The following is a 72089-nucleotide window of genomic DNA, read 5'->3' as shown; positions in this document are numbered from 1 at the left end:
ATTATTGAGTTTGAGGTCCTTTTTGCAGACCCACCTCTTAAACCACCCAAACCTCCGAAGACTGTCATCAGTCGTAATTTTAAATAGGTGCGCCCCCAAGTTCTCCAAGATTGTCTGATGTCAATCATGGCAGACACCCAAAGTTCTGATTCTGCCGATCACCTGGTGTCTTTTTTCTCCAGCAAACTCATAAAGAGGCTGGATGAGCTTGCCCCTCTCAGACCAAAACTTGTAAGAGACAATATCGGACTCCAAAAATGGTTTACTCCAGAACTGGGGGACATAAAAAGACAGAAGCGCAAACTCAAATCTAAATGGCTGAAACACCAAACAGAGGAAAATAAAACTGTTTGGAAAAATGTTAATAAATTATACAAACTAAAAACTGTGGACGCCAAAAAGAATGTCTTTAACACCCTGACTGATACATCTTCCAATTCCACTGGTAAGCTTTTTGAGATTGTAAAATCACTAGAAAAACCAAAGGCGCTCCATTCCATCTTTCAGCCCACTGACCAAGACTGTACAAACATCCAGACGGCCTTTGAGGCAAAAATCAACAATGCAATGGACAAAATTAAAACTCTTTGAGATCCAAAACGTTGACCAGGGACCCTGAGTCTTTGGAGTTTATGTCTCACGGACATCCCAACTTCTCCCTTATTCCGATTACCATAACTAATATGCAAAAAATGCTATAATCTATGCGTCCTACCTCATGCCCAGAAAACATCTTCCCAACAAAGCTAATACTTGAACATGGCGATTTATCTGCCCAATTTTTGACCAGATTTGTGAACGCTTCTTTTAGAGACAGTCTGGTGCCAGACTCCATCAAGGCAGTCACTGTCACCCCTCTCCTTAAATAGCCGAACCTTGATCCAAAAGAATCGATCAATTTTAGACTTTTTTCTCAAAATCTTAGACAATCGTGCTTCCTCCCAGTTTCAAAATGATGTTGAATTAAATGGTATTCTTCATAATAGAGTATCAGGATTTAGACCATCTTATAATACTGAGACACCTCTTGCCGATGTATAGTCTCACATGCTGAAAATCCTGGAGAAGGGGAAAGTCGGATTGCTGGTCTTGTTAGATCTATCTGCGGCCTTCGATTTGGTGGACCACGAACACCTATTACATTCCTTATCCCATCTTGGACATTGTTCGAAAGAGGCCATCGAGTGGTTCCATTCCTTTCTTTCAAATTGTGAGTCAGGAATTCAGTGGGGCTCTGCCTCTTCACAACCGGGTCTAATTACATGAGGTGTCCCGCAGGGAGCATGCCTGTCACCCATTATGTTCAATCTGTATATCAGGTCACTGTGCTCACTTTTGGAGAACCTAGGGGTGTTATTTACAAACTACTCCGATGACATCCAGCTGATTCTGGAAATCAGTAGCAATTACACCTCTGATTCCGCTATCCTTACTAATGTATATGAACAGAAACTAGCTTTGCATGAATGGTAGTAAAACAGAGCTGCTTACCTTTGGATCCCGGCATGCCCTGGCCAAACTGAGCACGAAGTATAACATTTTCAATGTTGGTAATAGCAACATCCAAGTACAAAATAAAGTGAAAACCCTAGGTGTTCAGTTTGAGGCATCACTTAATGCAGACGCATATATCAGCCAGATAACTCAATACTGCAATTAACATCTTCACCTGCTTAAAAATATGAATCCATACATCACAGAAAAGAACTCTGCCACTATTGCCCAAGCAACTGCATTATCAAGGCTTGAATATTGTAACTCTCTACTGATCGGAGCCTCTGAATCCAATGTGAAAGAATGCCAAGTTCTCCAGAATTACACTGTACGCATAGTTAAAAAGATTCCAAGAAGGATTAATATTTCAGAGCATAGGTGGGATTGTCATTGTCTTATGGTAAAAGAATGCATACATTTCAAAGTATGAACTCTGACTCTCCGATACATCTTTGGGACAGCCCCATCGTACCTCAAAGCATGGACACCTGGGTACAGCCCGGCCAAAACATTACGCTCTTCTAATCAGATGCAGGTGTCCTGCCTGGCTTTCAAATGAGCTAATGGCCTTAGAAGATCCTATCCGGTAAAAGCGGCTAACCTGTGGAACTCATTACTTTCCGCCATTAGACTAAAGTCACGCTTGGTGTCTTTTTGCAAGAATCTCAAAACCCACCTCTTTAAGAAATGAGATAAAACCCTGCCCTGAACTTCCTCCACCCGATCTGACTGTCCTGTCCTTCTTGGTTTGTAAATAAATAAATAAATAAAGTGGGCATGGCCACCAGGGATCAGCTGCACAGTAATGTTTTTCGAAATTGGAATTGGTTTGAATGGTGAAAAAATCTGCTTGTGGCTACAGCCTTTAGTGCTGGGCGGGATTGCAGCAAACGTGCGCGAGGAGCACCAGCAAGGACCTAAAAGCATGCTTTTGCAAATCTGTCCTGGGTTTTATTTTTTCTAATGTGTCAAAATGCAAGTACAAAAACTAGCAATATAGCTTTGGTGTCTGGGTTGTGTGCCTGGCCCTCGGCAAGGAGGAATGTCTACTCTGATTTGCTTATTGGGGCAGCAACCCATGAGCCCTGGCCATGGATCATATTATGAGGGTATAGTGGATACTGAGCTACGAAGCAGAGTAGATGCAGTGGATAACGAGGGTGGTTCGGTGGGACTTGGGTCATGGTCGAGCCTCATGCCCTAGGCAATTCAACCATGACTTGCATCCCCAGCATGCGCTGCGGATAATGACACATATCAGTATGCGTTACAGAAATATGTTTGTTAAAGGAGGTTCATAGTTCTTTCATATATGTTAAAAGAGAAATTATTAATAACTTATATATATTTTTTTTTTATTTGGTTTGTACAAACCTTTAAAAGACGTACAGATAATTCACAAGAAAACAATCTGAAGTTACCATACAATGCAAACAAACCTATAAATCAAAATATAATAATAATAGTAATTCTATTTCTCCATTTTCATAAAATCTATTTTCTAGATGACATTCATCTAGAGTGCAAAGTGGCAAGTTCTAGTACTTTAACTTATATACAGTGATGCAACATCATGAAACATTTTCACTAATAAAAACCTAAGAAATTCACTGAAAAAACATTGTTAAAGGGACGTTATGGTTACGTTGCAGTAATAAAAAGCTATCAAATTCAGTGAAAATATTTTGTTAAAGGGACGTTATGGTTAAGTTAAACTAATAAAAACCTATGCAATTCAGTGAAAAACGTTGTTAAAGGGACGTTATGGTTGAATTGCGCTAAAACAACTCAAATTCAGTGAAAAAAAGTTGTTACAGGGATGTTATGGTTAAGTTGCACTAATAAAAACCTGTGAAGTTCAGTTAAAAAACATTGTTTAAAGGGAAGTTATGGTTAGGTTGCAGTAGCAAAAACCTATGAAATTCAGGGAAAAAACGTTGTTAAAGATACATTGTGGTTAAGTTGCACTAATAAAAACCTATCAAATTCAGTGAAGAACTTAATTAAAGGAACGTTGTGGTCACAAGTAAAATCGAAAAAAACGAATAAATCGCTAGTAATGGTAAGCTATGCAACCATAACTCGTGCCACCGTCATGCACTGCTAACACTAACACCCAGGACATCAAAGATGACATCACAAATGACATCATCGGCGACATCACTGTTTACCTTAAGAAAGTATTAATGTGTGCATTGTCTAGGAAATAGGACATTTTTAGTTTTGGCTATTAGGTGGCGCTGAATGCACTACCTTTAAGCCGAAACTATTGTCATTAAAATAATGGTTTTCAATCCATATGACTTATGAGGATGGATTTGTGTTGTTTGGCTATGTGTCCCACCCATTTAACACCCATCTCTAAGTCAAATCTATATGATTTTCCCCCCATTCCCACATCTTCCCTCAAACCACTCCCCTTTTTGCACTATTCACCATGCTGAATTTGTCAGCCATTTTTTTCCTATAGAGCCGCATCTTGAAATGTAGTTGTTTACAGTTCTATGTTGGTATATCACATCCAAACTTAGAATGTTACGTTTTGATAAAAGTAACTTATATAATTGCACCGCTTTTTAGCATCATTTTGATTTCATTGTAAAAAAAGAATCCATTACACACATTTTAATAAAAAGGGGCACATGTGCTCACTCGCAAGTTACTTCATATCGCATGAAAAACAAACATTTCTGTTCATCTTTACACTCGTACAGTGGATATGAGGTTAAGGTTTCGATGGACTAGGAGAGCCAGAGGATTAGCGTGGCACCCATACACCATGTGACCATGTCGAGCCACGTCACATGATGGTATCAGATGATACACTCAGCTGGTAATCTGTCCAACAAGCTATTTGGTACAGTGGATACAAGGTTAAGGTTTGAATAGACTAAGAGAGCAAGAGGACTAGTGAGGCACCCATACTGCACGTTAAGAGATAACGAAGGGTATCTTGGGGGTGGTGTCTGAGATACCCGAGGGTGTCTCACCCGCTAGTCTCAGGGGATCTGTAATCCAGGTGGCCAGGACATGGCCATCGCTATTGGATCCAGTTCCTGGGTGTGAACCAGTGCGGGAGGATCACCTGGATGGGGGGCATTCGGGAAATGAGAGTGGGACACCGAAGGGTGAGACGCAGTATCCCCTTCCTTATAACACCTTTTCCCCATCCTACCAAGTAGGATACCTAGAAACTCAACCCTCCCTACCCCGCCTTTTCCGACACAAACACTTTCTCATGGACAGTTAATCGTGAGCAAGCCAAAACGCACGAGGAAGCAGCAATTCTGAGATGGCAGTTTAAACCGGGGAGAAAGGCGGCAAGATCAGAGAGGATGACAAGGAGGGAATTACCCTTGCCCTTTTCAATGAATTGTGACTTCCAAGGAGCCTCAAGGAAAAGAAACATAAGAACGGGAGTTGCAGTTGACAAATGGTGTAGCATGTGTCAATGGTACACAAAGACCTCCCGCATTGATAGCCAAGGCGGAGAGAAGCGATTGCTGCTGTGGCACTGTCCTTGACTGTGACAGCAAAGTAATGCTAACGAGTTCACCACAGCCTGTGAGTTGGAGAAACTGATAGCAGACCAGACTGTGTTATGCTCAAGGTTACAAACGGCAACACTGTATGAAGAAAATTGGCTTGTATACAATTGAACTTTGTGAAACCAAGATAGCTACCAGATACAGAGTAGTCAGGCGCCAAGTGGGTGCTCGCTCGAAGGTCTCAGTTTGGTGTCCGCCCCCCTAATGAGCAGGGACGAATTGTTGAACTGTAAAATTGAAATGGTCCTGCAGCAGGGTTACGTTAAATCCTGTGCACATTCGAAAGTCTTCGATTGTCTACAAACTGAAATTGGCCTGAGCCCGGAAGGGGGGAACTAATTGTTTAAAAGGGTATCAGAGCCTGGAAGAGGGGGACCTGGGGTGAACAGTAAAACTCACCTGCAAAGATATTAAGGCAAGTGTGAACGCAACTGAGGGATGCCTGCGAATTAGGGTGAACAGTAACACACCCCGAGAAGATTATTGAGGCAAGTGTGAACCCGACTGTGGGATGCCTGCGAATTGGGGTGAACAGTAACACACACGAGGAGAAGATTGTTGAGGCAAATGACCCGACTGAGGGATGCCTACAAATTGAAGTTGGTCTGAACCCGACTGAGGGAGGCTAATGGTGAAAGAAGAATCGGAGCCCGGCTGACGTAAATATTGATAAAGGAACTTTTCTTTGTGATTTTGGTACATCAGCTCCTCTGAGGCAAGAGACTTTGCACAAAAGGGATATGGGCAGATAAGGCCCTGATGTTGGAGAAAGAAACTGTGACCTTGTGCAAAAGAAGCTCAGGAGTGTGCTGTGCTTGAGTGAGCCACCTTGTCCCGTGCTAAAAACGTAGGGAAGAAAGGCCCACGGCCTAACAACAGTGGCAGATTTAAGGCAAAGGGCCCTGTGGGCAGCATCTGACACAGGACCCTAGGTGGGCAGGTCATGGAGGCGGAGCTTTGGGTGGGCAGAGTTAATTGTAGTCACAAGTGCACAATGGCAAACTTTAGGGAGAAAAGCTATTTTTTATTAAGTTGTCTTTATTACAGTTACCTAGGGGTCTGACTAACTGGGCCTCCTCAGCAGGCTTTGCTATCAATGGTAATATTGGAGGATGAAGCCTAAAGCTAATGTTGGAAATTAACATGTCTCAAGGCTGTCTGGACTCGAGGCTAGCAAACCTTTTGGTTGTAGCCTCCGAGCTTCTAGACGGGTCTACAACCAAAAGACCCACAGCAAACAACCCACCCACTCCAAGTCCCCCTTAGCGACACCTCTGCTTTCAGATATGCCAGAGCACATGGAGAGCATGCAAATGGCAGCAATGCCATTTATGAGTCTAGTAACATGGTGTAAAATGCTCTTTCTGCTACCCTGTTGTTGCAGATTTTCCTGGATGTGTCTTTGTGGGGATTAGGTTTGGTGGTATTCCAGGTGTGAGCGGGGTAGAAATTGTTCTAATGTCAGTGAGTATTATGCATCAGTTCTATGGGGGATAAAATCTCCCAGCAGAAGGAACAATCCTCGCTATATGGGTGAAGGGAAATATCTTAAAGCTATAGGCCAGGCCTTACATTATGCCATTCCGTGAATGGCATATGCTAAATATTCTGAACCTAGAGAACATATGCATCCTTGTAGCAGAAAAGTGATGTCATTCTGTTTGTGCGGGCGTTGCTGCAGCCATGCATTGCAAAATGGCAGAATTGCATAGTTTTAAGCTTTTGCTGCACGGGTTGGAGAGTGAAAACCTTGGATCAGTATAACGTGTACTGTAGAGTATGGAATTACAGAGCCCTTTACAATATTTTTTATCTGTGTGTACTTTAGATGCAAAACAGATCAATGTGGACAGTGTTAAAAAACAAACAAGAAAATAATTGATGTTTGTGACAACAGTGTGATGAGCTGCTTGTGATCGCTGCAGGACCAGATGTTGTATCTATTAATGAATTTGCTTTTTTTCCCCAAAGATGATAGAATGCTGTGTAGTACAGTTGCGGCCTTGAGCCTACATATAACAGAAAAGGGAATGTGACATGGAAAAATGCACTGATAGATACAATAACACAAGCAAAATAGATACAGCGCGCACGCACACACACACACACTGCCACACTACTGTCCGCTGCACTTATAATAGTGCCTCATAGAAACAGGACCCTGCTGACAGTCAGGCAATAGCCTATAAAACTGCTGAGCTGAGCCGCAACTAGAACAATACACATTCTGTGAGGAACTCTCTATAAAACGAAGCACTGAAGCAGCAGCGAATCACAGCCCTTTAAATATGGCTGCAAACAGAAGTTTGATCACAGGGAACACGTCCAGGGAGCGGTTCCTAGTCCGCCCATCCCCTCTGAACTCTCATTCTCCCGCTCTTCATGGCGACCTTATTGCCAACACACGGCTTATAGTTTCGGGGAAGAAGCGGCCACACACGGAGCAGCGGGCATCTGATACAGTGGTGAAAACATTTCCGGACGTACAGAGACTATCCTAAAATGCCATTGTGAAAGAAGAGCAGAACAAACGCACACCCTAAACTTTTAACGCGAGGGGTGAACAGAAGAGACATTTCAATGCATCGAGCTAAAACTGGCCTAAAAGTGGGATAATGCATATCACAGCCAAATTAAAACAGTATTAATTGAAATGGGGAGCAGGCACTTATAGCTTACCCGTCGTTTTAGTTGGCAGCAGCGGCAGACTGCAAACACTGCTTGACAGCCTTGACTGTGTACTCAACCAGCATGCATCACTCTCCCTGCTCTCCCTGCTACAGCTAGGCCCAGGCAATGGCGACTACTTCTTCTTCCTCGTGGCACCGCACATAACACAGCAGTTGACGACCGTGGCGTAGACACGTCTAGTTCGTACACTGGCCCAGGATTGGAAGGGATGAATTACAAACGTGGAGAGTGAGTGAATCATTGATTCACCATAATGATAGGAGCTGGACCGGAGTGACGTCACAGCAGAAAGAGCCCTGTGCTGTGTGGAAGGGGCATGGCCTGGTACAGGGGACCGGTCGCCATTTGTCTGCTTGGCGACCGTTAGATCTGCCTCAGGTTAGGCCTTAATTATCATTTTGTGAACACTTCTTTCTTTTTGTGAACATTATCCCACACTATTTTATAGCATAGCGGTAAGGATTGGCAATAGTTCTTTTAGCATAGGCCCTTTTTTATTTGACTAGACTCCACCAGGACTGTATTATTATTTTATGATGGTCGTAGCTTGCTCCCATCTTAGATTTAGGTTTAGATCAAATTCAATAAACACCCTTGAACTGTGATCACTTGTGTGTGTTTTACTTTGATACCATGCCTTCCTTACATGTGCCTGTGACTGACTGGTATTGTCAACATCAGGCATACCTTCATTTTTGTACTACTGTTGTTGGGGCATTTCGATCACTGAAGAACGTCTGCATACTGAGGTACATTTGGGGAAGGAGTTCTAGTTACGCGTCTACGGCAAGTACTTTTGGTGAACCTGTCCACTGGTGAGCTGATTGGATGTTTTAATTGATTGGTTGTTGCCACTTCAAAACATTTGTTGACAATAGGTTGCCACTCGTGCACTCCTTTCACTGTAATGGCAAAAAACAAATGAACGGGTAATACGCCTAAAATCTCATGCTGATCCTGATCCACTTTAGCCAATCGGTGCGTGTGTTTTTGTGTGCATTTTTTCAAAGTACAGACTGATGTGCCCGCCCTCCCTGCGCCCTTAGCGGTCTTGAAACTTTTTGCATTGTTTGAGAACACTCCCCTTCACCCCTTCACCCCACCCCCATATGAATTCCACCCCATCAGAATGAGAGGAGGGGAGTATGCAGAGTGTACAATGTGTATGCCTTATGACAACCTGGTGATGCACTGAACCTACTGGCTTAAGTAAAGTGCTCTTGTACTGCGCTTGTTTTTTGTGTGTGTACGTTTTGTTGTCTATGTTTGTTCTAATGAGTTGCTGTTACAGGGGAGTTCAGCATATGAATGGAGGTGAGGTGACACCTGAAAGGCTCCAGCCAATGCAATTTTGTAAAGCATGCACTGCATAGCGCACATTTTAAGCCCGGAATGAAACCAATATATTGTTGTGCAATAAGACTGCTGACTGCCAGCATGGTGCCAACATGCTTCCCACCGGCATCTCCCCACCCCAGAGGCTCAGGGCCTATTTCAATTGAAAGCAAGTTGAAAGGCCCCTGCATCGTCCCTACTTCTGGCACTTCAATGTGTGATTCGGTGCCCACATATGTCACTGGACCCCAGGACTGAACCACAATAAAATTGTGTTTCTACGTACATTTTTCTAGCAGTAAATTGTATGGTCCCAGCCCTGCCTCGTCCACATATAGCTGACTAATGAACAGCAAATACGATGTCAAAATGAAAGGCTCCATCGATAATATTGTTTGCAAAGTAGCCTAAAAAAATAAAGAATTTCCGATCACTGCCATTAATGTAATGGACGAGGGCAGAGTTTCACACTATCATGGCACGTAGTCAGTTTAGTAAGGGGCACTATTTCTATAGCAAGACTGGAGGCGAGCATTATGCTTCAACTACTTTTATTACTACTCCTCAGCAGTTTCAACAAACCAATAACAAAACACTGAAAATGTCTCCATAGACTTTTCTTCCTTTAGAACTACAATCCCCATATTCTCTTTAGTCCATCTCACTCCATGCTCAGCTATGACCACTTCCTGTCCCTGAACTCCTCCTCTTCTTTTAATGCTCTTCATTCAGATAAGTACATTTTCGCCTCATCTCCCTATGTAGCATGTCTAGGGGTTGTATGTAATCAGAACCTAAATATTGCGTGTTAGCAATGAGGAGAACTTAAATATTACGTGTTAGCAATGATAGAATGACTAATGTACGCACAAGACCTTACCCCTACGCGCGACATTCTCTCAGGTAATCAGGACCGTATCGTAAGGTACAGGCCCTGCGGCGCACCCACCCCGGGCCGCATCACCGGCACATAGGGGGTAGTTTCGCGCAGCGCCCGCGGGTGCCCTCAGAGCCTCGTAATAGGGAGGAGAACGCTGTGCCATTCCGGCCTCCTCCTTTGCAGAGGTGGGGCCGGAGCTCCGAACGTCAGAGCCCGCGTCGCATCTACAGTGCGACGCAGAGCGAGTACGTATGCGGACCCGGAACTGGGAGGAATAAAGACACAGAACAACACTGACCAAAGTTGGATATATATATATTTTATGATCATCGCGCATGCTCGCCGAACTGCAGCAACAACCTGAACACGAGCGAGGAGCAAATAAGCTCTGTGAAGCACACAAGCCCAGGCTCCTGAGATAAAGCTGAGCCCTCCAAAGGGCCTCTTGCGACCAGATGGCCCATCACAGGCACGAAGAGAACAGTATACTGTTGCTGCCACAAAGTACCCAAAAAATATTTTAAAAAAATTAAAAAATTGTTCATAATAATTGCAGAGGTAACACAGAAGTAGTTACTGGAAATTGACCATAGAGAGCTCTCTACAAGCACCATCTAGTGAAGTGGGCGTGCTCAGACACCTGTCTCAGGTACAGCAGGCACACAGCAACCCCCCAGAATGTCAGAATTTGAATGGAGTGAAGAGGAGCAGTATTTCGACTTAGCTGCCAGCTTCAAGGAGGTGCTGGGAAAACTCACTAGTGGATGCCGTGGCGCAAGGGCTGAAAGGCTGGAGACCCTGGAGGCAATCCTACACCAGCCTAAGGATAGCACCGGTATGACAGATCGCATGCCCACCGAACCCTCTGCAGCAGGGTCTAAGGGGAGTAACCAGGACTTGTTGCCCCCAGGGCCCTTCGGATGGGGAGAAAGCAAAGGCCCGAAGGTTGTCGACGCCTTTGCAAAGCTCAGGGAAGCATATTTGCAGCTCCAGACAGTGCCAAACCTCACAACCCCCACTCCAGGGAAGAAGGTGATGGAGAGGATGACCCAGGCTCGGAAGAGGAGCCTGTGGAAGGTGACCCGCCCTCCCAGGACGAGGAAGAGACAGTGGAGGAGGAAGAGGTCAAGCCCAGCAGAGGCAAAAGAGCCCGCAAGTAGAAACACCTCGAGGAGGTGGAAGAAGATATGTTCGACCCTGACAGCATCCGGAAGAACCCGAGGTCATCTGACTGGCAACCGTCACCAAGAGTTGCACAGTACGTGACCATAAGATTGAGGAAAGCACTCAACAGGGAGGTTCGACAGCACCTTCACGCAGAATTCCCAAGGCAAGACCTTCCAGGTAAAGTAGCCGAGACCCCTGAGCTAGACCCCAAGATGCTTACATTTGTATCCAAGACCAGCAAGGACCCCCGTAAAGGCATCGACAGATCTTGGAAGACTTTTCAAGAAAAGGTGCTGGACTTAGTCGGTCGCCTGGTGAAGATCATGGACCCGGCTTAGAGGGCCAGAGACACGGGGGAAGAGGTAGACCCCGACACCCTGGCAGGCTGGGCACAGAGAGCAGTCTGCTTAATAGGCAATGCCAACTGCGCTATCGCCTCAGAACGAAGAAGAGGCTTATTGCTGAAGATTGATCCCAAGCTCAGTGACCTCGCGTCATACGAAGTGGGAGAAGCAGCGCAGGGACTCCTTTTCGGAGAAACCTTTGGGAAAGAAATGGGCCGTTTTGTCAGTACCTATACTTCCCTGGAGAAGGCTCAGGTTTCGATCTGAAAAATCTTTCCTAACGGAGTTTTTACCGGGACCGGTCGCCACAGCGGTCGCGTGGCTGTTCGAAACAAGGCGGCAGAAGACCCCCGAATCTCAGAGCTCAATACTGGGAAAACAGGCAGCAGGATTCCTTCTTCCCACCCAGGGAACGTTTCCCGAGGGGATGCAGAGGGAGAGGATCCGTCTGAGGTCAAGGATTCCCACAAGGTGAGAATAGCACATTACCCTCCGGTAGGGGGGGGAACTGGTATGTTCTGGAGAAACTGGCGCGCGCTTTCCAGCGATGCTTGGGTATTGCAAACCGTGTTAGGTCTGCATCTAGAATTTATAGAGCCGCCCATACAAGAGTGCAGGCCACACCAGCAGCAATTAGTGCACGTAGAGCAGAGCCTGCTAGATCACGAGTTGTTTCAGCTCGCCCAGAAGAACGCCATAGAGAGATGCTCAAGGACAGCCAGCTTTGTGAGCAACATGTTCCTAGTACACAGGAAAGAGAAGGTGCGACCAGTCATAAACCTAAAGGAACTGAATGGTTGGGTAGTCTACCGTCATTTCAAGATGGAGGGCATCCACCAGCTCCGAGACTCCCTCTTTTAAAGAAAGCGTCTCGTGGGCGCTGAGTACCTGAACTTCCGGTTGAATGTCGTGGTGAAGTCGCCAGGCTGTCCGACTGATGATTGCTGAAAGTGCAACGCGAGGAACCAGCACAACACCCACCCTGGAATCAACAGGGTCAGAGGTGAACCGGCTCCCAACGCCACGGATGCGCACTTCCCTGATTTACGTGATGTTAGGACAGTGCAAGCACTGGCAGGGAAGGCGGGTCTTGACTAAACGGAGATGGTCCACGACAGGATTCAGCAGCGAAGACTCCAAGAAGTAGCAGCAGACTGGATGAACGAACTGGAGAAGGCAGGAGCAGTAGGCAGGCAATAGAGGCAGAATGACCCCTGAGGAGGCAGGAGGGCAAGCACTGAGCAGAAGGCTGAGAAGGTCTGGGGAAATCAGGAACCCAAGGGCAGCCAGAAAAGGGAGACTGGAGTCAGGTAGGGAGCAGAGAAGGAGAACCTCAGGGAGAACCAAAGGGCAAGGAAGGGAGCTGGACACTACCCCCTCAGGAACTGGCAAGGGAAAACCAGGAGGGAAAGCAAGAAAACAAGGCTGAAGGCAGGCAAGGGTGCAACTGAGGGAGCTGCACGGGCGAGGATGCGATCAGGAAACAAACTGTGTTGAGATGCAGTTTGTTCCAATAAACTGGCCCTTAATATAGGGCAGGCAGCACCCGGGAGGCTTGGAACGCAAGCCGTGCTGTCCCCGGGTGCTGACGCGTCCAAAAGGAGGCTTGGGAAGCAAGCTTGCGGCTTCCCAAGTGCTCTGTGGACGGCGCATGCACGGAGGTCGAAACACGCCCTCCCGCACATGCACGAGCCCACGCAAACAGGAGACCCGGAAGCGGCAAGAGCTGCAGAAGACCGTGGTCCCCCCAACCTGAATCGGGGGTAGACACGCCAGGACGGGGCGCGCTGGGACCGGCAGGCGCGCCCCGCACCCCAGGTAAGTGGCGTGACACTCAGAGAAGGAGACTGGCTGACGAGGCTGGACCTGAAGGATGCCTACCTGACGGTCCCAGTATTAGAGGAATTCAGGACCTTCCTAGCTTTTCGCTGGAAAGGGCGGTTTTAGCAATTCAAGGCCATGCCCTTCGGGCATGCATCGGCTCCTTGGGCTTTTACCAAGCTGATGAAGCCAGTGGCAGCAGCAATGCGAGAGAAGGTCATAAGGTTGATCATTTGCCTGGACAACCTCCTTCTGCTGGCTGAGGACCAAGAAGCACTACAATACCAGACAAAATGGGTGCAGGACCTGCTATTGTCCCTAGGATTTCTGGTCAATGTGGAGAAGTCAGACACCACACCAGCACATAGACTAGACTTCCTGGGATTTATCCTAGACACCAGGAAAGCCATTCTGGAGCTTCCAGCGTGAAAAATACACGATATCAAGAGAGAAATAAGAGGATGTCTGCAGAAGCAAGTGGTTTCGCTCAGGATGCTAGCGAGAATAGTGGGGCTACAGGCAGCCTCCATTCAAGCCATATTTCCCGGGCCCTTACACTATCGTGCGCTGCAAAGATTAAAGATAAGACTTGCAGCAGGGCTTGAGGTATCATCAGTTAGTACCTTTGGATCAAGAATCCGTGACCGAGCTGGAATGGTGATTGAAGAATATGGACGCCTGGAATGGGCGAGCCTGTCATGCCGCGAGGCGGGTGGCGCTTGTGGAGCTGCTGGCGGTGCAGGAGATGACTGTCTTCCCGTCGCGCCGTGGCTGCCTACCCGTCACGATCTTTCTATCACCGGTCTAGTTGTTGCACGTAGGCGCGGCCCGGAGTATTTATTCCACCTCTTCCGGGTTGCGGATGCGTCGCAACGCTTCCGGTTACTCCGCTTGTTGCTATCGCTCCCTGGGTTCTTTGTTCCCTGCCAGCCTGCCGACTCTGTTTTCAGTGCCTTTTCTTTTGTTCCTGCTTTGTTCGGTTCTTCTTCACTTGCATTCCTTTATTGGACCTCTCTTCCTTTCCTTTCTCCTTGCCCCCTTCTATTCTCTTCCGTGTTTCCTTTTTTTTCTTGTGATAGTCTATCTCTCTCTTTCTCTTCCCCCTCTTCCTGTTTTTTCTCCCTGTCCTCTTCCTTTTTCTGCCTTCCCCACGTTAGTATCTGCTTCCTGCTTCTAGTGGGTTTTCTTTTCTCTGTTACTGCTCACACGTGTACCAGATCCCGGCCTGCCTATTGGATTGCATTAATCTGCACGTTCTACTTGCTGGTTCCCTGTTACCCCGTTTACTGGATCATAGTTGCCTCTTTGGACTTCACCCCTCCAGGATCTTAACCACCATCTCTCCTTGGATAGATTCACCTTGCCCTGCATTTGTCTCAAGAGTGTTCCGCCTGCGCATCTCTCCAGCCGACTCTGAGATCTCTCAGGGGTTTTTTGTGCCTTTGGGCTTTTTCCCCTCTTGACGCTCCCGGGGGGGGGGCCCTTGGTCACCTCATCTGGTGGCATGGTGGCTTCCTTCCGTGGTCCTCCTTATCTCCACAAAAAAAGGAGAGTACCAGAAGAAAGGAGAGGAAGGGTTCCAGGAAGGAGGACAAAGGTGAGGAGCTAGGGGAGGGAGGAGATTCGGAGTCTACTTTTTCCAAAGAGGATATCACTGATTCTGGTGACAGAGCCATTTTCGGAGATCGACCAGACCTGATCACAGAGTCCGACACCAGCCGGTTGGGCTGGGGAGCTCGATGCAGGGACCTGCAGACAGGAGGGTAGTGGAGCGAAGAGGAGCTTCGCCTTCACATAAACTGTCTGGAACTGTTGGCAGGGTCCTTCGCGACCAAGGCCTTCACAAAGGGAAGATGAAATTGTGCGTATTATTGAAGATGGACAACATCTCTGCAGTCCGCTATATAAACCAGCTATGTGACACCAGATCCAAGATGCTAGCAGAACTAGCGAAAGATTTTTGGCATTTTTGCCTTCAATCAGAAACTTCAGTATCAGCGGAGTACCTGTCCGGGGCGCTGAACGTAGTAGCGGACTGGAACTCACGCTACCCCACGGACTCCAGCGATTGGAAGCTGGACCCAACAGTATTTTAGAGGATGGGGGCTGCTACACATAGACCCCTTGCATCCCGGCTGAACGCACAGACAGCCGAGTACTCCAGCTGGAGGATGGACCCGGGTGCTCGAGGGACGGACGCATTCCTGCAAGAATGGAGCGGCTGCCCGCACTACGCTTTTCCCCCATTCATGATGCTGAGCAGAGCTCTAGCGAAATGTCGGAGGGAGAAAGCAGAACTGCTATTAGTGGCACCACTGTCGAAGTCACAAGTATGGTTCCCAACTCTTATGGAGCTAGCGGTAGACCTGCCGAGAGTGCTACCAGAAGGAGAATAACTGGTCACGGACCCAGCTGGGTCATATCATCCTCTCAGAGTGAGAGGGACACTCCCGCTCATCGCGATCAGGATAGCAGGAGACGTTGGGCGTTGCCAGGCATTTTGCCGCAGCCTGCAGAGCTTATCGCAGAATCCTGGGCTCCATCCACTAGAAGGAGCTACGATGCGGCTTGGGCCAAATGGATTAGCTGGTGCAAAGGGAGAGGTGTTCATCCCATTTCAGCACCTGTAGTGATGATCCTAAACTTTCTAGCGCAATTATTGCAAGACGGAAGAGCGTTCCGCACTGCCGATCGAAGGCATACCAGCTGGAGAACACCCAGTCAGGCGCAGTCCTTCAGCTCTTAGAAAGCTGGCCTTTAGACAGATATTTGTCTCTTAAGCAATTGTCGGGTAAGCTGGCAATGCTTTTGTGCCTAGTTTCTTGCAAACGCGGATCGGATGTGAAGGCGCTAGAGATAAATAGAAGATCCTTTGAACCAGAGGGAGTAACTTTCTCAATAGTAAAAAGAACTAAGACAGGGACCTCTTCGGTACACTATCCATATTTCCCAAATAGATCTAAGTGGTGTGTAGCAAGCTGGATCAAAGAATATGAAAGCAGGACAGCAGAACACAGAGCAGCCAGTACCACACAATTGCTCATAGCACATAGGAGACCTTTTCAAGGCGTATCTACAGCCACCATTGCTGGATGGGTTAAGGAAATAAAAGCAGCAAACATTGATGTGGGGAAGTACGGAGCACATTCAGTGTGGGGAGCAATGGCATCTAAAGCCTTTACAACAGGAGTGTCTTTGAGAGAGATTATGCTAGCAGCAGACTGGGCTAATGATCGTACTTTTAAGGAATTTTACTTTAAGCCGACCGAGAGCCTAGCGGTTGCTTTGCTGGGATGCTTTGAAGAAGTATAATACTCGCCTCCAGTCTTGCCATAGAATGAAGATTACCCCTGCTAACTGCGCAGGGAGTATTCATTCTATTAAAGACTAGCAGGCGAGCATTAAATTCCCATGCATTTATATATTGTGGACGATAATGCTTTGTATGATAGTGTCAATACATGGATGCCACCCTGATTTTTCTGCTTTGTAATATCCCTAGGGGAAGAGCAGAAGAACAATTGAGATGGGACACTAGCAACTATAGTCGCTTGGAGTCGAGGATGATCGAAGTTTGGCTTGGAGTGGTTTAAGTCTTCACTCTGCTCTGTTGGCAGGACATAGTGTGGAGTTTAAGAGTGACAGTTCAGAGCGAGTAAAAGAGAGGAGGAGCTCAGGGACAGGAAGTGGTCATAGCTGAGCATGGAGTGAGATGGACTGCAGAGACTATGGGGATTGTAGTTCTAAAGGAAGAAAAGTCTATTGGGACATTTTCAGTGTTTTGTTATTGGTTTGTTGAAACTGCTGAGGAGTAGTAATAAAAGAAGTTGGAGCATAATGCTCGCCTCCTAGTCTTTTATAGAATTAATACTCCCTGCGCAGTTAGCAGGGCTAATCTTCATTATCACGAACAAAGCTCAGACGGTGAGATGCAGATGTGTGGATACCTTCTGTTCAGCACTGACAGAAAGTGACCTCAAGGGATACCTTTTTCGAAATTCACCATCACTTTTGGTGATTAACCAGCACGCCTCCCTCTGCAACGTCATTGGAGCTGAGGCACAAGCTCAGGATAAAATAGCTGACAAGCGGAAACTTGAAGAAGATGGTAACACCTGTTTAAAATAGTGGCATCCACTTCCAGGCAAAGAGGCAGTTTATAAGCTTTAAAGATCATAAGAGTGTTGTGCACTCCTTTTATGCTTTCAACGTCTTCCAAGTGTGTCACAGTCGATCTTTAAACACGTTCTCAGGGTTTTCGGGAAGCTGCAGCTTAGCTAGGTGGTATGAGTGCGAATAGAGGAGGGCAGAATACATATGGGATGTGAGCTAAATTGGAATAAGTGTTGGAGTACCATCGCTAAGGGTGACAGTACCACTTTTTGGCTTTGTACGAAAGAAAGCATAAACATACTACACAGTGAAGCAGCACCTAGTGGAAGATTTACAAGTAAAATGTTTACAAATTGGTAAACTGGGTAAGCTAGTAAAAAAACATGGGAGTTTTGGAGCTCACTTTTGCTTGGGGTCAGCCTTTCTTCATTGGAAAAATTCCACACTGTATCGTGCAAGGAAGAGGAAGAATGCTTCTCATGCATTTTATGCTAGAAGTGTTTCAATTTCCAGATGCTAATTTGTGTGGTTTGCTGGGAGAAAGTATGCTTATGTAAGACCGGGAAAAGTCTCCTTGTGGCTTTCCTTACTCACCCGTCCACCATACCCCACTCTCTCTCTCCCTCCGCCTATCTCAACCCTCTCAAACCCACTGACCCGACCTCACCCTTCTCTACATCCCACCCAAACCACTTGCCCCTTTCTACCATCAGTCACCCTACCTCACCTCTTTCTACCTACACCCAGCCTACCACATCAACCCGGCCGCACCACGCTCTACCCCCACTGACTCCAACTGCCTCACTCCTCTGCATCACCACCCAACGTAGCTCGCACATGCCTACCATACACACCCCTGCACACAACTTCACTCCCTAACACCCCTGCTTCCCCCACCACATCTCACCCCTGACATCCTAGCTCACCGATTTAATCACCATGCTTACTTCAAATGCTCCACACATGTCTGCAAGTTAGTGTTTGCCAACATATGCAATTTGTAAGACATAGCAAAAAGGCTTACATACACCAAAGTGAAGAGAATCCTTGTTACCATGTCTGTTACTAATGTTATGAGTCTGCAAACAGTAATTTGCAAACATGTTTGGAATTTCTATGTAAGCAGAGCTCAGATTTGCACAGTATTCCTACCTATAAATATAAAGTGCAGTAATCAAGTACAAATGCCAAAACTGTTGGCTTTGCCAATGCTTGATATATTTCCCTTGTCACGGGTGGGGGGATGCTGGGAGCTGGCCCCATGATTTGCTCCTGGTGGAGGCACTAAGTCAAACACAAGTATGCTCCGTTTTGTTTGTTATTTTTTGTAAATTGCCCCTGGATGCTCTGACATGCGCATTAGCGTGTTAAGTTGTATGCCCTTCTTCAGTTAACATACACATAGCAACATTCTGACGCACCTGGGAGGGAGATTTCGTCAGAGAAATCGGGAGTAAACAAATTTTCCATAGGAATGCATTGGGAAAATAATTATTTTAGGTGGGAGAATGTAAAAAATAGCAATATTTTTCACTGAAAAATCAGGAGTCTCCCATCTAAATCGGGAGGGTTGGCATGTATGCATACAGGTTGTTGTGTAGTCCTTTATTTAGGCACATCGCTTTCAGGCCATTACATATTGTGATGAGCTCTGGCCGGGCTTGGGAGTGCCCCGACCCAACCCAACACACAATGACGCGCACACACACAGTATGGTAGCCAGGACTCAATGTGCTTTTGGCAGGCTTGCACCTGTATTTATTTACTTTCATACGTATGGCATGACACTGTTCGTCATGCCATCATTGTAGGTCACATGACTATCTCACATCCCTCCCCAAATTGGATAGCAACTTTACCAACACACTGAGGACACAAAAGTCAACCTTTTACAGACTTGGGGTTGCTTGGTTTATCGGCTTGTTGATAGATCCTGTGCAGTACGAACCGTCTGAGCTGGGTGGATGGTGCTGGTTGCCCCCAGAGGGAGTAGCAGTGACTGCTCTCCACTCTCTGTGTGGTGCAGGAGCTGACTGGGTCTTCCCAGTTCTCAGGTTGTGGGTGTCAGGCGTCTATCTGGGGTGACTGCAGTTCCTCGTGGCGGTTCTGTCTCTGGTGGGATCTGCTCGCTTTGCTCTGCAGTGGCCTCCGAAGCTTCCTGCCACATGGTCGTCGGTACTTGTCAGAAGTGGGAAGCATTCCCAGTCACAGTCTCATTCTCTCGGACGCCGTCACCATTCCATGGTCCTTGTGTATTACTGCCCAGGGCTGCGACTCGTAGGTGAGGGTTAGCTTTCTTGGTGGGGCCCAGTTCTTCACCAGCGTTGTGTCTCCGATGTGGAGGATGCTTGGGGTGGCTCACCACATCTGGCTCTCATTTTTGGTGTGCGCCTGGCAGCACTGCTCCACCCTTTCCACGTCAATGGGTGGCAGGTTGCAGGTATGCTGGAGTGGGAGCCCTTCTTGAATGGGGACTTCGAACATGAGTGCTGCTTGGCTCACTTGTGTCGAAGAGTGTGGCGTCTGGTGGTAGGACCGAAGAAATCGACATAGCTCTGGGAGCCATGGTCTGTTCTTGTCTTTGGCTATTCACACCACTTTGTTGATGGATGCCATGAATCTCTCTGCATCTTCATTTGCCTGAGGACAGTATGGCATGATTCGATGTTGCCGAATCCCTAAGCTGTCGAGGAATGTTTGGAGCTCCCTGCTTCTGAACGGTGGTCCATTGCTGCTCTTGATTGTGGATGGGATGCCATGGATGGCAAACATATTCTCTTAGGCTGTTGTAAGTGATGTGGCATTGGCAGTGCGTACTGGCTCTACTTCTGGGTATCTGGTAAATTCATCCACTGCCACCAGAAGATCTCTGTTGAATTTGTTGGTTGCCTACATGACCATCAATCTGGATTCTGAGCATCCACAGGCATGGAAACTGCTCTTCTGAACACCCGTGGGGAACAGCTTGCATCTCTTGACTGCTACTCTCCAGCTGTTCTCATTCTACTTGATCTCTCCTCTGCATTTGACATGATCAACCACTCCATCCTCACAAAACGGCTCCACGATACCCTAGGTATCTCAGAGCGGGCACTGGACTGGCTGACCTCCTTCCTCAATGACCGTCCATCCAAGGTTATTCTGGGCTCTTTCTCCTCTCCCACCTCTATCTCCACCTGCGTCATTACCCAGGGATCCAACTTTTCTCCCTGGCTCTTTCATACCTATTGTGCGCCGCTTGCAAACCTCATTTCCACCTTCTCCCCCAACAGATGACACACAACTCTTCTTCAAACTTCCCTCTGATCCTCCCCTTACTTCCTCCATCATTCCTGACAGCCTATCTGCCATCCAATCCTGGTGTACTTCCAGCGATCTCTGCCTCAACGCCAGCAAGACTGACATCCCTCCTATTTGGATTCCTGCTCTGCCTTTCTTCACCTCACTCTCGCCATCGTCTATGGGCTCTCCCCTTCTCCTTCAACTGAAGCCAGAAACCTTGGAGTCATCTTTGACTCCTCTCTTTCCTTGTTCCCTCACATTCAGCACCCTGCCAAGAAGGCCCACTTTAAACTCCACCACCTCAAGGGAATTCTGCCTTTCCTTACTTTCTCCCAGTAGCTCAATGTCTCTACAGCTCTTGTTCTCTCTAGGCTACACAACTGCAATAGCCTTTTCCTTAATCTACCCTCTTCTTCTCTATGACCCCTTCAGCTAATCCAGAATAGGGCTGTCAGACTTATCCGTGGCCCCAAACCCAGTGACCGCATCTCTCCAGCCCTAAAATATCTCTACTGCCTCCCGGTTTCTGCAAGGATCAAATTCAAATCCCTCTGCATCATCCACAAGGTTGTCTGGAGTTGGGGACCACGCTATCTACAACTGGCTCTCACTACTCTCCCTCCAGATCTTTACGTTCCTCTGGCACCAACTCTCTGTGTGCCAAGCGCTTTGCTAAACAGCGAGCTGGTGGCCAATCTCTTTCTGCAGCAGGCTCCCTCCTATGGAACTGCCTCCTTCTTCATCTTCGTCTTGAGCAGATCTCCTTAAATTCCAGAAGCTCAAGAACTTCCTTTTCACCTCCTTCTTCCCTTCCTCCTCTGCTAAACCCCACAGTTGCTGAGATTGGGGACCATGGCCCTTATGTGTCCTCCTGGGTCCTGGCCTCGCACACCCAATCGCCTTCAGCCTCCAGCCACTCCCAGCACTTGCCTTGGCACCCACTGGCCTGTGCCACCAAAGGCCTGCACTTATTTATTGGCAGCTGACCATTCTCACCTAGGCACTTAACAGCTGCTTACTCCTTAGCACTTCCCTCTTAGGTACACCTAGCACTTACCCCCCACTTCCTCATCCCTCTCTCTCTCTCTCTGCACTTGCACGTTCTGAATGCTCACAGGTCCTAGTAGGTCCGCCTCTATCTTTCATGGTTATATTTGCTTTTCTTTCCCATGTTCCCTCCCGGTTGCCCTATGGGTGCTTTGAAACACTATTTACTGGATGTATAAGCGCCTCACAAACGCACAATAAATAATTAAATAAATGGTGTAGTTGTCTACGCTAACTGCATCCCATCTCTGTTGTCTGCGGGGTGGGGTTGGCAATCGTTTCTGGGGGTCCTAGGGGACAGGCTGCTTCACATGATACACACGTCTCCACCAGCACCATCACTTTTTGTTGATCTGTGCCATCCATAGCCTTGACTTTAGGAATGCTTGTGTTTTGACCACTCTTTCTTCCAGGCTCATGGGTACTACATTCCGGTGTCCTTTTAACACTAGTCCCTCTGGGGCACTGATAGTTCATGTCGTATGCCGAATAGACTTTGTAGCATTTCTCGGGCTTGAGTGGTGTGCTGAGTGATAGTTGTCAGGTAATTCTTCCACTCCCCTGTGAGAAATGCTTCTTTGTAAGCTGGAGGCAGGTGTTGTTGGCTGACTCTGCTACCATCTCGTGCAGGTGCATCGCCTTTGGCCGGGTGCATGCAATGACGTGGCAAACGTGTTCCTCTGCTTCTCAAGCTGCCTCGCACTTATTTGGGGTCACTGGCCTCAAGTGTTGTGAACGAAAATCTGTGGGATTATCGGCTCCTGCCTGGTGTTGGACTTCCACGTCGAATAGCTGTAGCTGTAGCATCCAGCGTTTTATTTGCACGGGAGGGTGCAGGCTGACCCTTTGAATATTGGCACTAATGGCTTGTGATCAGTAAGCACCTTGACTGGGTGGCCGACGATGTACACATGGAAGTGTCTACACCGGTACAGGATGGCTAGCGCTTCTTTCTCGATGTGTGCATAGTTTTTCTCTATGAGTGTTAGGGCCCTGCTAGCAGAGGCTATGGGGTATACTGTCCCTTCTCAATCTTTTTGGGTCAAGACAGCGCCAGTCCAACTGGGCTGGCGTCAACCAGTAATTTTGTTTCCTAGGCCATATCAAAAAATGACATAGTTCCATCCCCTGACAGGCAGTTCTTTATTTGATGAAATGCTGCTTCGTGGGTTTCTCCCCACTCCCAGTTGACACTGGTTTTGATGAGTTCTCCCAATGGCATGGCAGTGGTTGCTAGGTCGGGGATAAATCGTCCACAGTAGGTGGCCATCCCGAGGAAACTGCGTACTTCTGTGGCATTGTGGGTGCATTTTTGGTGTCAGCCACTTTGCTAGGGTATGGAGATCTCATTGAATACATAGCCAAAGAAGCTGGGAGTTTTCTTCCCAAACTCACACTTTTCTGCATGGAGTGTTAGCCCGGAGTCCTCCAGTCGCTGGAGTACCACTGCTAGTCGGTGGTCGTGTTCTTTGTCTGTTCTCCCTTAGACCAGGATGCCATTGCTGATGTTTGTTACCCCCGGGAGGTCTTATTTCACCTTCCTGATCGTGTGTTGAAATACCTCGGCTGCAGAGGGGATCCCAAAGTTGAGTCATCGATACCTCTGCTGCCCCAGGTGGGACAAGAACGTTGTGATGGATGTGCATTCTTTCGTTAGTCGAATCTGGTGGTATCCTGATCGTCGGTCTGGTTTGCTGAATGCGGTTGCCTCTTTGAGATCCACAATCAGCTCATCGATGGTCACGGTTATATGTATTTCTCGCCCAATGGCCACATTTAGCAGATGCATATCAATGCAGATTTGCACAGGTTGGGTATGCTTGGGCTTTGCAGTGACACAGGGTCGATCCAGTTGTCTTTTCAATGATGTTTAGGTCCTCAAGTTTCTTGAGTTCCGCCTCCACTCCGGCCCTTATGTGGAACAGGACTCACCTGTGTCTGACAGCTCTTGGCTGAACAATGGGGTCTATATATAGTTTCACTGTGCGGTTTTCCGGGCAGTCAATGCCCTGGAAAAGTTTGGCGTGTGTTTCCAGCAGGTGATCGATGCCCCCTGTGCGCACGGCAAAGGCAAAGTGGATTAACTTCAGCTTCTTGGCCGTCTTGCAGCTGAGGAGTGTTTCTATGCCGGCATCAACCACGTATATGCTTGACCTGCAGCTCTCTCCTCTGTACCTTAACTCTGTCCTGAATGAGCCCATCACGGGTAAAGGTTTCTTATACCCGTATGCAAATAGCTGTACTAATTTGCGTTGTAGCGTCGAGCGTGGGCAGAGTTTCTCATGTCTGCTGGCTGGCATTATGTTGACAGTGGCTCCTGTGTTGATCATCATTCTCGTCGGCGTGCTGTCGATCAGGATCATGTACATAGAATGGGTGTTCGTTCCTCGGGCTCCTCTGCTCTGTTGTGGTTTTATTGCTAAAATCATGTGCACCCTCTCATTCCTTGGCTTCCAGTATCGGCACGACCTGTCTGGAGACGATTCTCTTCCTGACTGTTTGCCTTCATCACTGTTGCTGTCATCCTCATTTACGTCTACTGGGCGCGATAGTCCTCAGTTTCTTCATTGGTGTTGGTGGACTGGCTGTTTCCCGCTTGAACTGCTTTCTTGTTTGTTCTTCCAGTGGGTGTTGTTATGCCAGTGCTCTGGCCATTTGGTGTTCCTCTTGTCTTTCTGGCTACGGTACCTCAGTCATGCAAAATGGTTCAGTTTCCCGCACTTATGGCACGTGACTCTTAGAGCTGTCACAGTTCGTCTTTGTGTCTGGGCCCTCCGCACCACAGGCAGGTTTCTGGTTGTTTGGGTTTATGGCCTAGCTTGTGTCTCCCTTGTCGCAGTTCGTTTATAGCTGCTATGCTGTTTTCAGGGTTTTCTGTGTCCATCAGCAGTTGACTGATAATGGACTCCATCTCGGCTACATGGGCATCTGTTCTCTCTCGTTGACTTCCCATGGTGAGAATGTGTTCTAGCGGCAGGTTAGTTTATGATTGGATTGTCCTGCAGAGTTTGTCTGATGGGAGGCCATGCATGACTTGCTGCCGTACCACAAACTCTTCGTCTGGGAAGTCACACCCAATGGCCATTTCCTGGAGCCAGTTGTAAAAATCATCAATGTTTTCATTTGGGCACTGGCGTGCTAGGTTCATCTTGAACCATTCGAAATCTGGGCTGAGCTGTGATGTTTAAATTTCCTGGTTAGCACTAGCTTGACTGTGTCATAGTCATCTTCAGTGCCTCTGGTCAGTAGTGGGTTGAAGAACCTCAGCGCAAGAGTCCACAGGTTAAGCATTAGGAGTGCCCACCTTTCCTCTGGCTCTGGAACCTTGCATGATTTCAGGTTTAGTTTAAATTGTTGTATCCATAGCTCCAATCTGAGGGCGGCTTAGGGTCTGTACGGTTCAAAAGGCTTCATGAATGTCCCTTGCGCTGTGTGTAGCCATGTGCTGTTGTCAGGGCGTTGTACTTGGCTTCCTGTCCTTGCCGGGGAAGCTGTGGGGTCTTCTTCCATGATTGGGGGTGTGGGCTCCTTTCTGCTGCTTGCCGGTGGTCCATATGGCAGTTGCCTGCCGTGGTCTGGTGCGTTTCCTCACGTGGGCTTCTGGTTATGACAGCAATGCTTTATCTTTTGCACATGGGTGGGTTTTTCCTGTTCAGAATAGGACCCAGGTTTAGTGCTCCCTGCTGCCACTGGAGTCAGCCTATGTTTGTGCAGGAGCTGTGTCGTGCTCCTTTAACGCTCTATGGTTTTTTTGCACACAGGGAGCATGTGCATTCTTTTGTGTGATCTGGTCTTCCTTGGGGCGCCATCATGCCATGCTTTGAGCAACCTCCTGTCACCTGGCTCCCACAGAGGCGTTGATCGGAACTGGACAGCTGCGGTCTCCACCAATGTGACGCGTAGGGCCGAGATGACGGACTGGACTGGCCCACGTAGCTTCGTTTGCTTGGCCCGTAGGAATATTCTTCTGCTGTCCTTTTGTTTCCCCTTAGGGGCCGGGGTTCGGCGAAGATGCAGTGGAAGCTGCGCTGACCCGTGAAGAGGAATAGTACCCCAGTGGTGAAATCAGGTAAGTCTATGGGGTGGTAACTAATATTCCTCTGTGTATTCCCTTGGCTCGCCTTGCTGTTCTTGTCTTCTCCTTAGGTGCCGGAGTGCGGCGGGAACATGCAGGAGGATGCAGTGGAATGTGAAGATGCTGCGAAGGCCGGTGAGTTCAGCGCGTCGCTGCCGCAGGCGAGGCGACGCACATAAAATAACTTCTTTCTTCCAGCTCGAAGGCGCGATGGATCGGGAATTCAGGTAAGGATCAAAGGTATTGCTCTTGTTCTAACCTTTTCTCCTTCTTTCTCCCTTTTTCTAGGAGCTCTGGATTCGAGGCGGGCGTGGCAGGAGGCTGGATGCAGACTTGCAGGTACGGTGAGCGTTACGCTGCGGATGCAGAATAACGCGAAGCGTGTGCTGCTCTTCGGGCGTGGTTTAAATAGCCTCCAAAGTAGTCCCAGGTAAGTATTCCTCACCCAGCCCCGCCCGAGTAAAAAATAGTCCCTAAGTAAAGTAGTCCCTTCCAAGCCTCCTATGGCTTGGAGCTCTTGCAGCATGGTCTGCATCAGGTAAGTTTGCAGCATGGTCTGCATCAGGTAAGTTTTAATCTATGGCGCCAGGACTGACTCTCGATATGAGCCTGGCACAATAGGCGCCAGGACTGGACCCAAATAGCCCCTAGCAGGGGTTGTTGGGCTTGCTTAGGATAACTTGATGCCTGCTTCCGGGGTTACTGGACTTGGTCTGGGTCCCCGGGGGTAGGCATCATGACAGCACTCCCCCCCAAGGCCCCTCCTAAAGTCATTCTTCCTTGTGGTTTCGGTTTGTCTGGGAAATTTCTGTGGAGTTTTTTCACCAATCGGGGTGCATGAACATGGTCACTAGGTTCCCATGACCTTTCCTGTGGTCCGTAACCTTTCCAGTCGATTAAATAAAAGAGTTTTGACTTCATCAGCTTGGAGTCCAGGATGTTTTTAACTTCAAATTTGGGTTCTCCGTCTACAAGGATAGGGTCTGGTGGCTTGGTTAATCTTGTCCCTGGTTGCACTGGCTTCAAAAGTGACACATGAAAGACGGGGTGAATTTGCATATTAGCAGGTAAGTCCATCTGGGGTTAAAGGTCCGTGTACCCTTTAGAGGTATATGTTTTGTGGCTAACCATACTTGGTCCCCTATCTGGTATTGTGGAGTATCACTTCTATGCCGATCAGCATCTTTCTTGTATTTTTCTTTTGCCTGTTTTAAATGTGTAGTTGCTTCCTTAAAGGCTTGTGTAATCGTAGCGTGCAGATGGTCCACTGCGGGCATTTCTAAGTGTTGGGGTGAGTCAAGGTCTGAGGTTCGAGGATGGTGCCCATATAAGGTATAAAAGGGGCTTTGTCCAGTTCCAGAGTGTACTGAATTATTGTATGCATATTCGGCGATCCAAAGAATGTCTTTCCAATTACTCTCAGTCTGATGTAACATACAACGCAGGTATTGTTCGAGAGTCTGGTTGGTCCTCTCCGTTTGACCATCGGTCTGGGGGTGGTGACTGGTCGATAACCTCACATCGATTTGCGCCAATTGACAGCATTTTTTCCAAAAATGTGAAATGAATTGACTGCCCCGGTCAGAGACCAATATGGACGGAAATCCGTGTATGCAAACAATGTTTTCGAGGAACTCCTTGGCCAGGATTGAAGCTGAAGGTAATCCCTTCAAGGAATAAAGTGGGCCATCTTGGAAAAAAGATCCACAATGACTAGAATGGTGTTAAATCCATTGCATGGGGGTAGATCAGTAATAAAGTCTAACGATAAGGTGTGCCATGGTGTAGGCGCAATGTCTAAATGTTGTAAGAGTCCAGCTGGTTTTTTCTTTTGACTTTTGTTTTGGGCGCAAATGGCACAAGACATCACAAATGATTTAATATCCTTTCGCCAGGTGGGCCACCAGAATTGTCTTTTAATTTTAGCTTCAGTTTTTGCAATACCTGGGTGCCCCTCCATTAGGGTATCATGATAACGGGAAATTACTAGCTCTTGTAGTTCCTTGTGTGGCAGAAATAGCTGCCCTTGGTAATAAGGCAGATCATTGGTGACAGAGTAGTCCGGGCCTTTTTTAACCCAGTCCTGCAGGGCTTCAGGATCAAAGAGTTGTTGGATCTTTACCTGAATGTCCTCTAGTGTCTGTAGAGTAGTCATGCCAAGAATTCTTTGTTCGGAAATTATAGGTACTGGTTCTGGGTTCACTTCTGCCTCTCCCATCCCTATTCGGGATAAGGCGTCTGCTTTACCATTCTTACAACCTGGTCGATAGGTTATTACGAAATCGAACTCGGCAAAGAACAATGCCCATCAGAGTTGACGTGATGATTGGGCCTTGGCTGTCTTTAAATACTGTAAGTTCCGGTGATCACAGTAATGGTATGCCTGGCACCGAGAAGATAGTGCCGCCAACCCTTGAAGGCGGATTTAATGGCTAATAACTCCTTGTTGGTAACCGCATAGTTTAACTCGGGTGCTGAGAACTTTCTGGACCAAAATGCTACTGGATGAAGCTGACCAGTTTCAGGGTCCTTTTGAGACAGGACAGCTCCCATGGCTAGACTGGATGCATCAGTTTCCATTATGTATGGAAGTTCAGCGGGCGGGTGCTTTAATACAGGTGCAGATGTGAATTTCGCATTCAGCTCTTGGAAGGCATTTTCAGCTTCTTCAGTCCACATAAAGCGTTTATTTTTTCGCAAGAGTACTGTGATAGGATGTACAACATGTGAGAAATCTGGGATGAATCTGCGGTAGAAATTGGCAAGGCCGAGCATGCTTTGTACTCCTTTAACTGAACTTGGTGATGGCCACTTAAGGATTGCGTCCACCTTTTGTGAGTCTATTCGGACTCACTTTGGGGTCAGGATAAACCCAAGAAATGCAACTTCTGTGGCATGAAAAACGCATTTTTCCAGTTTTGCATATAGTTTGTGCCGGCGCAATTTCTCAAGGACTGCTCGGACGTGCTTCACATGGTCGGATTCTGAAGAGGAGTATACTAGAATATGATTGATATATACGACAACACAAACGTCAATGAGTTCACGAAGGACATCGTTCATGAAGTATTGGAAGGCTGCTAGTGCATTGCACAACCCGAAAGGCATCACCTGGTATTCGAATAACCCATACTTAGTGCGGAAATCAGTCTTCCATTCGTCGCCTTCTTTTACACGTACCAGATGGTATGCCCACCGGAGATCGAATTTAGTGTATATACAAGCGTCCTTCACTTGGTTTAGTAGTTCAGGGATCAGAGGCAATGGGTTTCGGTTCTTAACAGTTATCTGGTTCAATGTGCGGTAGTCTATGCACATTCTGAGGTCACCTTCCTTTTTGGGCACGAAGAACAAAGCTGAAGATGCAGGGGACTTGGATGGGCGAATAAAGCCATTGGCAAGGTACTGGTCTAAGTATTGTCGTAGGTGAAGGTTCTCAGGTTCCGTAAGGGCATAGATCCTGCTACAAGGGGGTTGTGCACCGGGTATGAGATCGATTTGACAATCGTACGATCTGTGAGGAGGTAGGGCGTTTGCCTGTTCTTTTTGGAAGACATCCTGGAATTCTTGGTATTCTGAAGGTAGTTGCATGACTGCTGTGGTTACTGCGGCCAGGCCTGCGTTCTGACTTTTCTTTGGGTAACAGGTTTGTGCACAATCCGGGAAGGTTATTCTCTTCTCTCGCCAATCAATCCAAGGATTATGTGTTCCCAACCAAGGTATCACCAGTATTATTTGGAACTGTGGGGCTTTGATTAGATCAAACACAATAGTCTCTCGATGCCCATCCTGACCCAAGAGTGTCATCTCTACAGTGGAGTGAGTTACAGGCGCAGAGGCAATTTCAGTTCCATCGACTGTGGTGATGACATCTGAGGTGGTTTTTCGGCAGATAGGTAGATTCATCCTGTAAGCTAATTCATAGTCCACATAGTTTCCTATGGCCCTGCTATCAATGTATGCCCTTACTGGGTGCATACGCGATGGCTGCCCTGGATCTACGAGGACCATTGGTATGATGAAATGCGAGGTCTGAGTATCCTTCTTCAAGCTCGGCAAGCGGACCTCTACGCTTATCGGGCGTGGTCGTTTCCCGAGTCTGACTCCATATGGCTTTTATCAGCAGCTCCTACCACCTTCTTGGGTGGTTTTACAGGGCAATCCCGTAGAAAATGCCCAGAAGTTCCACAATATAGACACAATTGCATTTGCCGTTTCCTTTCTCTTTCCTTCTGGGTTAAGGATCCTTTAACCCCTCCGATTTGCATGGGTTCTGAAGCCTCTGCTCCTTTGGGGTTAGCGTGGGTTTTGACCAACACCCGATTCTCAAACTTGGCTCGATCAGCCTTTCTGTTCTGAAGTCTGTGATCTAACTGGACCACTAAGTCTATATATTCAGCGCAGTCTTGAGGTGGGTTCACAACTTGAGCCAAGACATCCTTGAGTTTTCCTCGAAGCCCTCGATGAAATAACGTGATTAGTTTTACCTCAGGCCATCCAGTTTCCACTATCAACCTATTAAAGGCTGTGATGTAGGATAGAAGGTCCTGGTTACCCTGTCGTAGTGACAAAAGTTTGTTATCCAGGGCCTGTCCTTGGGAGTGCCGGGCAAATAGTCTTTCCATGCTCGTTTGAAAGCCCTGAAAATCCCGAAGAATTGGGTCATCCTGAGTAACTAGTGGAATTGAGCAATCAGCTGCACTGCCGCTGAGATTTGACAATACAAAGGCTACCTTGGCTTGATCGTTTGGGAAGGCTCCAGGTCTGCATAAAAAGTGCAAGCGGCATTGGTTCATAAACACGGCAAACCTTTAGGGATCTCCGGCAAAGCGTTCGGGTGGAGCTAATGGAATATTTCCTGGTAGGTTTATTTGCACAGGGTTACTCGATAACACAGGAGCTGGATTTCCCCCGGAACCAGGTAGGGGAGCTTGTCCAGCCTAGCTTTGCAATAGTTGCCTAGCAAGGTCATCAGTTCACTCCTTTGACAAAATCAGTTCTCTCCTAAGAGCATTGGTTTCTTGACGGGCGGAATGCACTTCAGCCCTCAGTTCCCCTAGTAATTGGGTCAATTGGTCAGTCTCTGAGGTATCCATAACGCCCAGGTGGAAATTTGTGGGTAGGCTTCACGTTCTGTTATGCTCACCTGGCTCCCACAGAGGCGTCGATCGGAACTGGACAGCTGTGTCTCCACCAATGTGACGCATAGGTCCGAGATGACGGACTGGACTGGCCCACCTAGCAATTTTGCTTGGCCCGTAGGAATATTCTTCTGCAAATGGAGAAAGGGAATTAACCACCCGTGGAGTTGAGCGTAAATCCCCCCACCCCCACTGTTCTCCCCACAGATCACCTTTGATATCCCCTCTTATAGTCTCATCTGATGATTTGAAAAGATGAGCTCTCCATCCTGCTTTGAGCGCAGAGGCGCGTTGATAATCAGTTGCTTCACTGGCTTGAAGAAATTGGTGAGTTTCAGAACAATATTGACTCCGAGATTCCCGGCAAGACGCCGTAAGTATAAAGTTCGTAAGAGTTCAAATGCCTGACTTTCACTCTTGTCCGATTCCTTGCAGGTTGCAGCTTACCAGTTACCACCCCATAGAATTACCCCAAAATACAAATCCTTACCAGAATATTACCGGTTGCCACGAGGAACTCCTCGTGGCAACCGGTAGTATTCTGGTAAGGATTTGTATTTTCCAACACAGTTCGATAAAATAATGTCAATATGTAACCTGTTACTTTCTCCCTTATTCAGGCGCTGAGAGAAAGTATAAAGTTTTGGGGAATAATACCTCCGGCGGTAAAATAAGGTAAGTCTATTGTGGTGAGGAGGGTTCCCCTTGTTAGTCCCTTTGTTTCCCCTTGCTGTCCTTTTGTTTTCCCCTTAAGGGCCTGGGTTCGGCAAAGATGCAGTGGAAGCTGCGCCGACCCGTGAAGAGGAATAGTACCCCCGGTGGTAAAATCAGGTAAGTCTATGGGGTGGTAACTAATATTCCTCTGTGTATTCCCTTGGCTCACCTTGCTGTTCTTGTCTTCTCCTTAGGTGCCAGAGTGCGGCGGGAACATGCAGGAGGATGCGGTGGAATGTAAAGATGCTGCGAAGGTCGGTGTTACACCTCGCCCTCGGCCGCGCCACGTTTCCCGGGTTCTGCCTCGTTGCTCTCGTATGAGCAAGAATAATTGGGGAATTCCAGGTAACACCAAAATAAGGGACAGGAAAGTGATCGCCCTTCATAAAGGGTTACGGCGCCGGCATGCGCCCTTCTTATCGCGCTGGCAGCTGCCATGCCAAATTTCTACACGGACTACAGTATCCAGAAAACCTGTTACGTTGTAGTTCTCGGCGTTGAGAGGGGAGCCTCACTTTCAAGCGATACACCTCTTGTTGTTATTTATTCCACAGCGGCATACAGAACGCTGCTTCTGTTTAAAGTTACAACCGGCATACTTTCCGAAGTGCTCTCCCTGTATCCTGAATTGTGAAGCCCTTGTTCTTTCCGTGTACCGACCCTGCCTGCACACGGACTCCTTCTTCTGAATCCTCGATTGAACTGTTTTCTGACCACCCGTGTACCAGACCCCTTGCCTGCTTTCGGAACTCTTGAACACTGATTCTGTTGTGTTTCTTGACCGCCCGTGTATCAGACCCCTTGCCTGCTTCCGGAACTCTTGGACACTGATTCTGCTGTGCTTCGTGACCGCCTGTGTACCAGACCCCTGCCTGCTTCCTGGACTCTGAGATAATAACTACTCCGGTAAGAAAGACTCTAATTGGAATCCCATCTTCTGTGGAATTCGACTTCATTCCTAAGTGCATCTTTTGAACGCTTTGCTGTGTTGCACCATCCCGAAACCAGTGTGACCCTCGTTCCGTTCGGGGATAGCTACCTTACTAACCTCCCTATTTTTTATTTTATACTTTCGTTGTTTCCCAGGACTCTTTTCGTCAATCCTATTTCCATCAGGGGTAAAGTATAGTTTTTCTTGGTTTTTCCATACTGCAGGATTATACATTAGCCATATACTAAGGCCTCTCTACTTTATAGGTTGCTCCGGTTCCTTTGGCTTAAGGGGAGATTAAACCAGGTACTACTAAAGGGGAATAGTCTTGGGAAAAAACCAGTTTCATTATTGGCAGATTGTTTAACTTGTTATCCTTTCCTTTACAGCCTGGGTTTGAGACGGTCTGTTCTCTCCGCTTTTTTGATCGATCGGTCCCCTTGTCTGTATAGTTCAGCAGGTGGTCATATCGGTTTAAAGAGTTCATTCCCTCACAGAGAGGAGGCTTGGGTGGAGGCTCCAACCCTAGCTCCTTCAAGCAACTCCCCAGCAATAGAGGTCCGGCCCGATTACGTACTCTCCATTCCGGTGAGTAACAGAAACAGAAGCCATGGAAGAAGTTGATCCTTTAACCACCTTCGTTCGCTTGGTATCTGAACTTCGTTCTGATATGACAGCCGCACATAGTGCCATCCATCAAAGGATCGACACTTTGCAGAGTTTTCCAAGCCCCCACACCCTGGGGGTGGATACGTCTGCTGCTACGGCATCAGGTTCAACCGGGCCCATACCCTCTGCCTCTGGCTTTACGACTACCCCGGTGCTTATGGCTACTCAATTCCCACTGGCCCCCCAGAACGATTCTCTGGGGATCCTAAACATTATCGCACGTTTATCAACCAGTGCAAATTACATTTTCTCTGTCGGCCCACTGCTTTCCCTAATTCTACAACGAAGGCAGCCTTTGTTCTCTCTCATCTTGGGGGTACCGCAGCCGCTTGGGCTAATCCGTAACTGGAATCTAATAGCTACGTCCTTTATGACTGTGATGCTCTCATCACGGCCATGAACAGAGTATTTGACACCCGCTATAAATCCCAGGCTACTGACCTGGAGTTCCTCAATCTGCGTCAAGGCACATCCTCTTTGTTTACATACCTTACTAAATTCAATCAGTTGGCAGCTGAAACTGATTTGCCGGAGGAGAAAAAATCAGCCGTATTTTACAAAGGGTTGTCAGATGAGTTAAAGGACGTTTTGGCCACAGTACGAGTGGTTCCAACCACTTTTGGTGAACTGTTAGACTTGGTATTACAAATAGATGCTAGAAGAACCGAAAGAAGGGGTGAATGCAAGTCACCAGCCCCTGTTACTCTGCAGGTGGAACAATCTTCTCCTTCTACTTCGCTTCCAGAACCTATGCAGATCGGAGCAGTAAGAGGTCCTTTGACTTCTGCACAACGGGATTATCGCAGAACGCATAATTTATGCATGTATTGTGGATCTGCTGAACACCTCTTGAAGGATTGCCCTAAGAGACCTGTCAAAAAGCCGGGAAACGCCAGAACCCGGCGATAGACAGGGTCCCTACGCCGGGGGTGCTGTCCTTGGACTCTCATGGTGCTGTTTCTGTTCCTGTTAGCCTTCCTGTGGTATTTACCACTGAAGATAGTACTTTTTCTTCATTGGCGATCATTGATTCCGGGGCCACCGGGAATTATATGGATTACGATTACGCCACAAGTAAGAACATTTCGGTTGTCTCTAAAGCCCAACCCGAGACTGTTCACGCTGTGGACGGTACATCCTTGGTCTCTGGCCTAGTCACACAAAATACCTCCTTAATTCATATGCAAACCAGGGAAGGACATGCTGAGTCAATCTCCTTCGATCTCATTAAAGCCCCTCAATTCCAGGTCATCTTGGGCATCCCTTGGTTACAACATCATAATCCAGCCATCGACTGGACAAGAAAAACGGTGCAGTTTCCTTCCACTGAGTGTAACGAAAAGTGTTTCCTAGACACTAGTGTGTCCTCTGAGTCTTCTTGTCAAGCCTTGGTAGCATCTATGTCCATAATTGGAGCCATCACTAAATCTCCCGAAACCGAAATCCCTCCTGAATACAAGTCTTTCTGTGATGTGTTTGACAAGGGAGGGGCAGACCAATTGCCACCTCATAGGCCTTACGACTGCCCAATCGATTTACTGCCAGGTGCTAAGGTCCCGGCGGGTAGGGTCTATTCCCTTACGGTTCCAGAAGATAAGGTATTAAAGGAGTATATTGACAAGGCATTGGCCACTGGGTTCATTAGACCTTCCAGGTCCCCTGCGGCTTCTCCGCTCTTTTTTGTTCCTAAAAAGGAGGGCGACCTCCGCCCATATTGATTATCGGGCATTAAACGCGGTGACGGTAAAAAATCAATATCCCCTCCCGCTCATTTCAGTGCTCTTAGACCAGCTCGGTTCTTCTGTAGTCTTTACCAAGCTGGATCTTAGGGGTGCATATAATCTCGTTCGAATGCGAAAAGGGGACGAGTGGAAAACCGCATTCAAAACACGCTACGGACTGTATGAATATTTGGTGATGCCGTTTGGTCTCTGTAATGCCCCGGCCACCTTCCAGGCATTTATGAATGATATTTTCCATGACTGTTTGGATCCGTTTGTTGTAGTATATTTGGACGATATCCTCATATATTCACCCTCCAGCGAGGAGCACACGAGGCACGTGCAAATTGCCTTGCAACGGTTGAGGGAAAACCACCTATTTGTCAAAGCTGAAAAATGTGTCTTCAACTCCACTGAGGTGGAGTTTCTTGGTTACGACCTGACTAGTAGGGGTATAAGAATGAGTCGCTCTAAAGTTAGGGCTGTCTTGGATTGGCCCATTCCTACATCGATTAAAGCCTTGCAATCCTTCTTGGGGTTCTCGAACTTCTATAGGCGCTTCATCCGTTCTTTTTCTTCTATATCAGCGCCGTTGACGGCTTTGACCAGCTCTAAGAAATCCTATCAATGGAACCAGGAGGCACAAAGAGCCTTTGACACCCTTAAAGCAGCCTTCACTTCCGCCCCAGTGTTACAGCACCCTAATCCGTTACTCCCATTTTTGGTGGAGACCGACGCCTCTGGCTCGGCTATTGGGGCGGTTCTATCTCAAAGGTGTCCAGACTCAGGGGAAGCCCATCCGATTGCATTCTTCTCAAGAAAATTGACGCCCTATGAGCGCAACTATCCAATCACAGAAAGAGAACTCCTAGCCATAAAAGACGCTTTTTCCGAATGGCGGCACCATCTTTTGGGGGCTCGACATCAGGTCACAGTTTTTTCGGATCATCGGAGCCTTTTGGCATTTAAATCAATGAAATGTCTTACTGCGCGACAGGCTCGTTGGCATCTTTTCTTTTCCCAGTTTTATTTCACAATCACATATCGACCGGCCCGATTGAATACTTGTGCAGATGCTTTGTCACGCATTGCCTTCCATTCTGACAACAAAACCTCTGACAAACCGCTCTTGTTACCTGGTAACGTTGTTTGTGCCTGCACTCCTCAACCTAGCCTGCGGACTTTGATTTCGGATTGGGTCTCCGCGCATAAAGAAGAATGTGAGACTCTCAATCTTGATCTGGTTCAAGGCCTACCCTACATCCAAGGACGCTTGTTTATGCCTCCAGGACAGGCACGATTACGTGCTCTAGCTTGGTCTCATGATTCCCTATGTGCGGCTCATCCGGGTCAGCAAAAGACGCTGGAGGCATTACGCCATTGGTCCTGGTGGCCTACCATGTCAAGGGATGTGATCGACTATCTGGCATCCTGTTCTGTATGTTCCCAATGCAAGGTCTCCCGTTCTAAACCTGTGGGTCTGTTACGCCCTCTCCCTGTGCCTCACAAACCATGGTACATGGTTTCCATGGACTTTATTGTGGATCTACCTCCTGTGAAAGGTCTCGACACTATCTGGGTAGTAATTGATTATTTCACCAAGATGGCGTTGTTCATTCCCTGTACAGGTCTGCCTTCTGCCCCTGTTTTGGCTTCCCTTTTTCTCCAGAACGTTTTTCGGTTCTTTGGATTGCCTGCCATCCTGATTTCGGATCGTGGCTCTCAATTTACATCACGTTTCTGGAGGGCTTTGACTGCTTCATTGGGTATTGACGATCGGTTCAGTTCTGCTTATCATCCTCAGACGGACGGGCAAACTGAAAGGGTAAATGCCACCCTTGAACAATTTCTCCGGTGTCTCTGCCTTCGTTTCCAAGCATCCTGGTTGACGATGCTTCCCTCTGCTGAATTCGCTTACAATAATTCCATGCATACCGCCTCAGGGGTCTCCCCGTTTTTTGCCCTATATGGTTGCCATCCACGATCATTACCGTTTGATCCTACGCTTCCCATTGACAACCCGGCGGCTCGGGACTGTGTAAGGGAATTGGTGACGACCCGTAGTACGGTTCGCCCTCATCTGCTTCTAGCTCAGGCCAGGGCAAAGAAAAATGCTGATCGTCACAGAAAACCGGCACCTAATTACAAGGTGGGCATGAAAGTTTGGTTGTCCACCCGTAATTTGCGGATTCCTGGCAAACGCATGTTATTACCTAAATTCGTGGGTCCTTTTCCCATTACTGAGATTATTAATCCGGTGGCTGTACGCCTTTCTTTACCTACCTCGTGGAATCAACATCCGGTATTTCACGTATGTCTCCTGAAGCCTTGTCCACCCTCTGTTCGGCTGCCCGATCGCCCTCCTCCGATTCAGGTGGATGGGGATGATGAATACGAAGTGGCGGACATCCTGGATTTTCGTCTCCGTAGGGGGCGCCCCTTTTATTTGGTGGATTGGAAGGGGTACGGTCCCAAAGACAGGTCCTGGGAGCCCTAATGCAATATACATTCTCCGGCTCTCTTGCGCCGTTTCCATGCACGCCTTTGGGGGTGGATGCTGTTACACCTCGCCCTCGGCCGCGCCACGTTTCCCGGGTTCTGCCTCGTTGCTCTCGTGACTCAGCCCTTGACAAGGCGGGTGACACCCGCCAAAAGCGTGTGAGTGGAGAGCTATGTGGCTGTTGGCCTGGCTCAGGGGGTGTCCCGACCCGGCACACAACGACACGCACACACAGTATGGTAGCCAGGACGGAATGTCCTTTTGGCGGTCTTGCGCCCGTATTTATTTACTTTCATACGTACGGCATGATGCTCCTTGTCATGCTGTCATTGTAAGTCACATGACCATCTCACACATATCAAGGGAAAAAGTCCCTTATGTATGGTTTTTGGAGAGTTTCATTTTCAAATTCTGAATTTGGAAGTGCAGTAAAAGTAGCGGTAATCCTATTACTGCCACTTTTTTACAGAACCACCAAACTCTAAATTAGGCCCCATAAATTGGATTAGAAGGTTCCTATCATGAGGCAGGTGCCTCAAAAGTAAGTACAGGGTTGAGGAAGACCGACATAATACAGATTTTCCATACATTTGTTACAGAAAGTCATGATTCTATTAAAGACTCGGAGGCAAAAGATTATGCTCTCACTTCTCTTTACTTACTCGAGCAGCAATTTAAACAACAAACATGAAAAACAAATAACCAATAAAAACTACAAATCCCAACAAAACCATCGCATTTGTAGTTCATTTTTCATAGATTGTTCCAATCACGTGACTTCATCATCCAATTACACTTCTCCTGTCCTGTATAACACTAACTGCTCCATAGTCCTTCCTCTTTCTTTTGCTGAACGAAATCCAAACTTGCGCCCCAACAGGTAGATGACTTAACTTCCCCTTGTTTCCTTCTCAAGGTGTCGTTTTCTGCTCCGTTCCTGAAACAAATATAAACCGTGACCAATCTCATCATGAACGGGTGGGCAATCGCATAACAAGAACATCACCATATCAAATACAACATCACATTATTTTCCAAATACGATATATGCACATATCATTGTAGAGATTGAAATTGGGTGGAATAATCTTTCACCACCGAGTCTTTAATAGAATCATGACTTTCTGTAACGAATGTATGGAAAATCTGTATTCTATGTCAAGACTCGGAGACTCAGATTATGCTCGTTTAAAGCTTACTTACCACCAACGATGCTACTTGTTCTACGGTCTAAAATAAAAATTCTTAAACGTCTCCTCATTAGACCAGTCTGCCGCCTTCAAAATATCTTCCAGGCGGGATCCTGCCATAAAAGCAGACAATGCCATAACACCCCTTGTGGAATGTGCCCCAAACTGACTTACATCTATACCTGCCTCTGCCATGCACCACCTTACCCATCTAGATAAAGTGGCTGCTACTACCGCCTTAAAAGGTTTCCTAATAGCTATCAGCAATCGATATTCCCCATTAGGTCTCACCCTATTCGCTCTTTCTTCATACACTTTCAAGCATCTAACTGGACACAATTTTGGTTTCCCCGGAAAGGCCATGTACTCAACCGATTTAATGTTTGTCTTTGTTCTCTTCTCTACGTAAAATACTACTCCTGAAGGTGAAAAGGACTTCCTATTTACCTCTTAAGCCTTCACATCAGACACTCTCTTACATGAAATCAGACATAATAGAGTAGTTAACTTAGCCCACCGCGCTTTCCTAGACAAATTCTCATTGTCTGGCCAAGTCTTAAACATCTTTAATACCACACTCACATCCCACAAATGAGAATATTTAGGTGTGGGTGGTCTCATGCATCTGATCCCTTTCAGGAGCCTACATACCAGAGGGTGCTCACCTACCGGCTTACTCTCAATGTACACATGACCTGCCGATATCGCTGATCTATAATTATCAATGGTCCTGTAAGCCTTTGCCTGCGCTACTTGTGCTGCTAAAAAATTCACTATGTGAACTACATCTGTTCGTACGGGATCATCCTCTCTCTCCATACACCAATCACTCCACTTACTCCATGCCACTCTATAGGCCTTCCCTGTAGCTGGGGCCCATGACTCTCTAATAAACTCCTGAGCCGTCCCTGAAAGTCCTGGCTGAGACCAATTTTTCCTGAAATCGCCCAAGCTATGAGGTTCAAATTCCCCGACCTCACCAAAGGGTGAGTTTCTCCTGCTAGATTTAACAATGTCCTCTCTGCTTGGTAACCGAATTGGAGCCTCGTACGACAACTCCAGAAGGTTCCGAAACCAAGCCTGACCTCTCCAATCTGGTGTTACTAGAACCACTGTGGCTTCTTGTCACCTGACTTGCGCCACTGTACGCGCTATCATGGCGAACGGAGGGAAAGCATATTCTTTTCGAGTCCCCAGACCTGGAGAAATGCATCTGTCGCTGTCGCTTCCGGATCCGGTCTCCAGCTGTAAAACCTGGAGATCTTCCTGTTCAGTCTGGACGCAAACAGATCTGTCCAACGCGGACCCCTGCGATGAATTATCTCCTGAAATACTGAGTCGTCCAGTTGCCAATCGCTGGAGTCCCTCAAGTACCTCGAATTCCAATCTGCTACCAGATTGAGATCCCCTGGCAGATGCTCCGCTCTCACGCTTATTCCCTTTTAGAGGCATATCTGCCAAAGCTCTTTGGCCATCTCCATCAGCCTCTTCGATCTCTTCCCCCAGTCGATTTATATATCTGACTGCCGAAACATTGTCCATCTTCAACAGAATGGCACCTTTCACTCCTTCCTGGGCCAGAAGCTCCAGGCAATTGATGTGCAGACCCAGCTCGTCGCTCCACCATCTCCCTCCTGTCGACTGGTCTCCACACCTGGCTCCCCATCCCCATCGACTGGCATCCGACTCTATCACCAGGTCCGGGGATGAGCCAAATATTGCCCTGCCTTTCCATTCCTCCATGTGATAGTACCACCATTCAAGTTCCAATTTCGCCTCCTGCAATATAACTACCTTCTGTTCATAAAATAGACCTCTCCTGAGATTATCTATCTTCAGCCTCTGCAATGCTCTGTAGTGCAGGGGCCCTGGGAATATCGCCTGAATTGATGATGACAGACGGCCTACCAGTCTCACTATTTCCCTCAATGAAATCTCTCACTTCGTCATCATACTCTAGATCTCCTTTTTTACTGAATTCACCTTCTCTAATGGAAGCTTGAGAATACCCTGTGTTATCTCTAAACTGAAGCCCAGGAATTCCATCTCCTGCACTGGCTCTAATTCCGACTTCTCCCAGTTTAACAAAAACCCCAATTGTTGCAACAAAACAGTGGTTATCCAAACCTGGTCTACTAGAATCTCCCTGTCCTGACACATCAGGCAGATATCGTCCAGATAAATGGTCATCCTGATCCCCTCCTCTCTCAGATATTTCAATATCTTGGTGAAAAACTATGGCACTGATGTCAGTCCAAACGGAAGACATTTGAACTCCCACTTCTGTCCTTTCCATACAAACTGTAATAGCCTCCTCTGATCTCTCTGAATCAGAATCGTTATGTATGCAACTCTGAGATCTATCCTTGCCAAGCTATCTCCCTTCTGGAGGACATCTCTTAAAAGATTAATCCCTTCCATCTTGAAGTGCCTGTACACTGGGAAGTAATTCAAACCTTTCAGGTTTCTCACCGGTCTTACCTTGTTTTTCCTTTTCACTAAAAACAGATTGCTTACAAAACCTCCCAGACCTTCTGAAGCTGGACCTATTTTGTTCTTCACCCTGAGTAACTCTACCTCTCTGTCTAGAAGCTCCTCATCTTCTTTGCTGAACCTTATTTGCCTCAGCAACATCACCTGATATGGTTCCTGCCAGAACTCCAACTGAAAACCTCGCACAGTCTGTCTCACCCATGCATCTGAGGACAACTCCTCCCATTTTCCTACATGCAGCTTCACTCTCCCTCCTACTGGAGGAATGCTCACATCTGTCTTTTCTACTTTTCTTACTTCTCTCACCTGAGTTATTCTGGTGTTGTTGTCTGTTACTGCTCCTCCAACATCTACCCCTGCCTCTTCCCCTAGAAGGGAAGAAGGGGTTGGATCTTCGATCTTCTTGTTTCCAATTAGATCTGTCTCTATAGGAGCCTCTATACTGGCCATGGCTGGACGAGTGGCTCTTCCCTCCACCAGCCCTGTCAAAAACCCTTCGGCCAAATATTTTCTTCAAGGAGGATTGAGCTCTGTCCATAGATACATATGTACTGGCGAACTTTGCCATGTCCTTAATAAACAGGTACCCAAACAGCTTGCCTTTCGCTGCCATCTCCTGTTCTGATGTCGCCATCTCACCCAGCCTGGTGTCCAATTTCATTAAAATGGACCCCCTCCTCTCAGTGGCCAGCGCTGTATTAGCTTTACCCAACAGGCAGAGGGTCCTCTGTGCGCAACCAGCTACAATGTCTGGATCCATGGGCTCCTTCTTAGCTTTTGCCTCTTCCGCCAACTGCCAGATTCTTGTAATCCACCCCAAACGTTCCCTTCGTTCAGCTGACCACTTCCTTCTCACTGTACCTCCCTCCCCCTGTGCCTCCTCTCACTTCTGCTCCTTCCAACTCCTAGCACCTCTACACTGGAACTCCCTTCCTCTTACCATCCACTCTACCCCCACCTTCACCTCCTTCCGCTCTTCCCTTAAATCTCTCCTCCTCCATTCTCCTCCCTGAATCACCTCCCCCCTCCTGCTTCCCCCTCTCCTCCCTATTCTTCCCCTAACTATTCCCCGTCTCACCCTCCCCATCCCTCCTCCTACCATTTTTCACCACTCCCCTCCCATCCACTCCCTCTCCCCTCCCAACCTAACTCCCTCAGTTAATTGCTCTTTTCATTGTTTAGTCGACTGATTCATAATGTATTTGCTTCTACTGTTATTGGTTGTTTATGTAATTTGTTGTTCAATTGTACAGCGCTTTGGGTAAAGCGCTTAATAAATCAATAAATACAAATACAAACATGTCCAGCAATTTATCTTGGCAGGACCTCCAGGACTAGTCAATGCCCCTCTTCACGTCCCTGCCATATCTGCCTAGGAACGTGAGGGTCCTGTCATTGATCTCAGGGATCTCAGCTACCACGTCCGGAACCCTCGGTCTCGAGCATTTTGCCTTTAGTTTGCTTCTTGCTTGCTCAACGGTGTCCTCAACCATCTCCTGATGTATTCCGCAATTTTTTCCAGAGGATCCCACTCATTGGACCTTGGATGCACCAGGTCGTCAAGGTCAAACTCATCTTTCAGTGGGTCCTCCTCTTCCCTCCTGCCTCTTTTGCTTTTAGGCTGCCATTCATCCTCTTCTGGGGAGGTCTGAGGTTCCGATGTACTGAATTCCTCAGATCTTGAACTGCTTCTACAGTAGTCGTCATCAGACTCACTTGAGCTTTTGACTTGTCTTTCACGAGACCTCGCCTTCATTTTCCCTGCTTTAGATCTGCGAGATGAACCCGGGGGAGTCTGGGCGCTACTGTCCATGCGGGTTTCATTCTTACTTCCCCCTTTTTTCCTGTGCGCCTTGCCTTGCGACAAAGCAGCCAGGTCGCTTAATATGCCTCTCTGACTGCGGGGCCTCTCAGCACTTTCCATTCTATGAACTGCCTCGCTCATGCGCAAGCCGCTTACGTGAGGACTTGAGCTTTTGACTTGTCTTTCACAAGACCTCGCCTTCATTTTCCCTGCTTTAGATCTGCGAGATGAACCCGGGGGAGTCTGGGCGCTACGGTCCATGCGGGTTTCATTGTTACTTCCCCCTTTTTTCCTGTGCGCCTTGCCTTGCGACAAAGCAGCCAGGCCGCTTAATATGCCTCTCTGACTGCGGGGCCTCTCAGCACTTTCCATTCTATGAACTGCCTCGCTCATGCGCAAGCTGCTTACGTGAGGACCCTCCGATCCTTATTAGTAATCACGCATCTTTTTGCAGTGCCTTATAATGTATACGTCTTTTTGCAATGCCTTATAATGTATCTGCAGTTTACTTGGGCTGCCCCCGTCAAATATAATTCACTGTAGCTTGGCGAGTCTCAGTATATGTAGCAGTTTTTCTTGGGACTGAGCCCGCCAATGAGATACTAATGATCTCTTTAAAATCTCCCCCCCAGCAGGCAGAACAATGAGGGGTCTAATCACTTTACCTGGGCTGGGCCCGTCCTTTGTATTATATGCAGCAGTGCTTATTACCCTGCGGTGCCACTTCTGACCACTAGGTGGCACCCACAGACTATCCAACAGAGCTTCCCGCTCTCTCTCCAAGATACTCTGCAGAAATACGGCCGGTCGATACTGTAGTCGAATAGTAATGATCCTCATTTACGCGCTAAGCTTCTACCCTCCAACACTCCAAGTTCGCAACGGCGGTGGAACCCACAGAGTCACATCGCGCCGTTGCGAAATTCCATTACTACAGTGCCTCCTAACGAGGCGAAATGATGCCGGAACGAAAAATCTCGTTGCGTCCTCTCTCCACAGATATGCTCCGCCATTCCTAATATGCAACGCGCCTATGCATTTTGAATGCGCGCACCCCCATAAGTTTCAACATTAATCACACACTTAACTCTAGTCAGTATAACGTTAAAGATAAAATAAAAACACTTATCTCGGCTACTCGAGCAGCAAAGAAAGAGGAAGGACTATGGGGGCAGTTAGTGTTATACAGGACAGGAGAAGGGTAATTGGATGATGAAGTCACGTGATTGGAACAACCTATGAAAAACAAACTAAAATGGGATGGTTTTGTTGGGATTTGTAGTTTTTATTGGTTATTTGTTTTTCATGTTTGTTGTTTGAATTGCTGCTCGAGCATAGCTCTCAATCATTTGTGTTGCAAAGGCAGGTGAAATCACCCGATTTTGTTTTTGGCGGGTGAGATGCCCATTGGAATGAATGGGCGTGTAGGAAGCTTGGCGGGTGAGTCAGCCCTTTACAAGGCGGGTGACACCCGCAAACAGCGTGTGAGTTGAGAGCTATGGCTCGGGTAAGTCATAGCTCTCAACCATTTCTGTTGCAAAGGCGGGTGAAATCACCAGATTTTGTTTTTGGTGGGTGAGACGCCCATTGAAATGAATGGGCGTGCAGGAGGCTTGGCGGGTGAGTCAGCCCTTTACAAGGCGGATGACACCCGCCAAAAGCGTGTGAGTTGAGAGCTATGGTAAGTAAAGAGAAGTGAGAGCATAATCTGAGCCTCCAGTCTTGGCATATAAAGGGGAAACATGTGAGGCTTGTATTATGCATTATGGACTAACAATTAGCACGTCAGCATTAGTGCAATTTTTTTTAAATGATCATATTATTCTTCATAGCCACATAATGAAATATATTTGGCTGGGTCTCATACCTTTTAACACAAACACTAGTCCATAAAAAATAATTCAGTGAAAAAATACGTACACCAGGAGTTCAATTAGACAAAGTAACACAGCCAAGTTCCCGCATTATTGAGGCAATTTCTCCTATTTGTGTTAACGGCGTCACTTGTCTCTAAAAATTCACCGCTTTAAGATGGCAGTGGCGGTGTCTAAGTGAGTCCTTCTTTATTTTCCATGCATTCCAACGTCATGTCCGCTCCTTGCAGCAGTGCTTTTTGGACCCCGTGGCCGACCGTGAGCCTCTTTTTTCCTCGCGCGGCGCAAGATGGCGGACATCCAGGTGAGAGCTCTGCGAGATCGAGAGAACCTCGGCTTTTGAGGGCATGTCAGTAGAGTGACACGCTCAAGGCTGCGTCAAAGAGACCCTCGACAACTCAGAGAAGTTGAGGGTTCAATTGCGCTCTACCGGAGAGTCTTTGGATAAGTCGCGGCAAGTCACTCGAACTCCGTGCCCGAACTGTGCAGGGCGGCTTCGGTAAACTGTGGACCATGTGGTGTACAATTGCAAGATGTCTGCAGTTTTCTGAGCGCCGTCCGCTCTCGTAAACTGAAGCCAAAATAATAGAAAAACAATATAAAAGACCGATCTTAACAATTGCGTTAACAAACGTACGACCATTTACACATGCGTGTATTGGTTAACACATCCACCGATAAGATCCCTCCGCTTTCAACTGTTTAAGTACATTTCCTTATTTATTTGTTCGTCATATAATAGATTTGGCAATAACCATATATAATGCCTATTCTTATTTTATTTGTTTAAACCGCGGGACAACTCTTAGCGTTCAGTGACGGAAATAACGCCCAGTCATGTTGTGTAACAAACATTTTAAGACATGGAAAAAGGTGGGTGCTCAATCTTAAATGGCCAGTCAATTGGACACCACCTCCCAACCTGGTTCAGGGTTACTTTGAACGTCACAGGTGTTGTTATCTGCGCAAACTACTTCGAATCTAGGGTGTCTCTACTGTGAGTAAAGCACATCAGGCTTGTTATGGTGTATGATTGTACAAGTCAAAACCACTGTATCTACAGTACGCTGACACTTAGGAGAAGCCATATTTCTTATTAACACAATTGTACAGTTCCATTACTGTTAGCCAACATTTCTTTTTCATATTTTAGTATTTCTCTTGGATCTATTAGTGGCAAATATTCTGTTACCTATTGTGCATCCTCAGCCTGAGTGACTACCTATATCAATGGGGTAGACCCCTCTGAAAAAAGGAGTGGTAAATGTTTTTGAATGGATATGGGTGAGTATTAGGAGTTAAAATTAAGTACACGATACTACATTAATACATTAACTATCGTTTTATACCCCGCACCGGTACCACCCAAGGGCAGTCTTCAAGCGGTACAATGAAAATATCCCGCATCGCGCTACTGTTGAAATATAGTAAACGGAATATTCGCCACAGCGCTATTGCTAGTGGTCATAAAATATCATTGGATTAGTCAGGCCTATGGATTTACAATACACATTTTTCTATTTTCGCCAGAGCGCAATGTATCGGATGCTATGCTAAAATATATTTAAAATCAACATGGCTGATTTTATAATGGTACATTGTTAGTAATTATTGTGGCTTTTCAGAAGTTTCAGTACACTGGAGACTAAAAGTGGTTCTGGTTGAGGGTTGGATCAAATTAAAAACGCGATTGTAGAACCCAGAGCAGAACCCACTTAATTCAATGGGTTATCTCCTGTAGTTTTGATCAACTCGTGATCAGGAGCCCTTATGTCTAGGTATACTTTGATGTAGATACTTTTTTATCACTGCTGACTTGTTGCATGGGCTTCGTACGAAAGAATGCCTCCCCCTTAAAACTAGTGATTTTAGCTTATAAAAATGCTAGAAAGCCCTTGTTATTTACTGGGTAACTTCGGCATTACAGATGCACAAGTAACAACGTGTTTCATAGTAAAACGTATGTGGATCCCTTTTCTTCCAAGCGAAAAGCATTGGCAAACAGTTTGCCGTGGGCACCACAAAAAATCAGGAAAGGTCTTTAATTATGTTTGCTCAGATTACTTACAGAAACCTTGCATTGCACAATAAGCACATTATAGTTTTGACCTCAGGACGCACCCAAGGAGGTAAGGCTGTCCAGTGCCAAATATCACTGCTTAATTTGGATGTTGGTAGACAATTTTTTAATGACTTGTTCCATATCCTCCTTCATAAGGGCCGATCATGGAATCGAATGCATTTCACAAACTCCTACCACCTTAATATCTACTCTGATGCCCATGCCGTAGCACACCAGATGGTGTATTAATCCGTAAAAGCCATCTTAGACTTTTGGCCACACTACATTGTTTTGGTCACAGCAAAAGTGTCAAAAAGGCAATATCATTAATATGAGCCATCTGGAAGATCTTAGTAATATACTACCTGTTAAAAATGTAATCCTTGCCTCTTACATTTTAGTCTGTCATGTCTCCTTAGTTTGATTATTTCCTTCAATTTTATTTTTGATGAATTGTAAGATGCAAACTAGTGCTAGACTTTTCCTTTTTAGCAATCAAAATTTGAGCCGCACATGATGCTTTCTCACGATGGTCTTCTGAGCTTTTCTGGAGTGTTGACGACCATGCCAAAAGGCTTTACTGATGCTGGCTTAAATTGATCCTGGTTAGCTGTTGAACCTAACTCACAAAGTGATGCTAGTTGGGGTACCAGTTAATTTATTTAAGCTATTAACGTGCACATGAGAGAGACCCATTTTATGTTGGTGCTTCAGTAGTTTGTGCTTTTCTTTTTGTATACAGACAGAAAGGGCTTACCAAAAGCAGCCAACAATCTTCCAGAACAAGAAGCGGGTGCTTCTTGGTGAAGGTGCAAAGGAGAAGCTACCTCGCTACTACAAGAACATCGGCTTGGGCTTCAAGACACCCAGAGAGGTAAAGCGCTCAGTGCAGAATGTATTCTGCATAGTGATCCTGCCAGATGCTGTACAATTGACTGTGGCCTCCAGGCAAAGTGGTGAATTCTCACAATGGTTTTAAGAGCTGTTTGGAAGCGGTCCTGTCGAGCTTTATTGATGGCTCGCGCATAATCGAGCACTCGTGCTGTACCTATTGGAAGTTGTGGTACTGTTGGACCAGAAGTGCACTTTAAGCCCTTGACAATACTTTGTACTGCAATATATATTATAAGTAAGGTCAGGTCTGCAAGTTGTGCTGATTCTAGGTGTATCTGTTTGCTACTGACCCCCCCCCCTTACTTTTGGTTATGAGGTGGTGATTTATTGCCACCTATAAGCCAATTGTATAGGAATACAGCTAGGGGTGGTGGCATGAGGGGCACAAAGCTTATAGGTGCTAAGTTACTTACCATGCCCATCCTATGAATATTTCCACCCACCTTCTGCCCCATACTGCCCAAAACACACCCTCCTGGGATCTCTTTGCGCTAGATTTATCATAACTTGTCAATCTTTGCACTCGCAGTGCCTGCCAGTGTTCAAGGCAGTCTGAGAGTTCATGGTTTAATTCAGAAGGCACACATTCGAGTGGCAAACTACTAGCCAGCCATAAGAAAGTTACTCGCCCCTCTTTTCTATACATAATACAGCACAACATTCTGTACTCGTCAAGACAAATATCTGTAGCTAGAGGCAAACGCGCATTTTACGCCCTGGTTTAATTGGAGCTGTAAGCACGCTATTGGTGTAATAAGCCTTAACCAGGTCCACCTTCAGCGACTTCATTTATAAGCTGTGTCTCACTGTCAAAGCCAAGTGTTTCTGCTTGTGTACAAGTATTAGCGGGGCATTTGCCAGGCACTACTATGATATGCCCAGCTACTTGCACCATTTTCCAACTGCTACCATCAATGGTCTTTTAGTATCATTACGCCATTGTCTGGCAAATATCTTTTCCATGTCTACACACAAGCCACAACTGTTGGCATTGCAAGTGCTTGCTTTGTTGCTGTTTTTGGTTTCCACGTACTAGTAATTTGAGGCTGACACTTCATCAATCAGCCCAGATGACAATGCAATACAGATCCTAAAGCAAGAGTTGGTGTATGTTGCGTGAAATATCTCGGGTGGAGGGGGGATAATCAAGACTGAGGTACAAGGAAACTAAGCACATCTTAGATGTATAGTTGGCAATATAATGGAGCCTATTTACACCTTAAATTAACTTGTGGGATGGTACAATATTGTCCTCCAATATTTGAACTATTTAATTCCGTATGACAGTGTCATTTTTCCCACACATTCTTTGCAAGTTGCATTCTACCAGACCTATTTCTATTTGCTCAGCATTATCTTTACTGTTAATCTGGATGATGTTGCCTATGTTTTTAATTTGTTTGCAGACCAAACTCATTTAGGATTCACTTTTAGCGTTGCTCCAAAGTAATGAACTGCACTTTTCAACTGTCCTGAACAAACAGCATTCCTAAGATCAATGCACTTAATACCAGGAGTGGTTTTAAGCGCAGTATCAGGATTTAAGCCTGTGTTGCGCTGCATTGTCTTGTTTCCAAAACAAACGTGTTGCCCCTGAGCTATCCTTCCTCCCCAAGTCGTCCTACTCCTGGATCTTTCGGCTACATTTGACTTGGTTGACCACAAGTTCCTGTTTAAACATCTCCCTGACACCGCCCACTTCTCCCAAGAAGCCACTGCTTGGATAACCTCCTTCCTGGAAGGCCGAGCGATGAGCCTTCTCCGACCATGCCTCAGCTGCTCCATCCCCCATGAGTGCGGAGTGCCACAAGGATCCTGTACCTCCCCCCCAACCCTATATAATCTATTCACCCTCGCACTGTTCAGCGACCTAGAAGAATTTGGCTTAGCCTTCACTAACTATGCCGACGACACACACATTCTTCTTCTCCTTACAGGGAACTATGAACAGCCCTCAACACACTCCAGAAGACACATGCATGCATCCAGGCCTGGATGGCAGCCAATGGTCTGTCTAAACTGGGGGGGGGGGGCGAAATCCTTAAAAACTAGACAAGTACAGTTCCTTCAGTATTGAGAATAGTTATCACAGCTTCCTCTGCAGTGAAAACCTTAGGGTATACCTTGATGCCACCTTATCAATGGACAGGCAAGTCAGCGCCATCTCTTTTTCAGCTGCACTTACAACTAAAATCGTAAAGGAAGTAAAACCTCACTTATCACCAACTGCCTGAACATTGCAGAGCCACTATCGGCGAAAAACTTTATTGCAACATCTTACTCTCGGGCACCTCCGTAAAAAAACATTAAATTGCAAATGGCACAAACAGCACCCTTAGAGCCGCCCTTAGCATCCCTAGGAGAGAACACACCTCACAGGTGAGAAAAGTTGCCCACTGGCTCCCAATTAAAGATGGAACGGGTGAAGTATGTGGATGGAATAGTGGAAACCAGTGGACGGAACATGTGAAGAGAAAGGATAACGTGGGGTAGAACGAATGAAAGGAGCAGTGCACAAAATGGTTGGGGTGCTTGGAAAGGGTGCAAGAATGGTTTGGAGGGCATTGAACGTTTGAAAGAGCATTGAACGGAACGGTTTTGAGTGCTTGAACGGTCGTAATGCATGGAACGGATGGAGTACATGGAACTATTGGAGTGAGCACGATCCAAAGCACCATATTCACATCTCCACCGTTACTCTATTCTTTACACCACCACTCAAATAGAACACAGCGATACTATGACACTATTCGGTATAGCTGTTCTCATACCATTATTTGCCTCATACTCCCCATCACCCTAACTAAACACTGCTGGTTACACACCCTCCAGCCAAGGCGTTTCTCCTCAGGCCTAACGCAGCCAAATCGGTCTGGATAACCTGCCAGAACGAACACCTGCTCTTGATCTCTCAACCGCCACACCTACCGCTAGGAAGCAGCTACACAAATGCCACACCAGCTGCACACTCTATTCCCTCTACTGACCTGAACTTCGGTTCCCGAGGGCGTTCAGCCTACCCGCGCCTTGAGACCATACCAATGGTACAAAAGGCGCTATATAAATGCAAAGTAACAACAACGCATAACATTCAAAGCACTCACGATCACTCACAAATGCATTGCCCGGACCGCCCCTACCTGAATGAAAGAATACACCATGCTCCGGCCCACAGACCAAGACGGGATCTTACTCCCACCTACTATCAGTTCCAGTATTCGACAAAGCCAAAGCGGGCGGCTCTAGTTTTGGAGTACTAGCTCCAAAAGCCTGGGACGCACCTCCACCCAGCCTATAAAGAATCCATCTATGCATTTAACCTGTACTACTGCCTATGTAAATGTATTATCGCCTATGTACATTGTCCTAAAACTGTATCACGGTAAATTAACCTGCACTAAGTGAATATGCTGTGACAACGGCACGATGCCTCCGGCCCGCTGGGCGCTTTATAAATTCAAATAAATAAGTCCAAAACATCAGGGGATTTAAAGTTTGCAGATCCATGATTAAGTGTTCACGGTAATTTCTCTGCAGAACAAACGCTGGGGTTTAACGATATAGATGGTAGAAACGTGGATGGTAGAAAAGCTCATTGGTGCTGAATCTCAGGCAAACTAGTATGACTTCTCCGCTTCGTTATGGGAATGTGACATTTTGTTCAACATTGAACAAATTTAGATCAGAAGATTTTAAGGAGCGCGTGGTTTGCTCATGAGATGATCGTATACTGCAGCTAATTCTACATTATCGATCGTCCTTGTTGAATTTCTCAGGAAAAATTTAATTACGACTTTTAATAGATTTTAACTTTCATGCCTAAAATAGGTGAACGTTAACTTCAATTTAGATGTTCAAATATGCATTCAAGTTTATGAATAAGTTGTAATTCCTTGTATTTTCTTATGTGATATTTTATGTATTTTAACTGTTCTTTGTGTATGATTTGAATTAACCAACACAATAAAGAGGCATAAACAATCTGAAAACGTGCGACTCTCTAAAACAGAACATTGCTTTTCAGTGAGTGAAAAGGGGGAGAAAAACGGAACAGTGGTTTAAATGCCAGTAGGAGAGAGGTTACCAAGAAGTGTAAACACCTGGACATGGCCTAGATTAGTACTCTTCCTTTTCTATTGCAGGAATTTTCTTTGCCTGTTATAGGGCAGTATAGTGGGACCTGCAGTGAGCATCATGCAGGCAATAACCCTCAGTCACACGATCTTATGTCAAAATGCCAGTCCTTCAGCATGCAACCTCTGAGATTGGACACTTAAAAATAATGCTCGAAACAAAGCTCGCGTTGAAGTTACTCGAACATGCACAAAATAGCTTTTTTAATACTTGTGTTCTATGGAATTTGTCTTCGAGGACATGCCCCCACCTGGATCAATGTTTAAAATGCATACTGCAGTGCATTGTGAAATATAACTCTTCTCGTTTTTTTATAGTCTGCAGTTTGTCAAAAAGTGGCCCACAAGGAGCATGACTTGGCTTTTTGTATTCCTCACTTGAACAGAGAAGTGGTAGTCTTGCAGGCTTCTGTATGGTTAATGAACTTTTCATTAAAGTTGAGACCTTAATGCGGTCACAATGTATGCATTGTAATGCAAATTACACTTTTTTTTCCCCAAACCAAATTGAGGTGTGGTGACTTTTCCTGCATAATCCCTTTGGACCAGTCCACACCAACCACTAATTGAGATTTAGGGTTTGGCCAAATGCAAAAACCAATTAACTTAACATAATGACAGAGGGCAGAGATAGCCTGATCATGGAAACTAATCACTGAAAGGAGGACAAGCGTGTCTAAAACGCCCAAGACTCGCAATAGGAGTGGGCATCTCAACGAACTGCAAGTCTACTAACCAACCCCACAAACTTCTAAAATCCCCACCACTCCTCACACTCTTAAACCGCAGCAACGCGCACGCCAACACACTGCAACAATTACAATACACGGACCCTCACACAACGGCCTCTCACCGGATACCACACCAAAAAGCTCAGCGAACGGCGTTAACCGAACTGAAGCTGCCAACAGTGCATCACATCTCCACTGCTGCTCCAAACTTTTTCCTAACGTGCACTAACCTACCTTGCCCCAACACCCCCTTTTTCTTACAGATCCGCCAGGGGACCACTCCAGTGGTGATAGTGCACGGTACAAATATCCTTTAACATAAGTGAGGTGAAGTATTATGCTTGCTACTTTCTGATAGTGTTTCAAAAAATTAAACTCGAATGCTCTAACTCCTCCCACGTGACTTCACCCTCCAATCCTGTCTTGTAGGGAGACCCCTCAATCCTGCCCAAAGCGCTGCCTGCAACATCTGTTCCTTTTCTGCAGGCAACCAGTGCGAGCCAATGGATCTGCTTGCGGCGGCTGAGCCAGAAGATGTCTCTTAAATGGCCTGCTTACCAATTCAATATACTTAAAGGGAACCTTCTTAGGGTTGTGGGTTATTCAGGCAGCTGCTGGGCAGTGGATTATTCAGGTGGCTGCTTCTAATGCTTGTGCCAGATAGGTAGTGATTCAGGTTGCTTAGGCCTGCCCAGTCTTACTGGCTGTATTTAAATGTTTGAGGTGCCTCAGAGTGGCTGTAAGGCTGTGTTTTTCAATCTGCATGCTGCTGAGTACCCCGGTGCCTCGCAGGCTGTCCTATGAATGTTTGATATGCCACTCGTGATACGGGTATGGAACTTGTAATCTGGTGCCGTTGCCGGCCTACTCTGCTCCGCAAAGTCTGCGCTGTCAAGTGTGTGGTCGCACTCCCAAGTGGGGAGCCAATTTGACGCGCCACAACTGATCACGTCTAATGATGCTGCTTGTGTCGCACTAACTAGAGCGTGTTTAATATGTAATTTGAAGGAAAAGTAGGAACACTTATTTGTCCTGCTGCTCTAGCAGCAAAGAGGAACAAAATGGAGTGTGGCAGGCATTTCCGTGGGGAAGCATGTCCGAATTGGAGCGCCAAGCCATGTTTGGAGTTGGAGCATTCGAATGTAACGTTTTGAAAGACTATCCTTCAGAAAGTAAGTACTTTGTTGGTGTTTTTAAACGAGTTGGTTTTGCTGCTCGAGTGGTAAATGGAGAGCAAACATAATACGAGCCTGTGTTTTGTTACAGAATCCATTTTAAAAGTCTTCTAGTTAACATTTATTCTGGTCTGCCCAGTCATTGAATTGTGAAAGCAAAGATGTAGCAAGTTTCCGTTGACATTTTTCACAAACCTGCAATATTTACAAAGCTCTAAGTCCCATTAGCCATGTGACGAGAGTGCCTCAAGTGTTACTAAATTTCATTTAGTGGATGCCTTTGACGTCCACTTAGTAATACTTGTATTGATGTTTCAATGCTAAAAGGCAATCTGAAATGTATGAATTACACTAACCTATATAAATCTTTTTTGCACTTCAGTGTCTACAACTAATTCTCACATTAAGTTTCTCACATCTGCTAATATTGTGCTATTTGCAAACTCCCCATATCACAATCCAAAGTATGAACCATAAAGATCAGTATCAATACATAAATGTCCATATCACATTGGATACATGTGGCCCATAGAATTCACTGAGCATTGCTTTCAAAGTGAGTATGGTTATCATTCTGACCGTGTTCACAAAATGCAATCTATGAATGTGATTAGTTTAAAACAATGGTGTCTGAGTTATAGGGGACATCCCACTTAACGGTTTGGAGACTCATGAGTTAAGCACTTCCTGAGTCTGATCCTCTTGTTGGACATCTCAACATGGGCGGCTTGCATGGACTTGGCCACCCCTTATGTCCTCACCAAACGGGAAACCCAATGAAAAGGATGACAAATCTAGGACGACAATGATCTAGAACCGAATAAAGAAACTTGCTACAACAAGAGAGACCACACAAAGGCTAATGGGACACAAGCGACACGCAAGGGGACACAATCCAGCATTCCTAGCCAACTCCCAGCGAACCATCATCACCCACTCGATAATTGCTACTATAGATCATGCTTGTATAAAGTTGGGTGAACGTTGGCACTTGCCACACTAAGCTGTGGATATTGGCAAGGGCATGGACCGAAGAGTTGCGAATGAAGACAGGCTCCTCATAATTGCAAGCGTTGGCATTGCCACACTCCAAAGGGGGTATGACCAGTAACATGAATGACCAACCGAATAAGATAATGCCGAGCAGCCTCAAAACATGGAGGGAGTAAACCCGAGCTTACCGATTCTGCCCTCCTAGATTGGGAATGCTTTCTGGGCTAGACTGCAAGGGGCGCACAAACGCCTACCCGCCATGCACACAAACGGGGGCCACTTGGGCAAGGTTATGCATATTAACAGATGCCATATGGGAAAGGGAGAGCTTGAATGTCAGTTTCTGATCTGGACGTATACATGAAGACTCCACACACCCCACCTAATTAGAAATGCCGAAATATAGCGCCTTACTTTAAGACAGCAGTGCCAATTAACCAACCCACTAACAACTTCACCCTCTTCATACACCTCAAACTCTAACCAACCACAAACCTACATGAAGACCATCTGCACAAACTTCACTGCACTGCAACAACAAAGCACACACAGACCCTCACAACAGCATACAACTTCTTTCGACATAACACCCCAAGCACAGCCAACGTAATTCCGGGCTGAGGACGCCAACGGCACATCACTGCTCTCTTGCACTTCTCCAGCTCATCCCCACTAACACCCCCTCCACCCCACCTCTTCTTTTTTTCAGAGCCGCCGGGGGACCTCTCCCGGTGGTGGTGCGCTGTAGAAATATCCTTTAACATTATCATACTGGCCAGTATTCACGCATGCATACTAGCACCTCCTCTAATTTATACCCATTTCCAGTCTCTGATTCTGTCACTCCCCCCCCGAGGGCGTTCAACCTACAGTGCCTTGTGACCATTCTAATGGTGAAAGACGCTATACAAATGAGGCACTATACAAATTATTCATTACATTACTCGGCAATAGAGGGTCTGCTGCTTTATACTGCGTCAAACGCTTGTACTAGTTGTAATTTACAGAACTTGAAGGGACTCTTTGATCCTCCTTCCAACATATAGAAGGTGCTGGGGTCCTAAGCATTTTTCTCTCCTTTATAATTTTGGTTGTTTGACGCTTTTTGTATTGGGATAGAGCTAGGACATAACGTGTGAGGAGGAACATACAGCTTTGTGAGTTGTTCATTTGACTGCCCGTGGACATGCATGTTTTCATTTGGCCATTCCTGTCTGCTACCTGCTCCACCTCACCCAAAAACAAATGATACTGAGATATCTTTGGGCTAGCTCTATCAAGCAGGATTGTTCTAAGCATAGCGCTCTTTCCCCATTTGTATGACCTCAATGTGCTTTGTGGTAGGAACGCCCTTTGTGACAGTCGTTGTGCTGGAGGTTCTAACAGTTATTAGGTGATGCGTGCGTGCAGACATTATTGCCGTTCTAGGACTTGGCTGGCTAGGCTCGACTAAGCAGCCCATAAAGTCAGGCAAGTGGCTGGGCGCTGTTGGTGGTTGGTGACAGAGTGCTAATGTTTTAAAGTCGATGTGTGGTCGGCTATACTGCATTTCTTTCGTTGGTAGTTGCTGTAAGCTAGTGGCAGGGTTGTTGAGGTACGTTGGGTGTTTCAGTGTGGAAGGCTATATGCGCTGTTAGACCGGATGAGCATAGCCATAGCAGCATTCTACGGTGCATGGATGCTTGGCCGTGGCTGCAGTCTGTCCATAGATGTGATGTATCGTATACGTACTGTGGGCTTTAATGTTCAGCTGTGATCTTTTTGCATTGCGGGCGGCATGGTCTCATTATTTGTGTTCTCTGGTGCGGGAGTCTGAGCGGTGAGGGCGAGTGATTATTGCAGTGTGGGTTACACGGCAAGGAGTGCGCTCTGCATAATGCAGTTTTGATATTAATGAAAGATTGTGATACAGTGACATGGGGGATTACCTATTTTGCACTGAAACAGGGCATTCTACATGGATTAGCATGTCCATGTGAAGTACCGCTATCCAGTTGCAAAAACACTAAGAAATGGATTGCTGTTGTCTATCAATGGTATAAATATAGACTATTGTAAATTAGCATGACTAACATTGGAAAGATACTTTACCCTTTGCATATTACAGAATATTATATTCTTCAGGTGGGATTTAACCGTTAATATTTGTGCAACCTAGCCGTACAACTACAGACAGTTGTCAGAAACACAACCAGTAATTGGTAAGACCTATTCTTCATACAGGAAAGTAATGTAATGAGAGCACTCTCAGAAAATGTTCAAAATTTACTAACACAAAATGCTCGTTTTCCCCTTGTGTGTTTTTTCAAATATCCTAAATATCCACCCTTATCGCCCCCTTTATTCTCTGACTATTAATAATTTGGGTTATTTTGGAATTGTTGTAGTCATGAATGACAATTACTATGTTTTAATTTGGTTCAGCCTTTAATGTTAAACAACTGATAATAGCCCTGATTGAAAAAGGCTTAACATTTGCCGAAACACGTCTCATAATGGGCTACTAATACGTATCAAACATCTACTCTGAGAATAATTGCATCAGATTTCTTATTTACTGTGGCGCTGCTAAACATGTGAATAAGGTGTTCCCTTATCATTCATGGAAAACTACATGGTTTGCCGGGTTGCTGTGATGAAAGTGCTATTGTGCGGATGTCCAGGGATGAGTGGCTAAAAATTGGCCCACACAAGCAGTGATCCCTGTCACAAAGGTGAAATGCACACCGCCTTAAGGGTATGGCACCTTCGCCTTGTGGGATAGCATATCTTCAGGAAAGCTGTAAACTGCTAGTATCACCCCCAAAAAACGTTAGTACAAAAGCATACTTGGACATGGTTCTACTAACAGACTTTTGATCAAACTAACTTATCAGAAAATACTAGGAAACGCACCCCTGCTACAAAATACAGAAAATACACTAAATGAGAAGGTGGATTCAGGCACAAGATTGGCACAATGATACTGTTCAAAATGATATGATTTGAAGAAAAGTAGAGGGTGGGGGGCTTTAAGTGACTATGGTTCCAGAAATCGACGTCACAGCCTCTTCACCATACTTGGGCTTCACTATGTTGAGCCAGGCTTTTATGCGCCTTGGGGTTGTCTGGGTGCTTTCATGTTGAGCACAAAGTGGAAGGCCTTGAACAGCAGTCATCTGCTCTGTTCTGTGGGGATGATTAGGGGACATGGCTTTACTCTACCTTCGATGCCTTCTGCATTCGCCTCTGGCAGATTATCCCAGCATGGTCTGCACTCACTTGCAACACAGGTTATGTTCTTCCTGGGTTCCAAGAGGAATCGTAGAATGTAAGGTGCCACTCCGTCTGAAGGCAAAATGTCACAGGAGGATTGGTCCAAAGCAAGCTTGCTGTAAGTGGTGCAATCACTATTGTAACAATTGACATTTGCCTTATGCGAACACTCAAGTTGCTGATGGGACAGGATAGGGTAGAGACTCCCAACAGAAAAGATGGTGGTGAGAGGCTGGCGTTCTAATATCAGTACTGCCTCAAGCACTTTTCCCAGAAGAGCCACTGGGGGGAGGGAGGTGCCCCTTCTTCTGGAGGATCAAAAAGGCAACTTCCTGGGTGTTTCACAAGAACTCTGGAGGCAATCAGCCTAGACTCCATACTAATCGGCCCAGTCTCAGTTGGTACTGGTTTGATATCAGATTGCTGTAGCATTCATACTTGGGTGCTCATCAATCACCATGCCTCCACCGTTGCATGACTTGTGTTTAGAGATTTACCTTCCACCAGACTAATTCAGACTGTTCTAATTTAGGCCAGAGGTGGAGAAAAAAATGACTACCTCTTGTCTGGTGACTTGGTGTTCCAGTAGCTGTTGGGGACGCACAGTTGACAGTTGCACCTGCTCAGCGCCACGACGGGGTTGGTGCTTTTGTGAGCAACTGGTTACAGCAAGGCACCTCGTGGTATTTGGCTTGGAGCATATTTAAAGGGGGTCTGCTTAGCAGAGCACCTTTCATTAACAATGTCCTACTTCGTTAATGTTAAAAAATTAGGCGCTTGGGCTGTCCTACCCTCAACACATAGCACTGTCACAGTAGTCGGTGGCACTCTGGTTCTATGTTAGGTTATATATTGCTATGGTACAGTCTTGCGTAATTGTCGACTAAAAGTCCAATGCTATGATGCATTATTATCCTGGGTACAGGCTACCTCCGGTGGGGACGTGGTGCCTTGTGTCGCCCACTTGAATATCGCCGGCTGTGCTCGCCCTCTTGGATCTGCTGCAACTGAAGTCTTAGGCTGCAAGCGTGCTTTAGCTTATGTAGACTACTCCTGTCTCTAGCGTGCATGCCCTTGAAGAGTTCACTTATGCCGTGGTCGCAATGCTCCTGTAGGAAATCTAGTTGCCATTGGCAAGAATATTTGCTGCACTTAAATTTTATTTTTCATTTGGGAGCTTTTGATCATTGCAAGATCACTTAAGCGCTTTGTCCCTGATATGCTTGCTTGTTGGCTCACCCATAACCCAGGAGCCCTCTGTTACTCCGTTTGGGGGTCTGGTGTTCTGGTATCTGCAGACTTTACATTAAAGTACGTCACCGCTCCACTGTTTTTGCCCTTCTCTAGTAGGGGGTGGGACTTCAACCTTTACATTAGCAAGAGCTCCTTGTAGTTGAGTGCCATCAGTGGGTGGAGATCATGAGCATGGGAATCTGTACCATGGCTTTTATTTGCTTTTTTCGCTGTTTATACAGAAAAGGACCATCCCTATGCAATCACTGTTCATCAAAAACGTACTTTTTTATATTTAATATTGGTAGCTTTTATAAATTGTCTCAGATATCAAAATGTAGGAATCTGATCGGTATATTGGGTGTAAAGGTTGACCCTGCATGCTATCAGTGCTGAGCATCTGGTGGGTAGCTTGCAGCAACAGTTTAGGTTGCATGTGCAAAATCTTCTAGATTTTCAATCGCTGTTTGTTACTGTTTAAATATCAATTAGGAAGTAACACTTTGTCAAAAAATAAAGCCACTGCCCATCTCAATTCATGCAAATAGTAACATTGTGTGGCATGCTCTTTTGCCATGTCTCAGAATTCAGCCAAGGAAAAGTAGGTCATCATTGTTAAATACCCTCAAGTTCTTATGTTAAAACAATGGGCAATAATGAAAACGATCATGGTGTAAAATGTGATCAATTTATCCTCCTTTACAAGTTATGTCTTTGCAAAAAATATGTAAATCGCATTGCTATAGTGTTGAGGACTCAAAACGTGCACAAATCACGTATCCTGGGTGGCGACCTGCTGCCTACTATGATGGAGGCAGTATCGCTAAGAGGGGGTAAAAACGAAACCGCAAACAGGAGCCGTGTCTCTCCCTGCAGAACTCCTGCATTCCGAGCATGAACAATGGGGCATACCTGCTTGTACATGGTTCTCGCCAGCATGGTGCAGTACTTTGGGTGGCGCACGGAACTTTGGCAGAAATTGGGAAGGAAATTAACGTTGGATCTGCTAATGTCAGTCCTCTTCTAACAGTTTAAAGAGATGAAATAGCAGTTTGTGTCTTTGTAATAAACCTGTAACTATTTTTTGTGGGTGTACCAAGCTTGCTAAACAAACGCGACAGTGTGTGTTTGTAGGTAATCTGTTCATGGGCTCGCCCAGTGGGTATATTTACAGACTATGCCCTACTTTCCAAACTTGCCAAAGGGCAAATTTGCATTTCTGGCATAGTTACCTATACAGGGGGAGGTCTTTCTTCTGGGCACGCCTTGATCTCGTGTGGACTATGCTGGTTTGGGAAGGTTGCAGGCCCCTGACCTATACTATGTCTGGCAAGGAATGTACAGGCTGCCCGTCGGCAGTCCTGTTGGACGAAGGTGATGCATTGTTTTTCCTATTGTGTGCCTTTCAAGGAATTTGTCCCCAAGGGGATGGTTTTTCCTTCTGTTTGCCATCTTCCTGCCTTACTGGATTGGCCCATACCTCTCATTTTGCAATCCGGAGAACAATGTTTTTAACAAGTGCAACCTACCTGTCTTTAGAATTGTTACGTTGTCTGGCTAGTGCCGTGTGTGAATTGTGGCGGTAGTTGTAGTTATCTTCTATTAAACTTGCGTTCTCATGTAGGATGTGAATGCGTAATGTATTTCTCTTTGCTTTTTGTTTGCCGTTGGTTAAAACACGTCTTCTCCTCGACCAGTAGGATATTTTACAAAGATTTGAATTTGGACATGTACATTTATGCATCATTCATGGGACCCCTCAGTTTAGGTCCTGTTGGGCTGGTGGTTTAGAGTATGAAGGCTTTTTTTCCCCCCTTGCTTTGTCAAATTGGAAGGCAGTATATAAAGTTGGCATGGCCTTTAAGTAAGGCTTCCGGTTGTATGGTATGTTTCTGCCATTTATGATTTTTTTTGTTGCCTTTTTTATATTTTTTTCATATATAAAGATAATTCGCAACCAGTATTTTTCTGCTTTTTATTCTAACAATGCATTTATAAAAGCACACATGCAGCCATATAGGAAAGAAATCCTAGCTCCTTTTTATCCATAACAAACTTTTGCTCCTGTGACTGCTGCTGTCTTAAGATATATGCTGCCAGCAACTTTAAAGCACTAATTCTATTTTATACAACCTTTACCCTCCATACTGCCGATCTGCAATGTGATTGGTCTGCGATGGATGAGTGACATCACTGACCCTTATTTTTTCAATTTATTTGAATAAATACAGAAAGCAGATTGACCTCAGTCTGTATTTGTGTAAAAACAGAAAACCGGAAGCCTTCTTTTTGTCTTGAAAAGCCTAGTGCTTGGACACATAAACTGCGTGCGTACTTAAACTCTGCAGTCATGACTGGTCTCCTTGGCTTATGAAATTGCATTTAATTGAAAACCACGTCTGTGCAGGCTTTCTTAAAGTGTGTAGTTTTCTAGCATGTCCCAATGCTTCCCTTCATTATTTCAGCATAATCTGTTAACAGATCTCACGTTGAGAGGTATACATTTAAGTGAAAAAAAGGTGGAAGTAATGTAAATCGGATGCACGTGAATGAAGAGTGAAATTGCGAATCCGAAAATATCGAATTCCAAAATCGCGCTGCGTAGTGCATAGATCACATTACCAGGCATCCTCCTACCTTACCTTTTTTCGTCAGCACACTAGTGTCTGCCGCTGACTACCCTCTCCCCCTGCAGCATCAGTTCCCACCCACTAATGTGGGTCGGTGCTGGTGCCGCAGGGCCCTTTTTTAAAGGTTTTCTTTTTTTTTTTTTAACTTGTCCCTCGCTTCCGAAATAATTTAAGCGGGTGCACCCCGAAGCCCATAATGCTGCACAAGGGAAGCGGGGGACACCCCAGCAGCTCCCGCTCCCCATGTTCGGCATTATGGTATTCAAATTCACTAAAAGTGCCCCAGCTGAAAGCGCAGTAAACGCACATTCAGCATTTTAAATATTTTTGGGCAATACCATGTACTGCTATTAGATTCCGCCTTAATGGCGGAAGGCACCCTCCCACCCCCGTATGATCACGAATTTACGAGCAGTATGGCACCAAGATTATGTTCTGGTTACTTTGTGCTGACTGCTACCACACAGGCTCTTGGGAGCGATATTTGAAGCCCCTTGGTCCTGAATCACTACACCGCATGAAATTGTATGTTAAGGAATGCATGTCTTTATCAATGATGGCAATGGCCCTACTCCCAATTAAGAAATGGCCTAAACAATTACTGGTGAGTTTTATTTTTAAGAAAAACCTTCACTGGACTCTTAAGGCAAGATTTCAATTGATAAAACGGGTTGTAAACAGTCGAACATACCAATGATGAGAACAAAAAGTATTCCACTGCCTCAACTCGAGTTTTCAGCCTTCTGTCCCAATCTTGAACTGTTATAAAGTTGGTTGCAAGCTACTACCCAGCCACAAAGTCACTCGTCCCCTCAATTCTAAACATACACACCACACCATTATGTACTTACCAAGAGTTAATTATCACTAGAAAATGGCTAGTAGCGAGTGAAAATGTGCATCCTGTTAACAGATAAAAAATACTTGCCCAGTGCATGTCACAGGTATGTGTGTGTATGTGTGTGTGTGTGTGTGTATATATATATATATATATATATATATATATATATATATATATATATATATATATATAATATTTAGATAGACTGGAGGGTCAAACGTACATAACATTGCCTGCCCCAAGCAACCTTAGTCCTCCAGCTTGGCTGTTTTTTAATGTGTACTGTCCTCAATGCATGGTTTCCCTCATGATTGCACAACTTCAAATTCTGTTTTGGGTTGCTGTGCTCCCGGCACCAAGGAGGGAAGGAGTATTTCTATGGCATGAGGCACATAGTAAAACATCGATGTTTCCACCCAAGCCCAGAGTAGCTGATTATCAGACATATCCTACCCTAAAAGCGAAAGCCGTGATTTTCTTTCAAAAATTGTCCCAGTGTTAAGTCTCATTGAGCAGGACCAGCAAGTGTCAAGGGATGGTCTAATATCGGGGATCCATTAATAGCGCAACAGTATCCCTAAGATTGAGCAGGGGCTTCCCCTGAAGAACCAGGAGCAAATGCATGGCATGGTGCAAATGTAACTTTTACATGAAGTGAAAACATTAATTGACATCATACATTGTTTTGAACGAATACTTTCCCACATACTGAAATGTAATGCTACATTGGTATGTTTTTATGGCACCTCTAATATTGTCAATGTTAAAGGACATTTGTACCGCGCACTATCGCCACCGGTGTGGTCCCCAGGCGCTCTGGAAAAGGAGGGGAGGTTGAGTTGGTGGGAGGAAGCGGGAAAGTGCAACAGAGTGATGTGCTGTTGGCGGCCTCAGCCTGGTGGATCCGTTGGCTGGGCCTGGGGTGTTTGCGGCCGATAATCGTTGTGTACTGTTGTGCGAGTATGTCCTTTTTTGATTTGTTGTTGCAATGTAGTGAAGTTTGTGCGGTTTGCTGTCCTGTAGGTTTTGGTTGTGTTGGTTCAGGAATTTGAGAGGTGTATGTTGAGGTGAAATTGTTAGTGGAGTTGGTTAGTTGGCATCTCAATCCTGAGTTGAGGCGCTGGGCTTGTGTAGTCTCCCCGATGCGCCTGTCCTGATCTGGGTCTCTCTGACATTCAAGGTTCCTTACTCCTCTGGTCCCCACCTCTATCGGGATCTCTCATAGCACCACCTGTACTCCCTTCATACTCCTGTGGCCAGTGCACCTGCCAATGTCAACAAGTAAGGCAGTGTGCTAATTGCCAATATCTCGGGAATTCCACACCACTGTGGTACCTGGTGATAACTAAGGGGCGGGTGGAGTAGTCGACTCTCCCCTTCGTGTTGCATGTCTTTTCCGGTTTAGTCCTCCTTTTCTCCGTTTCGGTTTTCAGTTTGTCAGTGGTGTTGAAGAGCCAGGTTTTTAGTGATTTCCTGAATTGCAGGTGAAGTATAATTTGATGTGCCTTCTAGATGTCCATAGTTGTAGAATTTCTGCCGAAATTCAGGTCCTCCAGTAAAATTCCCTGTTTGTCAGATTGCCCTACAGTATAGCATTGCATTTTAAAAAAACATTTTAATACCCAAGATGGGTGTAAAATGACACTCGGGGTCCGATTTCTCAAGTACTGAAAAGATTTTCGAAAGCGTTAACCTTTTTAAGACCTATTCGGAAGGTGGTGCATTCTTCCGAAGTTGGTAGGAATGCGCTTGAAATACATGTGGTAGTTGCTAGGATGGGCTGGAAACAACCTAGCAACCGTCACATTCAGTATCTGCCACTTTAGAATGGTATTCTTGTGGCACTCCTTCGCTCACATATACGGTACCATTTTGGTGCTGTTATGGAGAAGTGCCACAAGACGCCTTGTTTGGTGTATTCAAATACACCTGTGTGGTGTATATGAACACTTTCCTCTACACCAAATGAAGCTGCTTACTTTGGTGTATAGGAAAGTTTTCATATACAACGGTTTTCTCGGCAGCGTTTTTGTAAAATAACGAATATGTTGAACAAAAATGCTGCAGAGTTTTCATGATTGTGTCCGTTATGCAAAAACAGGTGCAATCCTGAGGGTGCACTACGAGGACGCCCAGGCCCACTTGCAAATAGTGGTGGAGCCTGGCCATCCTGATTTGGCGCAGGGAATCGTGCTCTGGCACGTTCACTGCGCCAAGTAAGAATCAAGCCCTCAGATGGGAGGTGGCCTAGGTCAAGTGGTGCTCGAAAGACGAGGACTGCAAACCATTGGCTTCTACACACCTCCACCTGACCAATCTGTTACCTTGTTCTGGAGGCTTAATCCAGTATTTCATTGCATCTGTAGCAAGAAGGACTTGTTTCTTACTAATGGGAACGCCAAATACTCATGTCGAGGATATGTGCACCAAATTTCTGCTCCCCCACAGAAGGAGCGAAAAGCATTTTCCCCCTTAAAAGGGATGTGGCAGTGTGTTAAACATATGGCGAACACATTGCATTTTAATCGATTTTTGCATCCGAGGACTCAAGTGGTACCATCTCATCCTACCCTCTTTCGGTAAAACGTTACATTGCCAGGTATTTTTTTGCCTGACCATTTTGGCCGAAAAAGCAAATTGAAAAATGTATCGGGTAGGGGAGATATTGGGGACTAGATAATGGTGCATTTATTTTTTTCCAGCCAAACCTTTGCAGGAAAAATGTACCTGCTGATGTAAGAACATGGAACCCCTCATTCACCCCTTCTGTCAGCTTCCCAACATGATCAGCCTGGCTACATTCTCTTGTAAGAAATATTTTACTCTGCTCTGACCATTTCAGCCTGCACCCTACGAAGTGGTCTTAAAGCCTGATAGCAAGGGGCCTAAACATTGCTGTGAATGGTCTGCAGAAGTCACGCCTTGGTCTGCACGCTTCTTTTTAGGCAACCACTTGTTTTCTGAGCGTTGACTTTTTGGAGGCCAGCAGTTGAATAATTGATGCGTGCCATCCCTCTGCATAGTAACAAAACGCCCCCTCCAAAATCATGCTTTAGAACTGCACATTCCAATAGGTGGAAACTTACCCTGACACGTGCCTTTTCAGTTTCGCGAACTAGCATGAGCGTGACCACTCTTTAAACATACCATTCCAACACCTATAAATCCCTACTGGATTGATGGATCACATTACAAATTGTGTTCAAATGCAAATACATTTTCTCGTGTTAGATGAGGTGCATTTCTAATATTCCTTGTTGCGGTAGAGGTTAGGCTGGTATAGGTGGCACGCACCATATTCTCTAGGCATATATTTTGGGAAAGCATGCACAACAGAGGGGCGATAACGTAAAAAGTTATCAATTTATTTGCTGTATATACTTCTGTTTTATTTACTTGAGAATCTAGTCCTCTGTTGGGCCCTCTCTAGCTTTCAACATGTTACAGGGATTCTTGAATTCACTGCACTTCTAAAGAGCCATCATATAGATGCAGGGTGCAAAAGCTACCTGCAAGGCATACAAAGTTACTCAACCCACCCCCTCCCTCCCCTCAATTCTCCGCATGCACAGTCAAGCATTTCTTACTAGCCAAGGTTATCGGTAGCCAAGGGCTAGTAAAGAGTGCACATTTTACTGTACAGCCTGTTGGCTGCACATTTACTTTTAGATTATCCACAGGGAGTGGCAGAGAATCGCAAATGGGCCTCTTGTAAGGGGAATAATTGGCACCCATTTCTTCAAAAGCACCAGTAGGTGTTAATGAAATCAAATGTTTTAGTAGTTTTTGCGGTTTAACGTTTTGATGTGCCCGATTTGCATTTAATTTATGCATTTATTTAGAAGAATTTATCGTTTTCACTAAATGTGTTACATTTTTCAAAATGGAGCCATAAAAACTGACTACTCCCTTCTGCAGGCTGTCAGAATTGTTCCTTCCATTGATTTATGTGGTCTTTCTGGTATATAGGACTTGGTGAATACCATTTCAGCTTACTGTATACGCCTCTAATGCAATTTGGTCTACTTCATTCTCCTTTCAGCTGTTCAGCCTCATGATACGTTATTCTGGATTCAAAAGTAAACACTGAACACCATTTTCTTTTTAGGCTATTGACGGCACGTACATTGATAAGAAGTGTCCCTTCACCGGTAATGTCTCCATTCGTGGACGTATCCTTTCAGGTATGTACCGAGGAACTTATTAAAAGCCAAATTGTCTTACCAAGCTCAAGGTTTTATGGGGTCTAGTAAACGGCTCTACAGATAAGGGGTGAACCGACCAGTTTTACTCCCTAAATTAAAAAAATATATATAAAAAAAATAGGCACATACTCAGATGGCAAGTAATGCTCCCCACAAAAAATACAAAGACATTCAGAATCTTGTGCCCCTATTTTCACCCTCGCAGCTCCATGGATATGTTTGGAGAAGTAGTACGTGTAGTAACACAGGAAGAAACTACTATAATAACTGCCCTATTGAAAGAAGTAAACCGGTATTTTTTCATGAATTTTAATAACTAGGTGCAAATGAATATTTATTACAATAAAATTTCTTTCAGTTAACGTATTTAATTATAAAATGCTAATTGGGAACTGGACTTATATTTTTACTCTAAAAATTTTACTCCCAACTGTAAAAAAAAAAAATGGATAGTAAAATACTTCTAAATATTATTTGGAGCACTGCTAGTAAGGATGCATTGGCTAACCCTCAGTGAAATTCCGTAGTTGCCGCTCTTGTGGGTTGCTGCATACATTTCTAAAAGGCCAGGAACCTTACTTTACGTTATTCCCTATCCTATCATTTTTACAAAGGCCAACTGTTTTGTGTAGACTTCATTTCCAGGGTAAAATCTTTTAAATAAGGGCTCCAGTGTCTCGGTTGTTCTCTCAAATAATCATTTTAGTTAGATCTTTCTGGTTGTATGGTGTTGTCTTCCCTTATAGTGCTGCCCTAATTTTCATTGGTGACCGATGAGTATATGTATTTAATGTTGGTTAAGACGCTTTGAAGGCAATACAGTTGAGACTACCATAAAACCATAGACCCAGCTGTGTATCTTTCCTAGGTGTGGTAACCAAGATGAAGATGCAGCGCACAATTGTCATCCGCCGGGATTACCTACATTACATTCGAAAGTACAACCGATTTGAGAAACGTCACAAGAACATGTCTGTGCATCTCTCCCCAGCGTTCAGGTATGTAGTCAAGCCTTAAGTGCATATGGCTCTATCTGCTTCAGTGGACCACATTAAAAGTATTAAAGTTGTGGTAAGTATTAAGTTGATACTGCATAGCATCAATGCTTTGAGACCAAGAGTACGGTCAAATCAAGTACTGGATACTCCATCCAGCTAGTTTAGACTGTTTCTTTTGGTTTTTTTTGCGCAAACAAGGTGACTTTGGATTAGTGTTGGGGAATGCGCGGGGATGTTGCTGTCCAGAGGTCATATTGATTGTTTTCTTTCATGTGCCACCCAATGCCCCATTATTTTCACATTCAAACAATTGTTTAATTTTTACATTTCAGAGATGTGCAAGTGGGAGACATTGTGACCGTGGGAGAGTGTCGCCCCCTCAGCAAGACTGTCCGCTTTAATGTCCTGAAAGTGACCAAAGCTGCTGGCACAAAGAAACAGTTCCAGAAGTTTTAAATCTGAATTCATTATTGCAGGACCAGTAAAACAATTTGAAAAACACCATATGTCTTGTGTTTTTCTGAAAGTGTTGCCCAAACAGTGAAAGGGTGCTCTCAACTGGTGTTTGTGTCTGGTGCCATTGCTCCTTCACTTTGAATTAACTGCCTTCTGAGACGTTTCCCATTTCTATGAATGTTAGCCCTTGCTTGTGTAAGGGGCAACAGTTGAAGCCACTGGGTGTGGTTTTTCGTACATTTGTTGCTAGTTCGTGCATTGCTTAACCAGCTATGGGCTTACTGCAGTGTGTTGCCACAGCTGCTGTCCTAACCATATCAAGCAGGGGTTGAACTATTGAGCAACGTATTAAGTTAATAATACAGGATATTTGTACCACATCACGCATTATCACCACCGCAGTTGTCCCCTGGCGGATCTATATAAGAAAGGGGATGGGGTGAGTTAGTGGGACAAAGCGGGAAAAGTGCAAGGGAGCAATTATGTGCTGTTGGAAGCTTCAGTTCGGTTAGCACTATTCGGTGAGCTTAGGCGTGCTTTTCGGTTGGTAGCCACTGTGTTCTGTTGTGCGAAGCTATGTGATTTGTTTGTTGTGCTAAAGGGGTGTGGTTGTGTTTTGTTTGAGAAGTGTATGCGGAAGAGTGGGATTGTTAGTGGGTTGGTTAGTGGCTTCGCTATATAGATGTGATAACATGCTAATTTTCAAATTCTTTCTAGATGTGGCGTGCGACTCTCGTGTGAATATCTCTTCTATCTAGATGTGATGCAAGCTAATATTCACAATCATATCTAGTTAGTATGGTTACTGGTTAGTATTAACAGCCTGGCATGTTATGTTCTGAGGGTAGGTAGAGTTGCAGGGCTTCCGGAGTACTGTGATTTCTCTACTCCCCATCCGGGCCACACCTACCTTGATTGTTGCTGCTGACGGTTGGCCCTGGCCTCCCCTGCTGACACCTGCAGACAGCCTGGAGCTGTCTCTAGGAGCCGCCCTTTGCCTTTGGGCCCTTAGCCGCAGGAGCTGCATGGACAGTGGGGGGCTACCCTAGGTGGGTATGTTTAGAGCAGCGATTGGCCAATTAGGGGGGGTGGTGGGAGGGAGGGGAAAAGGGCTATAACGGAAGCAGAGAATGGCTCATCCGGAAGCACGGAAAAGGAAGGAAATCTCAATGCGCATCGAGTCCTGCAGAAAATTAACCCTAGGAAAATGGGCGAATGATTTCAGTGCATTTGCATGCACGCCCTTCTCTCTGGGATTTGAACGAGCAGTGATGTGCCTCGCAGTAGCGCGGTCGGCGGCCAATGGTGGAGGGCTATGTGGGCAGGGGAGAGACTGTTAGAATGGGCGGGAAAGTAAATTAAACACTAAAGGAAGAAAGGTGCAGTAGAAGGGGATCGGGGGAAATTAAGGGCAGCAGAAGGGCATAAGGAGAGGAGGGGGTTGAAATGCTCACCTGAAACTCCAGCTCAAAATCTGCACCCAAGCCTCGAGTCCATGCTGGTACAGCAAAGTGCCTCACGTGGGGAACTAGCCACCTGGATTATGCATCGGGTTTTAAGCAACTGTTGCAGACTCTTGCTCTATAGGTTTCTAATTTTAGGCAATTGTTCAAACTACTTACTCTGGTGTGCCTTTCTATTTCTGTGAGGCAGGTTCTTTATGCTAACCACGTAGGAAAAGTATAAGGATTCTGGGATGCTGATTTGAGAGGGGGAATAACTTTTTTTTTTGAGCATTTGCACATAATCTGGGGGCTTCTAGGCGCTGGTTACATAAGAGCATGTTTCAAGAAGGAAATGTCAGAATCGGTTGGTTATTTTATTTTTAGAATTTGATTTAGCACACATACAAGGGAACGCCTTCAAAAGGAGTGTTTACAAGTCTTCCTCTGCCAAATCCCCATCTACTCTAATTATCTAGGGACAAGCTGGGTTGTTTTCTAAAGCTTATGAATGAAGAGTGTCAAATTGATAAATATTATGGTTATTTTTGAGTTTTACAAGAGACTGGCACTTGTCAGCTACCCTAAAAGATGTTCTTGTCCCCCATGATAAATTGGCAATAACTTCAGATCTTTATTTCTGGGATGCGTTAGCTTTGTAGAAAAGCAGTCTGTTAATGGAGCTGAATGACTCAATCTGATTCTGACCGTATAACTAGTGTACCTTTATGCAAAACTGGTGTTGCTCTTGAGAAAGTCTGTGTGTGTGTGTGTGTATATATATGTGTGTGTATATATATATATATATATATATATATATAGCTTTGTCTAAAGATGCTGCATAATGAAAATGTTGATATAAAGATGGCTGCAGCGTGTCCAGCTGTGTTATGGAATGTTCCACGGTGTTGGAGAGTAACGTGCTGTTTCTTAGTAGTTTTTCTTTTTAATGTATGGGTGGAAGAAAAGGTTTTATTTCACTCAGTGGTGTTAGCGGAAACATGGCCTTGTCTGTGTTATCGGGTGGGGAACTCTGAAGGCTGCTAAGTGGCTGTGGCAGACCAATAATTTGGTGCTGGGGTGGATTTGCAGCAGCAATTGATGGCCTTATTTAAAGGGCTTTCATTTTTTTTGCAGCCTCTTATTGGTGCTGTGAAGAATGCAGATTGTGTTTTTGATGAGAAAGTACCAACTAGAGTTTGTCGATCAGATTTAGTTTTTATGCCAGAGGTCTTTTCCTTGGTGGATGGGGCACTTAACTGTCTGTTTACTGTGGCAGGTGTGTGTGGGTGTCTGATCAAAAGCTGACCAAATGACCCTACTGTAACGGTACCCCATGTCCAATGACCCCATGTAGCTATGACTGCAAAGCAGCTGAAATTTAAGGTAGGGTCAAAATTCGAGTTGTCAGCCATAGAAAGCCACTAGCCCCTTTTATTCTACATATACACACAGCTATGTACTTTATCAGCCAGTTGCTAGTGCACATTTTTAGCCCTGCTAAAGGCGAAGGAATTCAATTATCACCTGCAAAATGACTAAACTGGAATCCACCTAGAACAAAACTCAACCCGAACTATGACAATATCACTAATCGCTTCCAAATAAAGCATGCTTTTGTTTGGAATACATCATGTGGAGATCCCATGCCTTGCACACTAGTGCACAACTACTTTATAACATTACTGAAGTGGAAAGCTCCACACTGCTTACCAGTAGACTTGCTAACCCTGTGCCCCCAGGGAATTTCAAAGACTCTGGCAAGGAAACGCCAGGCAGCCTCTACTGGTAACCAATGAACTGATCCAATGCTAATAGGAAGTGCACCATACTTCAAGATGGCCTACATGAAACTGCTCCACAAAACGGGAAACCCCCATGAAGACCCCACAAGCTTCAGACATGCATTTAAAGTTTCCAGCAAAACAGGTTTGGGTAGCCGGTAGATATTAAATGTATCACATCCTTACAAACAGCAAAAAGTACCCAGTTATCGCCCCCTCCCCCATGCCCCCTTCTAAAGATCGGACATATCCTGTGAAGTAGTACCACAAGCATCAAAATGGTTCAACAAGCTCTCCAAACATGGATCCCACACGGCATGCTTTTACCTGCCATAAGTATGCCAATGCCCTCCAGCCTCGCAATTTGCTTTCTTCCCCCAGCTGATGGCTATCATTTGTGGACTCTTGCCCAAGTGAGCATGG

At 45.8% G+C, this 72089-nt stretch overlaps 1 protein-coding gene, 1 long non-coding RNA gene and 1 other non-coding gene across 3 annotated transcripts; 2 read left to right on the top strand and 1 right to left on the bottom strand.

Moving 5' to 3' along the window:
• Window positions 1–38109: 38109 nt before the first annotated feature.
• On the bottom strand, window positions 38110–45018 carry LOC138453383 (uncharacterized). Its single transcript, XR_011260410.1, has 2 exons — window positions 44881–45018; window positions 38110–38410 (listed from the first exon to the last, which is right to left on the bottom strand). It is a non-coding gene; the product is annotated as an uncharacterized lncRNA (long non-coding RNA).
• Window positions 45019–45036: 18 nt separating this feature from the next.
• RPS11 (ribosomal protein S11) lies at window positions 45037–68485 on the top strand. Its single transcript, XM_069606165.1, has 5 exons — window positions 45037–45138; window positions 47639–47770; window positions 66890–66965; window positions 67855–67984; window positions 68317–68485. The coding sequence occupies exons 1-5, from the start codon at window positions 45124–45126 to the stop codon at window positions 68438–68440; spliced, it is 477 nt and encodes a 158-aa protein (XP_069462266.1). The 5' UTR covers window positions 45037–45123; the 3' UTR covers window positions 68441–68485.
• On the top strand, window positions 47405–47489 carry LOC138461712 (small nucleolar RNA SNORD35). The gene has a single exon (XR_011264323.1). It is a non-coding gene; the product is annotated as a small nucleolar RNA SNORD35 (small nucleolar RNA).
• Window positions 68486–72089: the final 3604 nt, after the last annotated feature.

This window comes from Ambystoma mexicanum, chromosome 1p, assembly GCF_040938575.1.
Source record: "Ambystoma mexicanum isolate Mex_15411 chromosome 1p, UKY_AmexF1_1, whole genome shotgun sequence".
In the NCBI taxonomy this organism is placed as follows: domain Eukaryota; kingdom Metazoa; phylum Chordata; class Amphibia; order Caudata; family Ambystomatidae; genus Ambystoma; species Ambystoma mexicanum.
This window is presented reverse-complemented; position numbering and strand designations above follow the sequence as displayed.

Bases quoted from the DNA above. Each gene is read 5' to 3' on its own strand.
- RPS11 (XM_069606165.1), top strand. The intron at 47,771-66,889 runs GTAAAGCGCTCA...TTTTCTTTTTAG, and splicing joins GCTTCAAGACACCCAGAGAG to GCTATTGACGGCACGTACAT. The intron at 67,985-68,316 runs GTATGTAGTCAA...TTTACATTTCAG, and splicing joins CATCTCTCCCCAGCGTTCAG to AGATGTGCAAGTGGGAGACA.